This window comes from Gymnoscopelus braueri (genome assembly GCF_963280865.1).
Source record: "Gymnoscopelus braueri genome assembly, chromosome: 4".
Taxonomy (NCBI): Eukaryota; Metazoa; Chordata; class Actinopteri; order Myctophiformes; family Myctophidae; genus Gymnoscopelus; species Gymnoscopelus braueri.
In genome coordinates this window covers 6,518,912-6,591,000 of record NC_137605.1, presented here as the reverse complement: position 1 = coordinate 6,591,000, position 72,089 = coordinate 6,518,912, and the positions used below count along the sequence as shown (strand labels likewise).

General features: G+C 43.0%; 1 protein-coding gene across 3 annotated transcripts; it reads left to right on the top strand.

Moving 5' to 3' along the window:
- Positions 1-18,622: 18,622 nt before the first annotated feature.
- On the top strand, positions 18,623-71,879 carry LOC308083933 (guanylate-binding protein 1-like). Of its 3 annotated transcripts, XM_080426357.1 has the most exons (18): positions 18,623-18,662; positions 22,122-22,284; positions 25,466-25,567; positions 31,410-31,499; positions 34,263-34,352; positions 41,438-41,545; positions 42,923-43,000; positions 45,149-45,340; positions 47,078-47,205; positions 55,000-55,109; positions 57,619-57,806; positions 57,937-58,173; positions 59,187-59,464; positions 60,480-60,692; positions 60,899-61,004; positions 65,341-65,522; positions 66,157-66,280; positions 68,889-71,879. In XM_080426357.1, exons 2-18 carry the CDS (start codon positions 22,263-22,265, stop codon positions 69,038-69,040), a joined length of 2,400 nt encoding a protein of 799 aa, XP_080282483.1. In that variant the 5' UTR covers positions 18,623-18,662; positions 22,122-22,262; the 3' UTR covers positions 69,041-71,879. The 3 variants fall into 3 exon arrangements, with proteins under 3 accessions (XP_080282483.1, XP_080282485.1, XP_080282484.1); XM_080426359.1 differs by lacking the exon at positions 42,923-43,000 and having other exon boundaries at positions 45,152-45,340; XM_080426358.1 differs by lacking the exon at positions 42,923-43,000.
- Positions 71,880-72,089: the final 210 nt, after the last annotated feature.

Genomic DNA, 72,089 nt, shown 5'->3' with positions numbered 1-72,089 from the left:
GGAGGAGGAGGAGGAGGGGGGGGGTGGGGGAGGGGGAAGCTGTTGTCCCGCGTCGACGTCAAGCGGTGGTGCCAGGAGATGGTAGAAACAGGGGGAAAAACACTGTTTTCTTGAGCTTCTCTCTGGGAGATATCCTGCTGTTGTCTTGGGCCCGTGTGGCGCATGAGGAAATCCTAATTATGACGCTGCTGTTGGGGAAGCCCTTGACTCGTCATCGGCCACATTCTTTCAGACGGTGGTCTGCTTGAGAATGTAGGTCCTGGAGCCAGCACGCACGTTAACCGGGACAAATAATCCATCCTTGTTTCTCCAGCTGTTTGCTGGGGTTCGTTCTTATCAGGTGAGGTGGGCCGTTGCCAAACAAAGTTATTTGTCTGCATGTTGTGGACCGGACCTTTTCGGGCACTTCCGTCGCGTTGGAAATCAGCTGTGAAGTTGCTTAAGCCAGTTTTGATCATAGTGAGTCTCCGTGCTCTTCACGGTCGGTGGGCCGGGATTAGGATGTACGGACCTGTTGTCCAGGGGCAGGCTTCGGTACGGGGAGTGGTCCCACAACCCACAGGTAGCGGACCTGATTTGGGCCAGGTTCGGCCGGCCTCAGGTCGATTTTTTTGCATCCAGAGAGAACGCGAAGTGCTCTCGCTTTTTCTCGATGAAGGACGGGGACCTCTCCTTGGCCGTCTCCACAAGGTTGGCGTATGACATCAGGTGGAACATGTTTGTGTCTTGGTGTTTGGAACAGTCACCGTCAGTGGTGGCTTTCCAGGCCCCAGTATGCAGCATCCTCGTTTTCCTGCAGGACAGGTTAAGTCAGGATCTGGCTTTTTCAACTGTTAAGGTGTACCTGGCGGCCATTTCCGCTTGTCACGAGGGGTTCGATGGCAAGACGGTTGGTCATCATCTGCAAAGCCAGGCTCAAGCATGAAGCGTTGAGCCTGGCTTTATATACTTCCTGATTGGTCGTCTCCGCCTCCTGTCTTGCACCCCTGTCTCCATTCCTATAATCAGATGAGAGAACTAGAAAGAGGGGGAGAAAGGTAGAGTGGGTGTGGCAGTCGTGACAATAAGAGACTACGCCACCCTGGGAGTTTCACCCAGAGAACACATATAATGCACAATGCATAATATAACCACAGGTTGATAATAAGGAGGAGCAGAGTCGTGCGTTTCCAGTTTAAAAATAATATTTATTTATAATTAAAGGCAGAGTAAAAGCAGCTATCAATAAGACTTCAAACTGGAAGGTCAAGGTCATGAGGTTAGAAATATATTAAACAATAATAATATAAATAAATAAATGATAAATAATAATAATAATACATTTTATTATCAAATACAAAGACTATATAAAATGTAGTAGAAAATGTATCAAAAGTATCAAAAGGGGTTAAAATGACAACTATACCACTATACCAGTAGCCAGGGGTACCACAGGTGTCCTTGCAGACAGGAGGGAGGCAGGGAGTGAGGGAGTGAGGAGAAAGAGGTTTCACCGCCACCGCGGACACAAGGCACACATCAATCATTCACTGCAAGACACAAGAATAATGTTAAATACACACAACACTAGGTTTCTTCACAATAATGAGCATGCAAGCAGGATATCATGCACTAAAGCTAAAACATCTATGGCCACCCCTACTACTGGCACGGCCGAAGCCAAATATACCTCAGATATACCTTCGCATTACTCAGGCCACGTCCACAAGGAGACGTTTTTAGGTGTATCCGCAAAAGTTTTTAATCATTTAGACGTTTCGTCCACACGGAGCCGGCGTTTTGGGTCTGCGAATATGCACATTTTTTAAACCGGGTCCCAGAGTGAATAACTCTGAAGACGCCACCCTTGCGTCTCCGTGTGTACACCTAAGACGCATCTTTCCTGAACCGATGATGCCATAGCTCCACCTCTCACCCAACAACAACAACAAACATGGCGGCCCCTGTCAGCGTTGCGTTCATGCTGCAGAAGCTACTTAACACGATAGGGCTTTTACAGCAAAATGTGCTGCTCCTACACTACCACCGTCAGCAACAAGTGGACATGGAGAACAGCCTATAGACGGGTTTCCTGTTTGTAAACATGAGAGGATATGCGCGCGCAGTGGAGGGGTGAGCCTATAGAGGGCGCTATTACCCGCAACAGCTCTGGTCAAATCTACATTCATAAAAGAAATGGTCTTCACCGGGTTTAATTAAAGTAGATTACATTATGCAGTTTGTAATATCTTGTTTACTCAATAAAAAATGATTTGTCGGAAGTTGGATCTGTTCGTCTTTTATTTGTATACAATAGCAGCATTATGCCTATTATGCCTATAATAGCAGCATTATGCCTATCTAACTCCCGAACACAACAACAGAGTGAAGGGCACTTCCGGGTTCGTTCTACCCCGGGCATGCGCAGATTGCGCATTCTGCTCTGTGATGACGTTGCGCGGAAACCTATGTATACAACCTGCTGTTTGTGTTTACATCGCACTCTTCTTCTATCTTTTTGGAGCTTTGTGGCAGCTTTACAGCGCCCACAGGCCGGGCATATATACTACAGCATTTTCAGTGGATTCCACATGCAGACTGGCATACGAGGCTGTACGACAGGTGGGGGGGAAAAACAACCTATCCCACCGTCAGATGCCTGTAAGATCAAGGAACTCTCTCCATGATATACTCACTATGGGATAACATCGCCCCTGGCGATGCACAGAGCAACACACATGGACTCCTGCGACAATTCTTTTGATTGGCTAGGGTCATGTTACGCGTTCCGGCAACCCGGAAGGGGTATAAAACCCTTCGTGTAGCTAGAACACGCCCTCTTACTTCACTCTGCTACGCAGTGCGCACGAGCAAAGACACTACCGGAGAAAATCTACACGAAATTTCAACTCAAAACCCAAAGCGGGGTCACTTGTGTCCCCTACGGGAGTTTCGTTAAATCTTCTGTTTAAGCACTCTCACTTAAGGCTTATTTTATATGTATTTATTTATTTCCTATCTTCTCAGTTTTCCATCCGTGGCTCAGGGCTAGCTTGGAAGCTACGCTAGCAACGAGCTAGGGCCAAGCTAGGCTAAGTGGCTAGTTAGTCCTTTGTTCTCGCCACGTGTCAAGATGGAACCTCCAAGACAGTGCGGCTTGGAGGGCTGCGCATTTCTCGTCGCCGCGGACGACCCACACCGTGTCTACATTGCTTGCCAGGGGGTGAACCATGCATTCGTCGCCAGATGGTACCCAGGTGACGAGGACGCCTGCAAAGCCTGCGCCACTTACAGAGTGTTCCACCTCGACGGCCGACTCTCGAGGGCTAGGGCCCTCGCAGCTACATCCAGTGGTGGACACAGCAGACCTCCCCTCGCCGCGGGGTCTGGAGCCCTGCTAGAGGAAGAAAGCCGAAGGGCCATGGGCCCACCTTTAGGCGTCGCCCCGAGGAGCAGTGGTGCTAGCCAGGGACGGCGCGGCGTCACCTCCAGGGCCGTCTCCTCGACGCCAACCCCCGCCGCTGCGGTGGTGTCCAGTGGAGTTCAGCTCCACTACAGCAGCGGCGCCTCTCAATCCCCCTCCCCCTCCATCCCACAGTGGGACGACACGCCGGAGGGAAGCGTCTACTCCGACGGTGGCGACGACGACGGAGCCGATGACAACATGGAGGAGGGGGACGGAGAGGAAGAAGAAGGTGAGATCACCTCCTACCAGGACGCCCAGGAGGTCACTATGACCAGTCCCGGAAGGGTCGATCCTCCTGGGTCCACAGCGTAGCGTTCTGCGGGGGACGTAGAGCCCCTCGAGCCTGTGTCGGCGGTGTTCAGACGGGCCCAAGCGCCACTGTGGGACGGGGGGAACTCAAAATGGCCGCTCGGTTCTCCCACGGTCCTTCCAAGATGGCGGGTTGGGAGGCCCGGCGTGTTCACAGCCGTTTGAGTACTGTGCCTCTTTCGCCTCTGGAGGGTGGCAAAACGCCTCCCTCCGGGAGGGTCGCTCTGTCGTCACTCTCAGTGCGACGACAAGATGGCGGCAACCAAGGCAGGGTGGATGCTGACATGTCGGAGGGTCCCTGTGTTGAGTCACGTGACTTCCTCATGTCTAACGAACGGTCCGTTGCGGATGTTGACATCACAGAAGGATCCCGTATTGGGTCACGTGACTTCCCCATGTCTGACGAACGGACCAGCGCTACCTCTGCTGTCCTTAGTGGACGTCTCACGTACGGTCCCATTAATCAGAGCGAAAGCGTCACCGATTCCTATGGGAACGGGCGCGCGCTCCAAGCAGCTGGTGACGTCAGCAGCCCCCACCACCCCCACGAACCCACTCGCTCAGTGCTTAGATCAATGGAAAGTTTGCAAACCGAACCCCTGGGTGTTACGCACCGTACAAAAGGACTACAGGTTGCAATTCTCCAGCAAACCTCCTATGACAGACAAAGTGTTATTTTCTCACGCGTTGGGCCAAGCGGCCGTGACGCTGAGGGAGGAGGTTGTATCTCTCCTGAGCAAGGGGGCGATCGGAGAATTATCCCCGGATCAGAACCTTTTGGGTTTCTATTCGAAATATTTCCTGGTGAAAAAGAAAGGGAGGGGGGGGTGAGACCTATTCTGAATCTGAAGGGCTTCAACAGATATTTGAGGGTTTTCAATTTCCGAATGTTAACAACCCAACCGTGACGTTATTACGCACGATACGACAGGGAGATTGGTGGACGAGCATAGACCTCAAGGATGCCTATTTCCACATTCCAATCTACCCCCCGCACCGAAAGTTCCTGCGCTTTGGCTACGGACCTGTTGTCCAGGGGCAGGCTTCGGTACGGGGAGTGTTCCCACAACCCACAGGTAGCGGACCTGATTTGGGCCAGGTTCGGCCGGCCTCAGGTCGATTTTTTTGCATCCAGAGAGAACGCGAAGTGCTCTCGCTTTTTCTCGATGAAGGACGGCGACCTCTCCTTGGGCTGGACGCCTTGGCACACAGTTGGCCGGACGTACTACTGTATGCTTTCCCACCAATGGAACTGATCCCTCCAACGCTGGAGAGGGTCAGGCTCCAGGGTTTGTCAGTGTTACTGGTGGCCCCGGCTTGGGGAGTATGGAGGTCGGAAATTACTCCCCTCCTCTCCGGCGAACCGTGGCCCCTCCCCCTGTTCAGAGACCTGCTGAGACAGGGGGGGGACGAGGTGTTCCACGAGCGCCCTCAGGACCTGGACCTGTGGGTCTGGCCCGTGAAAGGGCGAATTTGAGTTCGCATGGTCTTCCTCCTGATGTGGTGGCTACCATACAGGGGGCAAGGGCCGTCTCCACAAGGTTGGCGTATGACATCAGATGGAACATGTTTGTGTCTTGGTGTTTGGAACAGTCACCGTCAGTGTTGGCTTTCCAGGCCCCAGTATGCAGCATCCTCGTTTTCCTGCAGGACAGGTTAAGTCAGGATCTGGCTTTTTCAACTGTTAAGGTGTACCTGGCGGCCATTTCCGCTTGTCACGAGGGGTTCGATGGCAAGACGGTTGGTCATCATCCGCTGATGCACCATTTCATGAACAGCCAGGCCGGTTAACAGGCCTCTGTTCCCAAAGTGGGACCTGGCGGTGGTGCTGGATGCACTCTGCCGTCCTTCTTTCGAGCCGTTTGAGTCTGCGGATCTGAGTCTCAAGACTCACCAAGAGCCACCTCTTGGTGGCTCTGTGTACCACTAAGCGGGTCAGTGACGTGCAGGCACTCTCAGTGAGTTCGGAATGCATGTGGTTCTCAGACGACGGCAAGAGGGTTCTGCTTAAACCCAACTTGGCGTTTGTGTCTAAGACCGGGAGGGTGGCCAGAGCCCCTGTTGAGCTGGTGGCCTTCCATCCGCCGCCTTTCGCCTCGGCGGAGGATAGGCGGTTGCACTGTCTTTGTCCAGTAAGGGCTCTAAAGCTTTACTGCCAGAAGACGGCGGCCGGCTGTGGGTCGACACAGCTTTTTGTCTCTTTTGGCCGGACTGGTCAGAGGAAGGCAGTGGCTAAGCCGACATTATCCAGATGGATCGTGGAGGCGATCAGACTGGCCTATGTGAGTAGCGGCTCTACAGTTCCGGTGGGACTGAGGGCTCATTCTACTCGGGGCGTGGCTGCATCTTGGGCCCTTTACAAGGGGGTTTCGATGCAGGAAATATGCTCAGCGGCAAACTGGTCATCTCCGTCTACTTTTGCAGCTTTCTACAGCTTGGACGTGGCGGCATCTTTGATGGCGCACACTGTCCTGGGGGTAGCAGCTGTTTCGAGCCAGGGGAGAGATGAGCAGGCCTAGGGGCCGTGCTTTATCTTCTGGTTTTTATACTTCCTTTTAGGTACCCCTGGACCAGCTAGGCTTGGGTCCTGGGGGAGGAGGCCCTGTTCCTCATTTTAGTATGGGATAGACTCGTGTCTGCCCGTTAGTTGAATGAGGCAGACCGTGTGGTCTCTCAGGGTCTTTCCTTCTGGTACTTTTCCGCACCTTGGCCCAGAGGGCCGGGGCGCCCTTGGGGGTGGGGCGGGACCTGGGGGCCGAGGGCGTGCAGATCTGTAGGGTCGTGTTACTTAGTGCCCCAGGGGGGTTTATGAGTCCCATAGTGAGTATATCATGGAGAAGGGAAAAGACAACTAGAGGTTATGTATGTAACCCCAGTTGCTTTACCTTCGAGTGATATACTCACCTAAAACCCCTTATGTGCGCATTTGGCGTGCAGAGGGAAGTTCTTAAGAGGGCGTGTTCTAGTTACACAAGGGGTTTTATACCCCTTCTGGGTTGCCGGAACGCGTAACATGACCCTAGCCAATCAAAAGAATTGTCGCGGGAGTCCATGTGTGTTGCTCTGTGCATCGCCAGGGGGCGATGTTATCGCATAGTGAGTATATCACTCCGAAGGTAAAGAAACTGGGGTTACATACGTAACATCTAGATTTTGTCAAGCTACATTTAAAAGAGAAGAAACAGGTTAAGTGCCTACCATCAATGACGTTCTCCCACACCTATGACCCAACTCACCACCAGGCAAACACAAGCCAGCCAGCCACACTACTGATGGCCAGGTGCGGCTCCCTTTTAATCAGAACAAAACACATTTGTGACGTGAGTGCTAATTCAAGAGGGTTAGAACAGAAGGGGGCCCCCTCTGTGCCCCAACAGTTTCATTGTAGGCATGAGATCTATTTAGCCACGGCATGCCTTATGCTTATTATAGACCCCTAATTCAAATAATGCAAAGATAATAGTCAATAGTTTAATATGTATAACATTATTTATGATTAACATACTAATGATTGCACTTGACTTGATATTTTGATATTTCAATGGTTGCAATTTCAGTTCCTTAGTTCATTTATTTTTCTCAGTTCTCTGTCTGCTGGAAATGTCAAATCAAAAATCAAAGTTTTATTACATTGCTCTCTCACTGTTCACATATGGGAATCAGCGCCCTCTGGCGATGATACAGAAGCTTCACATTAACTCCCTCGGGCCAATTCCTATTGGCCCGGTGGGCCGTCAGTCACTTTCCGGAAATCCCTACCCCCGAGGGTATAAAGGACCCGGAAAGCGGAAGTTACGTTCTCTTTCACTTCTTCTGCCTCGATGAACACAGAGCTACACAAAATCACATCACTACAAACAGTACGAGCCTGCGGGGAATTTGACGAACTCGACAACGACGAGTCGGTTCTCAGTCCACCGAGAGTCCCCGGAGCTCGTTACTCTCCCTCATCTACACTGTCCTCTTCCCGGCGTGGAAGACGCAGTTTTCTTCTCTTCAAAACAAACAGACGGACGGACGCTGCAGCTAGCTTAGCTAGCCCCTCCAGGTTAGCAACCGCCAGCCTTAACCTAGTTAACCTAGCTTAACCTAGCCGGGCCTGGCCTTAGCCTCCTCCTGCTCTCGTCGTGCTCTACCCGCTGCTGCTGATCGCCACGACCGGGGTGCCAGCATGGATCTCCCCCCCGTCGCCGATGCAGCACCCGTCCCTGCGCCCAGCTACTGGATGAGTGGGACACTCACGACTACTGCATTATCTGCCTGGGCTTCGCCCATGCAGACGCCGCGGCCTACGAGCAGCCTCCGAGGTGCGCCGACTGCGCTAGCCTCCACCCTTCGGAGCTCCAGAATCGTTTCAACAAGGCCCAGAGGTTCTACCTTCACTCTCGTGCCATGTGCGAGGAACCGGAGGAGTTCGACGCGGCTTCCCGCTACTTCTCCTCCCGCAGGCAGCCCGCCGCTTACGCTACAGGAGAGGAGGCCCTCTCTCGCCGGGCTCGCCCTTCCGCAGCAGCCGGCTCCGCTCGGGCCCTGGATCCACCGGATCGGCTTCGTCCTCTCCGCGGAGGGGACGGACGCAGACCTGCACTGAAAGTGTTAGCTCCTAGCTCCTAGCTCCCGCTCTCCTGCGAGGGGCACCCACGACAGAATTGACGGCACAATGACGGCGCACCTCCTCCAACAGCGGCGCACCTCCTCCAACTGAGAGAAGCGAGGCCTCATTGCTGGAGGTTTACAAACTAGCCACCGTTAGGTGCGGCCTCAGATGGCCCGCTGACGAAGCCGAGGAGGCCCCCACCAGCGCCTCCGAGTGGCAGGGACTAGGCTCCGTGGAGGAGAAGGCCCCCAAGAAGTGTAAACTTCCCCTGGCAAAAGGCTTCGGTGCAGGCCTCGCGGCGTCTTGGAGCTCTCCCCTAGCCCCCGACGCCGATCCTAAAAAGCTGCGTTTCGACATCGACTGCGCGGCCGTAGGCGAGCTCGGCCTCTCCGCCTTCCCGCCCATGGACCACAGCTTGGCCACCTTTATGCTGCACAGCCAGCCACGAGGCCAGAAGGCCCCCTTCTCCACGGCTAAAGACACACCGTGCCTCACCAGTGAGAAGGACGTCGCCGGCTCCGCAGCCACCAGGGCGGTCTACAAAGCGACAGCTTTGAGCGCCAGAGCCCTCAACGCCGCTGCTCTGCTACAGGGGTCCCTGATGGTGCTTATGACTGAGGCGGGAGACGCCGCCACACGACAACAACTGGCTGAGATGCGGCGCCTCCAACGGGAGATAATTCTCCTCAATAAGTATACTACCGAATGGACCGGTAGAGTCCTGGGCATGTGCGTCACCCACGAGAGAGGACGTTGGCTGGATCACGTCTCTTTCAAAGGCCCTGACGACAAAAAGCACCTCCAGAACCTCAAGATAACCGCTGGCAACCTCTTCCAAGGCGTCATGGTTTATCTACCGGACAGCCACGCGATACGCAAGGCCCAGGATGAGGCGGCCCTGTCCTGTTTACAGGCTCCTTCCGGACCACCTCCCTCTAAGCCCCAGACCCGTCCCTCTTGGCAGCCAGACAGGGGCAGGCCCCCGGTCCGACAGGTCAGTTCGGCTAGCCAGAGCCAGTCTCACTCTGCCCCACCAGCCGCTGGCAGAGGCGAACAGCGCGACCGTCTGGACGACGATTGTGAACGCCCCCCGCACAACAGGCCCCAGAGAGGCCTCAACAGGGGTCGCTACTCCAAGCGGGGTAAATGACATTGTCACGCCCTGCCAGGGGAGCAGGGACTTCATCTGGAGTCCCAGACGGGGGATTTTCGGCTGGATCTTGTGACCTCGGGCCTCCGTCCACGGTCACCGAGGAAGAGGAGGAGATCTTCAACGGCGCTAGTGGAGACGGCGTTAGATCGAAGACCTTGGCCATAACTTGGCCATTGTTAGGAGTAAAAATGGTAAAAATGGTAAATGGTGCATTTATATAGCGCTTTTATCCAAAGCGCTTTACATTGATTGTGCCATTAACCCATTCACACACACATTCATACACCGATGGCGGAGGAAACCATGCAAGGCACCAACCTGCTCATCGGGAGCAATTAGGGGTTCAGCGTCTTGCTCAAGGACACTTCGACACTAACTCTAGGGGAGCGCCCCAGCTCGGGATCGAACTGGGAACCTTGCGGTTTTCCAGTTCTCTACCCCTGAGCCACTGCCGCCCCAAAAAAAACAGGTGCAATGAGTCTTATCCAACTAATTCTGACATTTAGAATTAATTTCTGATATTGTTTGGACCATTAAGGATCATCTTGTCATTGAAATATCAATGTCAATGTCATTTTTCAATAATTAAATTACGATTTTGTACTTTACGGTCCCTTTTATTGTATTTTTTTTCATAATAATTTGTTTTATTTACAGCAAAAGACATACATGAGAAAAGTAATTCTAAACATCACCCTTTAACTTTTATAATTGGGTGTTGAATTTAGCAAATAAGACTATGTAGGAATTAATGTCATGATCTGTGTCTGTTCTGTATTCCTGTTGTGTTTCTAGTGTTCTTTCTTAGTAGTTTTAGATAATGTTTTACTTTTTTCCTTCCTTTGATTTTGAATTATTGTGTATTCCTTGTTTCTTAGTTGGAGTTTTACTTTACACCTGTGTGCCTTTTATTTTGTAGTATGATTGGACAATTGGAGAAGTTGAATCAGGACTTTCTGGAGTTTGAGAAGGAGTGCGAGGCCAAGTCAATTCTTTGGAGTTTGGCTAGAGTTGGTGGCCGTCATCAAGAATGCTGTAGTCTCTGAAAGAGAAGGAAACTGGGATCTACATGCGGCTACTGTCGAGGACTCCATGCCAATCTTTGCAGAATGACTGCATAAACTACCTGCGTCATGGCTCATGGTATCTTGAACAAATCAAGGTGCTAGAGTTCACACATACTGAGCTCTACCGGCGCTTCTCTATAGGCCAGTGGGTTGTTCAGGATCGACCAGGCTGGCTCTGCGCTGTAGGAGGTGACATGAAGGTCGAGCAGACCATTCAGCGAGTGTCGAAGGGTCCAGGAGGTCACTATGTAGTAGGAGCCACACACACAATGCAAATTCTGTGGCAGAGTTTGAGCTCTTGTTCCACGAGATTGGGTCAATCACCAATGTCCTCAACCTTCTCACCAACAACCACACCATGAAACACACAGAATGCCATCTCCAGCATGCACTGAGTACCACTCGCCGCCTTACATTCAACCGGAATGTGTCGAAGCTGCTGGACTTTGTGTTAGAGCGTCAGAATCCATACTCAATAACGGTCAATGTGCCTGTGCCACTGCACAATCTGCTCACAAAGCAAGCTGTTGACCGAGGGGTCGCTCCACGCTTGCTCAACTGTCTCACAAATGGGGAGCGTGTCTACTGCTCATACAGACAGGAAAGGTTAGTTGAGAAGACCAAGAAAATGAGCACAACCATACCAAAGCGGAAGCTACCGCAGTTCAATGAGCAACCGAAGAAGACACCAACAACCATTCTGAAGGAGCAGAAGTTAGTCTCATCCAAAGACATGGCCGAGACACATAGGAGTATGGACATTGCTAAGGAGCGGGGCATGAACATCCGGCAGGTACTAACTCATGATGTGCTCTCAGCATCTCGCCTGTTTGAAGGTGACCTTCCAGCTCATGTCAACAAGTCAAAACTTGTCAGTGAAATTGAGCCTGAACTTGACCTCACCCAATGGAGTCCAAAGTCTACTCTTGCCACTCATGTTGTGGTAGACTTCATGTCGAAAATACGGCAGATGCCACTAGCACGATTCCCTACTTTAGGTGCTGTCATCAACGCCATCATCAGCTCAACATTATCCCTCTGTGAAGAGCCAGAGTTCATCCATCTCATACTTGATTCCTACATTGAGATGTCTCTAAAGGAAGGGGAGCGCATGCGGCGCACAGACTCAAGAACAGGAATCGACATCACTGGCATGAACAGAGACACACCTATCCCTCAGCAACTTGACAAGTTCTGGGCATCTGAGGAGAACAAGCGGAATCTCCAGCTGCTAGTTCGGGATATGGTGTGCAGTCGAGCCTGTCGCAATACTACCATCATTGTCAGCTCTGTTGTCTCTGAAGATGAGGTGCTCCCAGCAAAGGCAGCTGGTGGTGAAGAGATCCCAGACCTCTTGAACTGGATTGAGGAGGCTGATACCAGACTGGTGGTGCATGTGGAGTGGGCTGTTCGTGTGAAACAGAGCAAGAGAGTTATCATAGTCTCCAATGATACATACACCTTCGCATTACTGCTGTACTACACCCCATACTTCCAAGCACTGGGGATGAAGGAGATCTGGCAGCAGTATGGCACTGGTGAGAAGCGGCGCATGCTTCCACTGCATCAAACAGTCTCTCATCTTGGAGCACCACTAGCCAAGACAGTGATCAAGGCACATATCCTGACTGGAGAAGACTGCATGAGCAAGGTGGGGACCAAACATGCAGCTATGACTTCTGACCCAGTACAATATACAAACTTTGGAGAGGCAGACACCTTGACAGAACAAGACACAGCATTGGCAGAGAAGTACTTGGTACGTGTCTGGGCAGGGGCTAGGTCAAGTACAACTGCTGAGACGTTTGATGACCTCAGGGTAGAAAGCTATACCAGTGCCAGTGCTGGAATTGATGCTCTCCCTCCCACAAGTAGTGTGATCAGAGGTCACATCAAACGAGGTGCTTTTCTGGTGCATAGGGCTTGCCACCTGCTTGTGACGGCCAAGGAACCTGAGGCAAGACTAGAGGCAATGGAACATGGATGGGAGGAGCACTTTGGTACACTCCTGCCATCCAAATGTCTGAAGCCCTTACCACCGAGTCTGCTCACAGTATTCAAGTGTGCAGGCAAGTGTGACACTCGGCGATGTGGCTGCCGTGCTGCTGGAGTTCCGTGCATTATATTCTGCCATGGAAAACAGGAAAAACCTTCATGTAAAAACCCATCACACTAAACTGCATGCACACATATATGCTGCACTGTATGAGAAAAAAATTAATTTGATTTTGTCTTATGATTTTATTTGTATATCACTTTTATTTTCATGTCTTATTTTCTAATTAAAGCACCCAATTCAAATAAAAGTCAAAGGGGGATATTTAGAATTGGAAAATGTTTCATGTTCTTGTCTTTTGTTAAAAAAAAAAAGGAAAAAGTACAATAAAAGTTAAAAAAAAGAATCGAGTTATTGAATAATGATATTGATATTTCAACGACAAGATGATCCTTAATGATCAAACAATACCAGAAAGGAATTCTAAATGTCATGAATTAGTTGGATAAGACTTATTGCACCTGTTTTTACTCCTAACAATGGCCAGGTTATGGCCAAGGTCTTCAGAATAACACAATGACCTTGACCATGACCTTTCAAGGTCAAAATCACCCAAAATGGTCATAACAATATCAGAAATGAATTCCACACACCACAATTAGTCTAAATGGAGGTATTACATGTGTTTAAACACTCAAAAACAAAAAAGTTGGATTTTCATCATAGTCGATGGCGGCCATTTTTGATTTGGCCATTGCGCCATTCGTGCCTCTCTGGCGGACAAGCACCTCCGTGATTTTTCATGTCTAGGGACCCACTGACTCAGTTCAGGTGAGAAATTCCCCCAACACCAAATTGCAAACAGGTCTACAGGCCAGGTACTGGACTATCCAAATCCCCTGTCGCTCCACATCGAGCGATGGAAAGAATGCAACGCCAACCCTTGGGTGCTTCGTACAATAGCACGTGGGTACAGGCTACAGTTTTCCAGGAAACCACCCATGTCCAACAAAGTATTGTTGTCACACGCGAGTGGCCAAGCGGCGGTGACGTTGTGAGAGGAGATTGCATCACTCTTGCGCAAGAACGCCGTGCGGGAAGTACTACTGGGAGGAAGCCGTCTTAGTAGGTAGTAGGTTTCTACTCAAGATACTTCCTCGTCAAGAAGAAAGGGGGGGACTACGTCCCATCATGGATCTAAGAGCTCTCAACAGGTATTTGAAAATCTTTCAGTTCAAAATGTTGACGGCAACAGCGTTACTATGCACAATCCGCCAGGGCGACTGGTGGAGCTCAATAGATCTCAAGGACGCCTCTTTTCACATCCCTATCTACCCTCCGCACAGGAAATTCCTGCGCTTAGAGTTCGAGTGTCGTGTGTACGAGTACCTGGTCCTCCCTTTCGGAATGTCCCTGAGTCCCAGGGTGTTTGTGAAATGCACTTAGGCAGCGATAGCTCCTCTGAGGCGGAGGGGAGTCCGCATCGCGACCTACATAGACGACTGGTTGTTGAGTGCGGACTCGCACCAGGAAGCGTGTCACCACACCAGCATGGTGGTGTCGCACCTGACCTCCCTGGGGTTCATGCTGAACTTAGAAAAGTGCGTGCTCACCCCGTCCCATCAGGCTACCTTCATAGGTATCGAGCTGGACGCGGTCTCTCTCAGGGCTCGCCTGTCTCAGGAGAGAATAGCTTCCTTCCTGAGATGTCTAGCCAGTTTTCAACTGGGACACAAGGTCCAGTACATGGTCTGCATGAGGGCGGCGGGACTTATGGCGTCGGCCATTTCCCTAGTACGCCTGGGCAGGCTACACATGAGACCTTTTCAGAGATGGATGGGCTCCCTCAGGATCCCAGCACTCAGGGTTCTCGCCGCGTGGCGTTGTCCGCGGAATGCATGCGATCCCTCCAACAATGGAAAGTATCTTCTTTTCTGTCGGAGGGCGTCCCGGTGGGGAGGGTAATCTCGAGGAAGATGATCACCACCGATGCCAGCCTGACAGGCTGGGATGCAACTTGCGAGGGCCGGGCGGCCAGGGGTCTGTGGGACCGCAATACGAGGACAGCCCTAGTTGATGGCGGTTTTTCTGGCAGTAAAACACTTCCCGTTCCAGGCCTCAGTCGCTGACATCCTGATTTTCCTACAGGATAGATTGGATCTGGGGAATGCCTTCTCTACGATCAAAGTGTACCTGACGGCCATCTCAGCCAACCATGTCGGCTTTGATGGGAAAACCGTGGGAAAACAGCCCCTCGTGTGCCAGTTCATGAAGGGCGCGTTGCGTGAACATCCTGTCTCACGGTCCTTGTTTCCCACGAGGGACTTGGTCCTGGTACTCGACTCACTCTCTCGTCCTCCTTTTGAACCGTTGGAGACGGTGGAACCAAAGTTCCTCACGTTCAAGACGGTATAGTACTCCTGGTTGCGCTGACAACAGCGAAAAGGGTGAGCATGCCCTCTCGGTGGTTCCGGAGTGCATGAGGTTCGCTGGTGATGGCAGTAGGGTTGTTCTCAAACCTAATCCGACTTTCGTCCCCAAAAACCACCTAGCGGTGGTTATGCCAACTGAGCTGGTGGCTTTTCATCCGCCTCCGTTTGCCTCAGAGGAGGATCGGGTCAGGGGGAATGGCGGTGACTAAGTCCACGCTTTCCCGTTGGATTGTGGAGGCTATTTGCCTGGCCTACACTAGTAAGGGAGCCCCAGTGCCTGAGGGCGCACTCTACTAGAACAAGTGTATCGACGTCCTGGGCCCTCCTCAAAGGGGTGTTTATTCAGGACATCTGCACAGCAGCGAGTTGGTCGTCTCCATCGACTTTCGCTGTTTTCTACAGCCTGGACGTGGCGTCGTCTTCCATGGCGGACGCAGTCCTGGGCGTGGCTTCCACCTGAGGGTGGGTAGGTGCTTAGAACGGACGTAGGATCTGTTCATGCCCCTCTACCTTAGTGTTTGATAGGCCGACGTTTGGGCCTTAGATTAATAAGGCGCAATTCGGTCTGTCAGGGCCCTCCACTAACTTTTAGTTTATAAGGCAGACTACGGTCTGTCAGGGCCCCACTAATGTCATGATCTCTGCCTCAGACCCTGGGGGTCTGTTGGCGCCTGGGTGCCAAGGGGCGGGGCCCTGGTACAGGTTGTGGGTATCGCGATTTTGCGGTTACATTCAGGGGGTTTATGTCTCCCATGTGTGAACAGTGAGAGAGCAATGTAATAAAACTATAGGTTACCTCCGTAACCCCGGTTTTATAAATTGCGAACGAACTGTTCACAATAACGCCCTTCTTTTTGCTCGGCAGAAGGAAGCTGGTGTGAAAGAGAACGTAACTTCCGCTTTCCGGGTCCTTTATACCCTCGGGGGGGTAGGGATTTCCGGAAAGCGACTGACGGCCCACCGGGCCAATAGGAATTGGCCCGAGGGAGTTAATGTGAAGCTTCTGTATCAGCGCCAGAGGGCGCTGAATCCCATATGTGAACAGTTTGTTCGCAATATATAAAACCGGGGTTACGGAAGTAACCTGTAGTTTGTCCGCAAGTGTCTTTCCAAGTTCTCTTTCTTCACCATCACGTGCAGTTTTTGCTGATGAGACAAATACTTACTGTAGAATAATGATGAGAGAGCTCTATCCAGTTCCATGTTTGGTACACAAATACATTATGGCCGAGATTTCAGTTCCTTTTTCTCAGTTCTATGTCTGCTGGAAAGGTCTAGTCAAATGATTAATGGTTTGTCAGAAAGTGTCTTTCCAAGTTCCCTTTCTTCACTTACTGCATAGTTGTTGCAATTCATTTTCCCATCAAAAATAATGTGTTGTATACTATGTCTTTTGTCTCATGAGGTCTGTTCCCAAACTCATTCAACTCTCATTAGATGTGGTTGAAAAATTGTAGTAGCTTAAAAAACAGGTAACACACGCTATTAGTGTCGTGCATCCTCACCTGATGCAATCATGTACGGATCAACACAACAAATCTCCTGAAAGATATTAATGAGCAAGTCATGCCGACACTTTACGAGTTACCAATGCCCCCTGATTGTAGCCTATATGTGGGACAGTCAGATATAGAAATTATTTTACCAAATAATTTCCCAGGTTAGATGGTGTAGTAATAATGTAGATCATATTAATCCCAAGGGGGTAAATCAGTTCCAGCTTCACCCAGGTGATGGCTGCTCAGGTGGTCAGATCACTCGGGGGGAGCAGGGCTAATTGTCTTGATATGGGACACTTTGACACATAGCGCTAGCCAGGGCCGGGAATCAAACTTGGGACCTTCTTTCCAGGCAGCCTCTCTACCCATTCAGCTATGGCCAACTATATACTATACCAAAAATCTTAACGAAAATAAAGCTGAAATTATACTATTTGGCCATATCCCACCCTGCAATATCCCGGACACCGTCACCCCTCTTATCCGCCCATCTGCCAAAAACCTCGGTGTAACCCTTGACAGTTCATTCAAATTCACTCAACACATCAGCTCTGTGGTTAAAACCAGCTTTTTTCAGTTAAGGCTTCTGGCCAAGATCAAGCCTTACCTCCCTCGCCACCAACTGGAGATGGCTATCCATGCCTTCATTTCATCTAGATTAGATTACTGCAACTCTCTATACACCGGTTTAGATCATACATCACTCAGACGCCTTCAACTCGTACAAAATGCTGCTGCCCGCCTCCTTACAGGCACAAAAAGGCGTGAGCACATTACCCCTGTCCTTGCCTCTCTACAGTGGCTCCCCGTAAATTTTTTAATTGATTTTAAAGTGTTTTTATTTATCTACAAATCATTAAATGGGCTGGCTCCATCCTACCTCTCCGCACTTGTAGAACCATATGTCCCAACCAGGGAATTGAGGTCTGCTGATACATTTTTGCTTGAGGTTCCAACCCGTAAATTCAAAAAGACCAGGGGTGACCGCTCTTTCATGGCCACGGCCCTGCGACTCTGGAACAGCCTGCCCCTCCACATCCGATCCCCCCAGTCGATCGGGGCTTTTAAGGCCAAACTCAAAACTCATCTTTTTTCCCTCGCTTTTAACAGCATCTAATTCACATGATTTGCTTTTATCGTACTCCATTCATAATCATGTCTGTGTACGTACTATGTACCTAGCCTATATGTAATTTCCACTTACACATACATATTTCTTCTTTTATATTTTATTCTGTTGCTGCTCCAGATGCAGTGTTGTACTATTACTGTATATATTTGAGTAAAAGTACTTACAAGTACTCAAAGGGAGTTACAAGACTTGGCGAGCGGCAGGCACACTTAAAATGTCTTAAACATTTTCTTTCTAGTTTGAGGTATTTTGTTCAAAAAATTTGTTTTGTTAAATTATACCTGCCGGTGGTGCTATAACAGGCCAATGTGAAAAGGGTGGCATTTCTTTCTCAGCCTAGTGGGAATGTGCGTGCAAAATTTCACAGAAATCACACGCTGCGTTCATGATTTGAGGCATTTTGTTCAAAAGGGACCCATTCTGCAAACTTTGGAAGCCAATGTTAGCCAATTAGGATGGACACATCTGTCTTGATCACATGACCCGATTTTTGTTATCAAAAATGTGTTTTGCACAAATCGGCCTCCTGGTGGCACTATAACAGGCCAATATGAAACATTCAGGGCAGAGGTTTTGCTTTGGCATCCAGGGAGTGTGTGTGCACAGTTTCGCATCGACCGGGCCAACAGTGCCGGAGATTAGCTGCTTACAGACAGACGGACGGACACGCGGACACACGGACGGACGGACAGACAGGGTGCAAAACATAGTCCCGGCCATGCCTTTCGGCCTGGCGGAGACAATAAGGTCTTGTATGATTTGACAAATTCAAATATTTATATGTGGGGTATATAGAAGAGATTGCAAAACCTTGCAGGACAAGGATTATGGTTGTATAAAATAAAATATTTTCTGAGATAAGGATCACAGCACAATAGTACAATGAGAACAGACAAGACATGTAGCATGAACAAATACGTGACAGTGACAGATCTATTAGACCACTCCCTGTCTACATACAGGGCTGGTCTCTCAAATCATTTTACGTTCCACTTTTCTTGTATCCTTCAGTGGCGCAGGAAGAATCTGTTGGTAAGTAAAGACAACTGAATTTTAACTAATTGTGTAACGTTATTTCACTTCTTCCTATAATTAAGAAAGCTATTTTTACCTCCATTTTAGTTTTTTTAATGTTATAACTTCACATAAAATGTCAAGTTATAATGTATTTTAAGGTTTTATGACGCAATGTATAAACTGTGTGTGCATGCGTGTGATTTAAGGTTTTATGATGCAATGTGTAAACTGTGTGTGCATGCGTGTGATTTAAGGTTTTATGATGCAATGTGTAAACTGTGTGTGCATGCGTTCGAGCAAGCGTGAGAGCGTGCGTTTGTTGTGTGTGAGGTAGAGAGAGTGAAAGAGAGAGAGACGGAGAGAGAGAGAGAGAGAGAGAGAGAGAGAGAGAGAGAGAGAGAGAGAGAGAGAGAGAGAGACACACAGAGGGACACAGAGAGAGAGACACACACACACACACAGAGAGAGAGAGAGAGAGAGAGAGAGAGAGAGAGAGAGAGAGAGAGAGAGAGAGAGAGAGAGAGAGAGAGAGAGAGAGAGAGAGACACACACACACACACACACACAGACAGAGAGAGAGAGAGAGAGAGAGAGAGAGAGTTGGAGATAGAGACAGAGACAGAGAGAGGTGGGGGGAGCAGAGGCGTCTTTTCAGAATAAACTAGTCAGTGGGTGGCAAAATACATTTATGTAAATATGGAATAAATTTATGCTTGCAGACGAGACATCATAATGTCTCTAACTTTAAAGCTGGTACGAGAGATAACATCCTGATGCTTCACTAGATTCTGAATATTCCAAACACGCAGCACTAACAACATGTACTATATAGGTCAAGGGTTCCTAAACTGGGTGTCTGGATCCCCAGTGGGGTCGCCACATGATTTTGGGGGGACCCCAAAATCTTTGTTTGTTTACTCAACAGTAAACAAAACAACATGCAGTATAAGTGTATACAGGGTATCAGCACATTTATAGTGACAATTTAAGGTCTTTTACGACCTTTTTAACCTCTAAAATGAAAAAACAAACAATTAATAAGACCATTAGGCTACTACGGTACATCAAAAGTAACCAACAAAGTACACACAAAAGAACATTACCTAAGATTTTTTTAAAAAAAGCCGATCTACAAGCTCACAACAACTTGCAATGCGAGGCGCTGTGAGCTTGTAGTTCGGCATTTTTTTCTTCACAATATGTATCTGTGGAACTGAGTCAAACTAAATGTTTAATGCCTCAACTCCTACAATTCCAAGTGCTTGTCAGTGTGGGGCGTCCCCAGTTCAAATATAAGTATTTTGGGGGGTCCCCAGTTCACATATGATTATTTTGGGGAGTCACGGCTTGAAAAGTTTGGGAACCCTTGCTATAGGTTACCATAGACAATATGTGGCTGGCAATCACATACTCACAACACACATCCACCAGGGCCGGATTCTAAGTCCATGCATGGACCCCTGGGCCTCAGAATGCATCAGGGCCCTATTTTATACGTTTTTCCACCACAAAATGATAAAGAAGTTTACACAACTTTTATATTTCTATTAATGACAGTATTTTAAGTTGAATCAGCGGAAGGCATAACATTGTGATAGACATTGTTAAAACAGCCAAATGGACAGGGTCTTCAACAACCAGGTAGTATACATGTAGAATCTCTAACAGTTAGATAATGACATGAGCTAGGGTTTAAATCAGGTCTTTAAAGCACCCTACCAGAGGTGAGCAACCATGTATGGAAGATGGACCAGCAGATTCTGGGGTAGGCTACCTTTTGTTTGATCACAGAGCAATTTGAAAACCCAGACAAAAACATCTATTCATATCGCCCACCGTCCTGTCATGTTCAGGTTTGGTTAGACTGGGAACAGAGGTGGACAAAGGACTCAACCCCAGTACTTGAGTACAGACTACTGGTCAAATTTTCTCCACTACAAGTAAAAGTAGCTCAGTCAAAATGTTACTCAAGTAAGAGTAAAAAAGTAATTGCTTTTAAATATACTTAAGTATTCAAAAGTACATGCTTTTAAAAATACTTAAAGTACTACTAAAAGTAAAAGTCCTTTGAAGTCCTTGACTACCTCGAGCACTGTCCCGTCGGCAGTGGCAATGATGTCCTCTGTGTTAAATACCAATACTTTAGTTTTCTTGGCATTGAGCTTATGAGGCCGATCTTCCTGAACTCCATTTCTACTGCCAGTAGTAGTTCCCTTACATTCTCTGCTGTGTCCGAGACTCGGGAAATATCATCTGCATAGTCAATGATAGTAATCATGATGGGAGTTACTAGCTTAGTCTTCCTCGGGACCAGCGTGAACCTGCCTCAGAAGATTATTATTTTCTCATGAGGAAATAACAGGAGTCACACATGAGCTGCACTCAGATCACATTAATTATATTCCAGTTCTTCATGTACTTTGGTGATAAAGAAAATCTATTCGGTACAAATTATCAGATCCAAGGCCATCAACCGTGACCTTTTTGTCAAGATACAATAACATTCAGCTTCAAAGATTAGGACATGGAGCTAACTTTAAACTGAGGCCATCTGTTCTAAAAAATTATAATACATACATTGATATATTTCTTTCAAAAGATCATAAGTAACATCTGGTGATATGACAAGTATTTTATTGCCAACTGACATTCATCAGGTATTTCTGATTAAGGGGTTAAAACTTGGTTGATGTGTGTCTGACTTGTTGTTGAGTACCCTACCCACCCAACATAGATAGGCATCCATGCCTGCAGAGATGGTGGTTGCAGAGAGGCAGGTGTTGTTTGCAAGGCATGTGGTTAGGTTGACGGTTTCAACATCTGTCATTTCTCAGTGCTAGACGGGACATACAGCCTTCTTTGTGACCACATCCTCTGCTCTCGTGAGAGCAGACGATGTTTCATATGTACCCACACGCACAACCGTTAACTTCCCCTTGTCAAAACAAGATGACGCCGACATGCACATCGGCGAGTGTCACCCTGTCAAAACAAGATGGCAGAGAGACACCAGTTCAGCCTGTAATACAAAAAACATCAGTGAATGACTAAAACATCACCAAGCGTCATTAAAAGTTTGATCAAATAAAGCTGCCGAGCCCAACACCTTACCTCCTAGGCCTGAGGTACCGTACATACAGTATATCCTCAAAGTAAGAGCTAGGCCTGACCAGGTTCTGCTTGACTGGCACCTCTATTATACAATACAGAATCAGCGTTAAATCAGAATCCCGGGAGCAGACAGGTAATATAAACCACAGTAACGGTTGTGCATAAACCTCTGATTGTTATAAAACCAGAAACACACTTTGAAACTCCTACCTCCTCTGGAGACACAATTCTCACCACAGCACAAGAGATTCTAAATTGCAATAATATGATATAGGGCCCACTCCTTGGGGTGTTTTTTTGTCACTGTATATTTGCACATTCGTGAAATTTGTCCTCTGCATTTACCCATCCTATAACTACTAGGAGCAGTGAGCAGCCATTGTGCAGCACTCGGGAGCAATTTGTGGTTAAGAGTCTTGCTCAGGGACACATCGCTGGCCTGGAATTGAACCTGCGACAACCAGGGCCACTGGCTGCCCAGGCGTGCTCACTGACCACTCAGCTATGGACACCGCTGATAAAAGCAGTAAGTAGTTTGATCCCACAGGATCGCCCCTTCCCATATAGGGCATAGCATTTTGTAGTGCCACAATTAGAAAACCCATTAATTTCCCCCATAGAGCTTTCCGAGAAAGGAAAGAAAGAATTAAAAAATCACACCCTGTGTGAAGTGGGCGGTGTCTTGCTAGCTAATCACAATACTGAATGGAGTCGATCAATCATGTACAAAGGATAAATACATTTATTGAAACACTCTTTATGATGGACAAAACCATAACTTGAAAAAAACAAAACTTTGGTTTTTTTCAAGTTATGGTTGCTTATATAGGGCTATGCACATGTGTCATGTGACACTGGCCAATCACAGTCCTGAATAGGCTGTGATTGGCCAATCACAGCGCAGGATAATTCTACTAATTTCCTGGGCCCAGATCACAGCGCAGGAAAATGTACATTTTTCCAAATCTCACTTATAGGGGCGGTTTCACCGCCCAAAAAGAAAAAAATATATATATATATAGAGAGAGAGATTATGTTAAGCCTGGAAAACAAGCCATCCAGGTGAATCATGACCATACAACATTTGATTCTGTGAAAAAATAATTTGAATATTGAATTATATTACTATTAGGGGTGGGACCGGGACCTCATGCCGGATAAGCGTTTGAAGATGGATGGGGTACAGATAGTGGATAGTGCACGATACCTGTGGCAATATTTGGCCCTCGATAATGATAATATCACGATACACAATATCTGCGATACTCGATATATATTGCAAGAACTGAAAAAGAAAAAAATACCCATAAAAGGCAAACATCTTGAATTATGTATTTATTCCGAAATCTTATTACATTTTTGTGCATAACGAATTGGCCTGGTACAATGTACAAACATATGCATGCATAATGCTTCCTCCAAACAGTAAAACTCTGACTGCAAACTGTCCACAAGAAAGGATACAAATAACCCCTCTTCAGTTCTTATTGCTTTGATAAGAATACAATAAAATGAAATCCTGGTGTCAGTGGTTAGGATGTATGAATACAATAACATGAAATGAAATCCTGCACTAATATCAGTGGTTAGGATGTATGCAAGTATGTAAACCAGAGAAACCTTTATTATTATTATTATTATTATTATTATTATGTGCACCCTAATTTATCTCAATAGCGCCACCACAGACAGGACAGGCGGCATTAAGTACTACACTCTGTGTTAACCGGGGGAATCCATAGAGCACATGCATTGTCACTCCCTTCACAAACAAAGTCAGATGTTTTCTCACTGATGGTTTATTAAGCACACTTACGGCTCACAGACCAACATGTAGGCCTAACACATACAAAACATAATGAAAGAAAATGAAATTTACCCCACTGGCTGCATATTGCAGTGAAGGGAATGCGTCCAGGAAACCCAAAATAACAACTAACAAACAAACTGAAACAAAAACAAATCGATCAATTAAACTCATAATGAAACCTAACATAAAACACAAATGTTGACGTACAGTAGAACCTAAATGTTGACATTCAAAACAATAAAACAAACCTTGCCAGCGACACGCTGCTTACAAACAAATACTAACACATCCGTCCTCACAGAAGCGTAACTCGCTCTGAGATAGTGAGTTCTCAACCGGCCCACCACCATAAGGCGACCGCCGGAAGTCGTCAGAACGCAACTTCCCAGACCTCTTAGCAAAATAAAATAAATAGTAGTGAAAATAATAGGTTATGGCAGCCAAATGCATTGTGTAATAAAATATTGATATTTGTCGGCTGTGTATCGATATAGTTATCGCGAGAGGAAGTATTGCGACACATCGCAATATTGATATTTTGTCCCACCCCTATATACTAAATTTAATAAATACCCTTTTCAAATATTGTTTTGACACAGCATCAAATGTTTTATGGTCATGATTCACCAGGAGCCTGGATGGCTTGGTTCCAGGCTTATTGCAGACGCTCTTTATCCAGAGCGACTTACATCAATAATACATTAAATGCATAGAAATAGTAATCTGGACAATTGCCAATTCAAAAATGCAAAACATACATACACAATGATTATGGTATGAGTAGGACTTGTTGTGTTTGTATTATTGTATGTTATAGTTATAACTATTTCGAAATGCATAGATTATTTTTTATAGATTTCACAGATTTCCATTTTTTAAATAGATTTCTATGCATTTCAGGGGTTTGGGGGGCTGGCTCCCCAAAAACAATGTTGTCCGCGCGGCGGTGAAATAAGTGTCCCTTATTTCATTTTCTGAAAGGTGTTAACCCTAGTTGCTGCTTGGAGCATACACAAACTCAACAAAGTTGTTGGACCCATGATCAGGTGCCAGGCACACACCTGTGACTGTCACACACCTGCCAGCACCGCCAAGATCAAAACGAGAGTGCATGCCAAAAGAACAATATTGCAGGGGATTTTGGCAAAAAATAATAATTGGGGCACTACCCACACATTTTGCTGTGTTGCCCTATCCTTACAGGCTGTACTTTGTTGTAAAAGTGACTAATCAATGATAAAAATGAACAATACCTATTAATAATCGACCAAAGTTAAGTTTCTGAACTTTTTGTGGGCAGTTTAGATCACAAGTAGGACTTAAACACAATGGAAAAACAAACATGAGAATGAAGGCAACTAGTGTTGAATGAATCATACTAGAAGACAGCATGCTCAATACAAAGAAGTAGAGTCATTTAGGGTCATTTTGACAAACAGAGAGGTACAGATGCAGATGCCAAAGCAAGAATAGGCAAGGACAGCCTTTTACAGGAATAGAACATCTTGCACTTTAGCGATAGATAACAAAAATAAGGATCTTCAACTCTAATGTAAAATCACCTATTCTCTCTTTCTTTCTCCTTTTTTGCCCCTTTTCTACCCTCAAAGTCAGATATATCTATTTCTAGTTTGTAACATAGGAACACATGTATTGTACAGGCATCACTCTGATGCAATGTAAGTGGAACACCAGTACATTTGCTTCTGTTGTTTATTCGGCTGTTTATTATATTCCACAATTGTATAATGATTTGACTGTGTTTCTGCTGAATGCTGAAATACATCAAGCTTATCATAGTTTAACGAACTTTGATGAATTGGGTTTTGTTGTGCAACACAAATAGGATTATCTTTTCAAGCGACAAAAGGCCTTTTTCTGCTCGTCTCTTTTTCAGAGTCTGCTTCTGGAAGAGGCAACTTCTACACCTGGCTCATGGTGCTGGCACTGGTTGGGGTGTGTACATCTGTAGTCCCAGTTGACAACCAGCGAGTCCTTGGTGAGTACGTAATGTTATAGATACATGAATATAGAATGGAATGTTTGTAGGCGAAGCGCAAGTAAATATTGCAATACTCCTGTGGTAGTGTGTATACACATCAGATAGTGCTGTGGTCCTAGTTGCAACCTAGTTGGGCATCATCTACAGCTGCAATGAATGACAGGGAGACATGTTGAAATGGACAGGGACAGACACATGCATTATGATGAATGAGTAATGATGTGTTTTAGGGCTGTGCAAGAAACCCACAGTGAGCAGTAAGGCCAACTTACAGACTATTGGGCATGAGTTTACTAATTAATGTACCAACTATCCTAGAAAACACACGCTCGCACGCACGCACGCACGCACGCACGCACGCACGCACGCACGCACGCACACACGCACGCACACACTTTTAAAAAAAGTATTTATGTCCAGACACAGGGAAAGCATACAGGGACACAAATATTTTAGGTGCAGTAAAGGTTACATTCACAAACTCATGATATAGTGCAGCAGTTAAAGGGGAAATCCACCCCTTTTCAATATTTAACTATGTCATTAATATAGCATAAAGGAGTTGTGTGGAAATAAGAAAAAAGTTCCCCCCTTTCTGTGTTGCCTTGAACTGGAGGATTGATTGTGGGTTTAACATTGCAAATTACACTGTGATGACTCATCATGGTGTAATTTGCAATGTTAAACCCACAATCAATCCTCCAGTTCAAGGCAACACAGAAAGGGGGGAACTTTTTTCTTATTTCCACACAACTCCTTTATGCTATATTAATGACATAGTTAAATATTGAAAAGGGGTGGAATTCCCCTTTAAGCAAACCAATTGTGCATTTTAGGAAAGAAGCATGAAACTTTCAGCATATCATCTACATACCCCAAGGTTTGATTTCAGACGTGGAAGCACTTTCAGATTGACCTCTGGTGACCTTGAGTGGTCATTGACCTCAGAATTGCATTTTTGGCACTTTTTGCCCCATTTTTCTCCATTATAATAATATATGCTTGTTAAAATGTCAGTTTTGTTCTAATAAACGAAAAATGAAACCTAATAGTCACTCTACAGAAATGGTGATTATTACTATTATGATAGTTCTGTTATGACATTGTTATAACATTAAAAACATCTAGGAGAGAGAGAGCAGCAGTAGAATAAAGAAAAACAAGAAAGAAAGTGCTAATGCATTCAAAGTGCAAGCCGCTTTTCCATCACAGCTTAAGCACGACACTGTCCAGTACAGTCCAGAACCGCACCGCACCGCTTCAAAATGTCTTGCGTTTCCATTGCACAAAAGTCCCCACTCGCAAAATCCCCACCCTCCCCTCCCCTCCCGAAGGAAATCAACGCCCCTTTCTTTAACACACCAACTTAGCCTCAGGCTACAGTGTTAGCCTAAATGCTAGCGTGCTTCCTCAGAGTTAGTTTGGCTCTTAAGTTATTATTTGGCCATGTTCACCCTGACTTTAATCTTCGCTATTGTTGGGAAGACCTGTGTGGTGTCTAAACACGTTGCCATCACTTATATAAAAAACATTATTAGCGTGTATCGTCGCACATTCATTGTTGCCAGGTTTAGCAGAAAAAAATAAGCAATCAGGTCTATGAAAACAATCCCAAAAGAAGCAACTATCTACGGCTATTTGAAAATAGCAGATCTACAAACTCACAACGCGTAGCGATGCGACGCATTGTGAGTGTGTGCATCTGCTATTTAAAAAATATATATACATATAATGTTGACAAATACATATTAATTTGGGGGTCCTTGACATGAAAATGTTTAAGAACCACTGGTTTCAACAACATATGGAAACAAGCCCCAAATAATCAATTACATTTTAAAAACAAGCAGTGGTGGAAAAAGTACTCAAATGTTTTACTTAAGTAAAAGTATCAATACTGCAATGTAGAAGCACTCTACAAGTGAAAGTCTGGAATTACTTGAGTAAAAGTACAAAAACTTTTGGTATCAAAAATGTACTTAAGGTAGGCTACCAAAAGTAAGTACTAAATGTTTGAAAATAGCAGATCTACAATGATGCGATGCGTTGTGAGCTTGTAGGTCGGATATTTTCAAATAGCCTAGGTATAAAATAGGGCTTAAGTGGTTAATGTATGTTTTATAATGTAATCATTTATATCTGAAAAGTAACTAGTAACTAGTAACTAATACGTTTTCAGATAATTGTAGTGGAGTAAAAGTACTACCAATATTTACAAGCAACTTTACAGAAAAATAAGCCCAATGTCGCTTATAATAAGTGGACATGGCAACACTGCTACCGTAGTGTTTACATTTTACAGAGACCTGAGTGGACAGACACAGCTGTGAGCCGACCAATCAGTAGCAGTAGCAGCTTTAGCCCCGCTTAGCCCAGCTCAGACCTACCCAAGACTGGGTACTTTTTAGGCACCAGTTTAGTACCACTTACACACCACTCTACCCACTTCATTGTAGTGGAAACCGTCGCTGTGGTGGGCGGTGTGGGGTGGGGCTAGGTAAGTCCATGTATATGGAAAGCCGCCTTATGTACAATGCTATTCAAAGGTGCTATTCATCTCATGTTGGTTTTGGTTTTGGGGGCAGTATATGGTGAGCGTTCAGGGTTCTAGTGAGAAGATAAGCTCATAAATGGAAGGTATCGTGCTTTTTATGAAAGAAGCATGAAACTTCCTACAGTGTTTCTATATGTCATGAAGTCTGTTTTCAGACGTGGAAGCATTTCTCAATTGACCTCTGAGACTTGTCAGAGGCTGTACACATTTTGGGCTGTCAAACCCATGTTAAAACCAGAAATGTTGTTTCCTGTAAACCTTTATGATTAAAATGTCATATATAGGCTTAGCAGATGAGTTTAAGCTTGATTCCTAAAAGTTGCATATTGGGCAATTTGAGTAATAAGCATAATCAGCAAATGTATCGCTTAATGAGCAAATTACCTGGAAATAGCTAACATTTTGCGGCTAACATTTTGCGTCCAGTTAACTTAGAAAGGTGACTTAAGAGTCAAAGCCCATGTTTGTGATGTGCAGAAATTCATCTATTATCATGGTGAAGTCATGCAACCTTTCCTCATTTGCACAATTTGCATAAAGTATGTAATAATTAGGCCCAAGACCAGGAAAAAGTCTTGTTTTAGCTGGTAGTCAATTTAGAAAGGTGCTCTTAGAGACTAAGTCTATTTTTGAATGTCCAGAAATTAATCTTGCCAAAAAAAAAGCAATTTATCTGGATCCATGTCCATGTATCGATTCTCCACCTTCTCACCTGGATCCTGTGCTCACAACCCTTGTACACCTTGAGAAATCACTGAAAAGCTTTGCCATTAAGTATGAACCCCACACTGGACCTCAAGCGTCATGACATGTATAATCCATTTGAGTGACTGGAAGTGCGATATAAGTCTGTCATCATGCGGGGTGGCAGTGGCTCATGAGGTAGAGCGGCCGTCTTGGAATCCAAAGATTCCAGGTTCCATCCCTGGCTCCTCCTGTCTTTGAGCAAGACACTGAACCCCTACCTGCTCCCAATGAGCAGGTAGGGGTATTGTATTTGTGTTTCCTCTACCATTGGTGTGTGAATGTATGGGTGAATGTGAAGTACATTGTAAAGTGCTTTGAAGAGTCAGGAAGACTAGTAAGGTTCTATTTAAATGCAGTCCATTTACCATCATCGATCCCCGCATGATGCCCACTGGCACTCTGATGTCATTCCCTGGTTGCAGTGGAACATTGATGAACATTTCTGGGATAAAAGCATTGCTTGCGGTGGCATCGCCTTCATTCTCAATGGTAAATCCTAGACAAAATACACTGTGCTTATCGGATGCTTGTGGTTGTCCTCCTCCAAGAACCTGTTAGGATGTGATACTGTCTCCTACCCTGTGAGAAGGGCAAGGTATGTGCTTAAAGTACTCCTAGAAAGTACGCCTTCAAGACGTGAGCACATCAGCCCTGTCCTGGCCTCACTTCACTGGCTCCCTGTCAATTTTAGAATACATTTTAAGGTCATTTTATTTGCTTTTAAATCTCAAAACGGGCTTGCTCCACTATACCTCGCTGAGCTCATAGATCCATACACTCCAGCCAGGGCCCTAAGGTCTGCTGATCAGTCCCTATTGATCGTCCCAAAGACCAATTAAAGGACCAGAGGTGGCCGCGCTTTTGCTGCTGCCTCCCCCACGCTTTGGAACGACCTCCCTCTCCGCATCCGTTCTGCCCAGTCCATTGGGGTTTTCAGATCCCTCCTAAAAACCCACCTATTCTCTTTGGCTTTTAACTGTCCTTGATCTGCTGCTATTGTGTCTTAATAATGCACTGTATTTGTCTGTGCGCCAATGGGCGCTTATTGATGCGTTGATGCTTTGTTTGTCTCAACCTTGTACAGCACTTTGGTCAGCTTCTGTTGTTTTAAATGTGCTTTATAAATAAAGTTTGATTTGATTTGTCTGCTCTTCAAATGAGGCCACGCTCTACTTATAGCACGGAGGCTCCGCCCAGCTCCGCACTCACTGGTCACTTTCGGGCTTGGTCATTAGCAAGGCTGCACTTGTTCAATCATCAGGAGCAGTGGAAGGTGACTCAGGGACAAACAAGAAATCGTTCTACATGAAAAATAACATAATAGGATCACATACATGCTTTATGAAATGAATGTACAAACAATTAACAATAACTCTTTCGACCCTATCACACATCCACTGCAACTACTACATTGACGATGGTAGTTACAACGGGGCAGTTTAACGTCATGCCCAGGACACACGCACGCACGCACGCACGCACACGCACACACACACACACACACACACACACACACACACACACATACACACACACACACACACACACACACACACACACACACACACACACACACACACTTTGCACATGCAGGGCTTTAGCGCTCCACATGTGTGCAAATAGGATCTATGCACAGCTCTGTTCCATTCTGGTCAAACAGATTCAGGGTGCTGATATTGTGCATGTTGGAAAGGCTCTGCTACACCAGTGGGTCTCAAAGTGTGGTCCAAGGACCCTCATACTTCCTTGAGTGTATTCCAAATGGCCCATTGTGGGTGTGTAGCTCTGAGAGTGTAGAAATGGAACCAAATGGACCCGTAAGGGTCCATTTGGTTCCATTTGTACTCCATTTGTACACTCAGAGTTTTGCAATTATAAAGTTTGAGAACCACTGTGCTAAACTAAATGGAACAGAGCGTTCATTAGTATCATTGGTAATGCTTATGAAGGAAGTGAGGAAGAAGCCCATTTCTTTCCAATATGGCTGAGCACTGTGCAAAGAGCCTTTTATTTTATTTGGTGTGACTATTCTCATAGCAGACCCCGTAAAAGTGTTTTTTTGCCACGTTTGGTTACGAATTGGAGCAACGGACCGGGGGGCCACCGGATACCTGATTGCTAAAAACTATAAGAAAAGGAGGATAAAAAAGCAAGAAAGGAAAGGAAGGATGTGGAACAGCAAGGGAGGAATAAAGGAACACAGATCTACAAGCTCACAATCCATTGTGGTGTGGTGAGTTGTGAGCTTGTAGATCTGCTATCTTCGAAAGATTTTGGCAATTTTTTTTGGAGCCGTCTCTTATTTCATAGGTTGCAATAATAATCATTTCTGTTTGTAGCATTGGGGAAGGTTCAGGAAAAAAATATATATATGTAAGATGGAGGGTCCTGACTTATACAGTAAATATCGAATATGGTCCCATAGAGGGGGATTTCTTTTCCTTTTTGCAAACGTGTAGATTTGATGGGTCTGTGGTTAAACGTGTTATTCGGTAACAGTTTTCTGTTTTGTTTTTTTTGCCTTTCATGTCTGTTTAGGTCCTTCTACTCAAGCTGAGCCTGTCCCAGCTACAGTGACAACCCAACCAGAACCATCATTGCATTCCCAAGATGCTCCTGCTACTGAAGGTGAAGGAAAATTCATAGTTTATAGTTTATTTTCTCCGCGAGGCCAAAAGGCATGGCCTCGTATGATGTTTTCCCTTCTGTCTGTCTGAAGACAATCAGTGGTGAACCAATCATGCTAGAAGCATTCTCAAATATGTAGTCCTTTATTTTTTTGGAGTGTATTACAGACAAACAGGAAGGTACAGATACAGAATAGGCGAGGACAATGTATTTACAGGTCTAGAACATCTGGCACTTTAGAGAAGGATCTTCAACTCCAATGTAAAATCACCTATTCTGTCTTTATTAACTCTTTCACTGCCAGAGTATATTCATTAATAAACTCACCCACTGCCAGCGATTTTCGTGTTTTATAACCTTTTCAACCGGTCACAGACATTTTGTATCCATTATAATCCATCATCTCATCGTGTGTGTACACAAACAGGATACATGCCCCGACCCTCAAAGGAAAACGTTTTCACCCACAAGGTAACTTTCACGGGCGCAGCCAGGCTGAAGGCAGCATATACCGGCAACAATGCACGTCTTTCCCACCTCCCCAGCTGGCCACAGAACATTTATATATATTATGATCGCGTGTCAGACCGTTGGTAAACACAAAGGGGATAACTGTCCAGAGAAAAGAAAATATAACCGGAGCTTTCCCTTAGTTTTTTAGACCATGTTAACACATTGAATGCCAAAAACGGTCCGGACCGTTTTTGAGGGTCCAAACGAGAAGTGCCGAAAACGGTCCGGACCGTTTTTGACCCAATTCTATTTTTATACATGTGGGCCACGTGGGGCGCTAAAACGAAACTTTGACATCACCCAAGGAGTTTCTGAGAAGAAGAGGCTGGATCTGGCTCCATGTCAAAAATCCTTCCGGTCGGCGTTTTCAATGTTATCTCCTTGATTAAAAGCTTAATATCTCCATTTCTTTTTAATGTGGTGGAAAGGAGCCGTTTTCGATCGGCGATCACGCTGCAATGGAGGGTCGCGTTGGAAATATTATTGTTCCAGGCGTTAGTCGGGACCCTCCGCCGTCTCGCACGCACGCTTTGTTTACATGCACTTCTGCGTCGGGGCTTCTCACAGCACGAAATGTATAACGCAAGTGGATGGAAGAAATGCTGGCACTCAACGTATAATATTTTAATAAACCTCTGGCACCCAATGTGTTAAAACTACGATGTCTAGCCAAAACCATGGCAAAACCAGTTAACTCAAGATTCCAGGAAACAGATATACAGGAGGTGGGCGGGAGCGAACATCTTCGGATGACGCTATTTCCGGATCCGAGTGAGTGGAAAGTGAACCTGACAGAGAACAGCGTGATCGTTTATAAAACTGTACAATTTGGGCTGTATTCTTTACAAATACCTGACAGGTGAAAACATGGCTACAAAGGTGATCAAAAGAGTTAACCAGAGAACCAGATTCATGGGCAGAGTTTCCTCTTTTGTCAACAAGGATGCCCTCAGGACCCTTTCAGGGGCCCTGATCCAGACCCTTTTTGACTATGCTTACACCTCCTGCTCCTGGTACTCCAACATCTCAATGCCACTGAAGACTAAGCTTCAAACCTCCCAGAACAAACTGATTCGACTACTTCTGGAAGTAGTAACACACGCACGCACACGCACACGCACACACACACACACACACACACACACACACACACACACACACACACACACACACACACACACACACACACACACACACACACACACTTTTCACATGCAGGGCTTTAGCGCTCCACATGTGTGCAAATAGGATCTATGCACAGCTCTGTTCCATTCTGGTCAAACAGATTCAGGGTGCTGATATTGTGCATGTTGGAAAGGCTCTGCTACACCAGTGGGTCTCAAAGTGTGGTCCAAGGACCCTCATACTTCCTTGAGGGTATTCCAAATGGCCCATTGTGGGTGTGTAGCTCTGAGAGTGTAGAAATGGGTAACCAAATGGACCCGTACGGGTCCATTTGGTTCCATTTGTACTCCATTTGTACACTCAGAGTTTTTCAATTATAAAGTTTGAGAACCACTGTGCTAAACTAAATGGAACAGAGCGTTCATTAGTATCATTGGTAATGCTTATGAAGGAAGTGAGGAAGAAGCCCATTTCTTTCCAATATGGCTGAGCACTGTGCAAAGAGCCTTTTATTTTATTTGGTGTGACTATTCTCATAGCAGACCCCGTAAAAGTGTTTTTGCCACGTTTGGTTACGAATTGGAGCAACGGACCGGGGTACACCGGATACCTGATTGCTAAAAACTATAAGAAAAGGAGGATAAAAAAGCAAGAAAGGAAAGGAAGGATGTGGAACAGCAGGGGAGGAATAAAGGAACACAGATCTACAAGCTCACAATCCATTGTGGTGTGGTGAGTTGTGAGCTTGTAGATCTGCTATCTTCGAAAGATTTTGGCAATATTTTTTGGAGCCGTCTCTTATTTCATAGGTTGCAATAATAATCATTTCTATTTCTGTTTGCAGAATGCAAACAATTGGGCATATGTATCTGTTTTAAATAGTATGTTGGGGGATGCATCAATCAATCTATTATTATGTTTGTAGCATTGGGGAAGGTTCAGGAAAAAATATATATATATGTAAGATGGAGGGTCCTGACTTATACAGTAAATATCGAATATGGTCCCATAGAAGGGGATTTATTTTCCTTTTTGCAAACGTGTAGATTTGATGGGTCTGTGGTTAAACGTGTTATTCGGTAACAGTTTTCTGGTTATTTTTTTTTGCCTTTCATGTCTGTTTAGGTCCTTCTACTCAAGCTGAGCCTGTCCCAGCTACAGTGACAACCCAACCAGAACCATCATTGCATTCCCAAGATGCTCCTGCTACTGAAGGTAAAGGAAAATTCATAGTTTATGGTTTATTTTCTCCGCAAGGCCAAAAGGCATGGCCTCGTATGATGTTTTCCCTTCTGTCTGTCTGAAGACAATCAGTGGTGAACCAATCATGCTAGAAGCATTCTCAAATATGTAGTCCTTTATTTTTTTGGAGTGTATTACAGACAAACAGGAAGGTACAGATACAGAATAGGCGAGGACAATGTATTTACAGGTCTAGAACATCTGGCACTTTAGAGAAGGATCTTCAACTCCAATGTAAAATCACCTATTCTGTCTTTATTAACTCTTTCACTGCCAGAGTATATTCATTAATAAACTCACCCACTGCCAGCGATTTTCGTGTTTTATAACCTTTTCAACCGGTCACAGACATTTTATATCCATTATAATCCATCATCTCATCGTGTGTGTACACAAACAGGATACATGCCCCGACCCTCAAAGGAAAACGTTTTCACCCACAAGGTAACTTTCACGGGCGCAGCCAGGCTGAAGGCAGCATATACCGGCAACAATGCACGTCTTTCCCACCTCCCCAGCTGGCCACAGAACATTTATATATATAACCGGAGCTTTCCCTTAGTTTTTTAGACCATGTTAAAACTACGATGACTAGCCAAAACCATGGCAAAACCAGTTAACTCAAGATTCCAGGAAACAGATAAACAGGAGGTGGGCGGGAGCGAACATCTTCGGATGACGCTATTTCCGGATCCGAGTGAGTGGAAAGTGAACCTGATGAAGGGACTGACAGAGAACAGCGCGATCGTTTATAAAACTGTAATATTTGGGCTGTATTCTTTACAAATACCTGACAGGTGAAAACATGGCTACAAAGGTGATCAAAAGAGTTAACCAGAGAACCAGATTCATGGGCAGAGTTTCCTCTTTTGTCAACAAGGATGCCCTCAGGACCCTTTCAGGGGCCCTGATCCAGACCCTTTTTGACTATGCTTGCACCTCCTGGTACTCCAACATCTCAATGCCACTGAAGACTAAGCTTCAAACATCCCAGAACAAACTGATTCGACTACTCCTCGGACTGGGGCCCATGACCCACCTTTCTCCCACTCATTTTGCCAGCCTAGGATGGCTCAGGGTAGAAGACAGGGTTAAACAACTAAAAATGGGATTGGTCTTCAAAATTGTAAATGCAAATTTGCCTGAAATACCCCTATACCCTCATATCTGAATAAATACCTCCAAAAAGTTAGCGACACCCACAGTCACAAAACTAGAGGGAGTGTTAACAGCGATCTGGTACCACCCACCCATAAAACAAACATGGGCAAATTCTCCTTCTATAGCACTGCCACCCAGGTTTGGAATAGCCTAACCCCATCACTCAAAAAGTGCAGTTCATTTAAAACAGCCCTGAAAATTCACCTTTCAGGAGGCCAAAAAAGGAGGTAGTACTATTTTCCCGTCAGACGTCCCCCCCACCCCCCCCCCCCCCCCATTGTTGTACATATTTCATATTTTCATATTTTTTTCCTGCATTTTTTGTTTTTGTTTGTACATAGTGTTATTTGTTTCTGTATTTTTGTGATGATAGTTTAACTGTTGGTGCCACTATGACTATGAATTGAATACCAATAGTAGGGGCTGTTAGTGACACGATAGTTCACTTTGTGATACAAGCGCCAAATTTCCCACAAAGTTTCTTCTGGATCTACTTTTTCACAAAAGCCCGTTAGTCACCCAAAAAAAAAAACAATATGGCTGCCATTTTCCAAAATGGCTGCCGGCGAAAGACATGCTATGTGGTTTTTGACCTGGATTGTGATTGGATAATCCAATGTTGATTATTTTGGCATCAGAATATAGTTTTGACTCCCCCCCACCCCTCCCCCCGTTAGCCACGCAAAAAAAAACAATATGGCTGCCATTTTCCAAAATATTTTTTTTCACCTGTATTGAAATTATTTTGGCATCAGAATATAGTTTTGACTCCCCCTGCCCCCTCCCCCCGTTAGCCACGCAAAAATATATATATGACTGCCATTTTCCAAAATGGCTGCCGGCGAAAGACATTTTATGTGGTTTTTGACCTGGATTGTGATTGGATAATCCAAATGTTTTCTGAGGGTGTACTGTAAAAAGGTTGCGCAGAATGTGCACCACTGAGCTAAGGGACTAACGGGACACAGGTGGAGAAATAAAACTAATCACAAGGTAATGAGACAAGACAGGAAACGTTACGACAAAATAAAACGAACACAACAGTAAAGTCAAAACTAAGTAACCACTTAAAACAGGACAAACTAACACATTACAAAACAGTACTGTACTGTTATTGTATAGCACTGTACTTTACTCTACTGTACTGTTCTGTTATTGTACAGCACAGTACTGTACTGTTTTGCTATTGTACAGCACAGTACTCTACTGTGCTGTACTGTATTGTTATTGAACAGCACTGTACTGTACTGTACTGTATTGTTGTTGATTACCAGTTCACAATTTGGTGAAGAATCTAGGCCCTGAAAAATCCATTGGCATCCTTTTCTTTCACACTTTCACTGGATGTGTCAGCCTTTCGTGAAAAGGCAAAAAGACAGCCAAACCCGGCAAGTGTGACCTGAAGTGTCTCATGTCTTCCAGAAGCTCAGTCAATACCCACCAGTAACAGTGCATGACAAGAACAGCACTGGTGATGGGGTTGATGATGCAAGATTTTACCTGTTTGCATGGAAGCAGAGGTCCTATGATGCCATTCCACCTACAAGGGCATCTCTTGCACATCATGTGAAGCATGCCACTTATCAAGTTGCCCCTGTCTGAAGCCAGGTAACTGTATGTCAAATGTCATACAGAGAGCCCTGCCAGTTGGGGATGGCGAGCAGAAGATGACATTTGGCAAGTAGCGTGGATGACACTCTACCAATTGCCCAGATTTGTGAACAACTGACAAAAGCCGGTGCAAGACTGAACGTCGTGGTAGATGCAAGTGCTACCGCTTTGGCCTTCAGTGCACACAGCTGAGTGCCTGCAAATGTGACGATTAGAACAATTTGTGATCCAGACATGGGGGGGGGGTAAAAACTCAACCCAAAATAATCAAAATCCAATCACAATCCAGGTCAAAATACACATAAAATGTCTTTCCCCAGCAGCCATTTTGGAAAGTGGCAGCCATATTGTTTTTTGCGTGGCTAACGGGGGGAGGGGGCGGGGGGAGTCAAAACTATATTCCGATGCCAAAATAATCAAAATTGGTTAATCCAATCACAATCCAGGTCAAAATACACATAAAATGGCTTTTGCCTGAAATCATTTTGGAAAATGGCAGCCATATTGGTTTTTTTTCGCGTAGCTAACGGGGGGAGGGGGTGGAGGGAGTCTAAACTATACGTTGATACCAAAATAATCAAAATCCAATCACAATCCAGGTCAAAATACACATAAAATGTCTTTCGCCAGCAGCCATTTTGGAAAATGGCAGCCATATTGGGGTTTTTAGCGTGGCTAACGGGCTTTTCTCCAAAAGTGGGTCCTAGGCATTGTTCATGCCAAATTTGGCGCTTGTATCACAAAGTGAACTATTGTAACATAAAAATGGACTTAAGGGCCCGGACTACAAGGACCTCAATGGAAACAAGACCACAAGGACTTTTTTGAACAGACCTTTTAGACAAAGTATATTGAAAGTAACTGTGATGTTTTACATGTTTTGCCTAATAAAATATTAAATCAATCAATCAAACAAACAATAAAAAAATTATCGGACAGGAATTCTTGGACTATGCCAAACGGCCAAGGCACGAAACTCACAACCATTGGCTAAAGGGTGGCGCTATAGCAATCAATTGAAAAATGCCAAGTTCGAACAGGTACAACTCATGCCCTGTTTGACCTACAGCCATGAAACTTCAATACACACATGCGTCTCCTCATGCCTAACAACTTGCGTGGTCTGACTTTTGACCTCTGACCTTTAGATCTCCCACCATTTTGAATAATATGAAAAGCAGTTAAAATATATCTCCTCCTGGGATTTTTGAGCAATCTGCACAAACCTTTTACACATGAACTTTGGACCTATGCCAACAAAACGTTAGTGGCGGATTTTCCATAAGTGAAAAAAATAAGCTTTTTTGAGCCAATGAATTTTGCAGTTTTATGATTAATTATTTGTCTGCCCCTAACACATACATGCAGACTCACATTTGTTTGAAACTTTGATGTAATGTAGAGGGTCATTCCAAATATCACTTACTCCAATTGGCCAAAGGGGGGCGCAATAGCAATTTTTTTAAAATGCAAAGTTTAAACAGCTATAAGTCATGCCTCGTTTGGCCGACAGCCATGAAACTTGCTTACACATGTGCCTTGACTCATGAGGAACACATCTATCACTTTGACCAGTAAGCTCCGCCCTTTTATTTTCCGCAATTTTGAGCAGATTGAATAACACTTAACCCCAGGATTTTTGAGCAATTAAAGTGTGAAACGGTTTCATCTGTTTGGGCTCCTTTTTCACAAGTGCAGGTCTGTTGGTCCAATGGCTTCTCTCTACAGCATATGCCTCTTAATCACATGGTTGCCGGTTCAAGCTTCACCTCATGCAGACTTAATTTAAATTGCATTGCACACAACATGATTGTATCTATTAATGATGTGCAATTGTTAAAGATAACCTGAAATGCTTATTTGAGAGTAAGTTTTTTCAATATATAACATAGGCTACTTCATTGTGAAAATAGCCGATCTACAATCTCGCAACTTTTTGGATAGCAACGCTTTGTGAGCTTGTAGATCGGCTACTTTCACTAGTTTTGGTACAGAGGAGACATCACATTTCTCTTTTGGTAAATGCTTTGTGAACCACTGATCTTAGTGTTAGTGAAACAGGGGCTCGGTTCATGGCAGAAGGCAAGAATCTATGATCTTCAACAGACACCACCGGAATCACTAGTGTGACAGCCTGAGAGTGCGAAGGTTGAGGGTTCAATTCCTGTCTATGGCCATGGGTTGAGGTGTCCATGAGTACGGTTCTTAACCCTGAATTGCTAGCCACAATCACTCAGCATTCTGATCAGCTGTTGAGAATGCTCATGTGTTAGTTGCATGTGTAGCCCCCACAGTCATAGTAGCCAGAACCGGCGTGCAAAAGACCTGCCAATCGGGCTCAGCCCTATTGGCATGACTGGTAACACGTCGGACTGGCGAGTGGGTAACCTCACTCCGTCAAATGGAAGAAGCTTGCGACACACATTTTGTTTCACAGCGTACTTGCATCTGAGACTCCGGTCGCAGAATCGATGACAGACGGAGTTTCATTTTTTCAAGCTACTAGGCAGGTGATTGGATGATCCCGCCCCTAGCAGCCGCTGATTGGTTCGAATGCTTAGCAGTTCGGGCAGCTTTACTCTGTGAGCAATCCCAGACCCTCCTTCCTGAAACCAAATGCAAATGAGATTTCCGGAGGGAGGGGGGTTTACCAGGCTAGCGAGTGGGAGCCTCGGGTTCAATCCCAGCTCACTGCACTTCACTACAATCTGGCGTAGTCGGCAGGACAAGGAGCGTAATATCCTTGCGTGAGGAACATGAGGGACGTCGTGTACGGTGGTCCGCGGCGTGAAGTGCGAAGCGCGAGGACGCGCTCCAAAGATCAGGGGGGTGATTGTAGCCCCCACAGTCATAGTAGCCAGCACCGGTGTGCAAAAGACTTGCCAATCGGGCTCAGCCCTATTGGCATGACTGGTAACACGTCGGACTGGCGAGTGGGAGCCTCGGGTTCAATCCCAGCTCACTGCACTTCGCTACAATCGGGCTGCTTTGTCTCAAGTTCAATCTATTGTGTTTCTACATCTTATTGTGCTATTGTTGCATATTGCTTTTTGCCTTTCATGCCTTGGCCCTGTTTATTGCTGCTTGCAGCTTTAATTTTATTTGTAACTGTTGGATTTCTTTCACTTATTTGACTTATATTTTTTATAGCACTCTAGTCAACACTTTTTAATTATGTACTTTATAAATAAAACTGACTTGATATGCTTATTACTGCAGGTAGCAACATTGTGACCAGTGTGAAATAATAAGGACACATCTTTCACAGTGCTAATATAATTGTGTGTGTGTGTGTGTGTGTGTGTGTGTGTGTGTGTGTGTGTGTGTGTGTGTGTGTGTGTGTGTGTGTGTGTGTGCGTGCGTGCGTGCGTGCGTGCGTGCGTGCGTGCGTGCGTGCGTGCGTGCGTGTGTGTGTGCGTGAATACAAATTTAATTTCTGTTTGCCTTTTAGGCTTCATAATAAAATCATTGCACAGGGCAGATATGACAAATAACTTAAACATACAAAGAAATGATTGACATATTTAATAATTGTATACATGTAAAATTAGCAGAAATAGCTGACTTACAAGCTTACACCGCGTTACGAAGTTACACGTTGTAAGCTTGTAGATATGCTATTTCTGCTTTTTTTTATATATTTGAAAATGTGTGAACATTTTTCAACATGGAAACGATTATGACGATTATGGCAAACACTCCACACACAATGCAAAAATAATTGCGAAAAATTATTGCGATTAGACGATTATGTAATAATTGTGACAGGCCTATTTCTGGGTCCATTCCCCAGAACAGAGAAGTTCTTTGTTTTGTCTGTTTGGGACACCCACTGAGGCATTATATATGAGCCATGCAGGTGGCCTTATCAGATCCTTAATTTTAACACTCTATCTCTGTGTTAAGTTCCTGTCTACACTGCTCTACTATGCAATCTGCGGTGATGGATGGGCTGACATGACACTATTTTGTCTGGCCAATCTTCATTGTTTATATGATCAGAGTTCCCGATAGGCTGCCGCTTCTTGACTCGATCATATATTTTTGCCTAATAAAATATTCAATCAATCAATCAATATGTGTGCGTGTGTGCGCACATGATCTGCAGTCTCTCCCAAATGTGTCTGAGCACGACTCCAGTGAGCAGAGTGTCACTCATTTGTGTGCTGGAGAGTGAGGAGTGCACAAAACGGGCTTTGACATGTGGTAAACCCGCCACCCCCACCTCTCTCTCTGTGTTTGCTGTGGTGTTAATTATAATGTGTTTTCACTTATGTGTGTTACAGAGAAGCTAAAGTTCACTCCGACACAGTGCCAGGAGCTGGATAAAGAGATCAACATCGAATGCTCAGCTACAGGCAGAGAGAGACTTACCAACCGCTGGACCAAAGCAGGTGTGTGCTCTACTGCACTTCTCAAGCTCTAATAGAGCCACAGTGTAGCCCAACCAAGCATGTACCCCTGTTAGCGAAAGCCTAATTTAATCTAGCCGAAAATAGCAGATTTTTCCAAGTGAAAATCGTGATGCATCGCACAAAGTATCACTTACGCTTAACCACTTAAGCCCTATGTTCTACTAAGTTATATGACTGTGTCGCATGGCAATAGCCAATCCGCAAGAACAACAATCTTTTACCCCCCCAAAACATTTTAACTGCCCCTAGTGGTCTAACGGTAAGGCCGACGGAAATGGCAGTGGATGGGTTGGATGCAGCTCAAAGTGAACTTTACTCAGGTATCTAGTTTGTTGCCGTCCGACCTTCCTAGCCCATGTTATTAAAGTAATACTAGATAACTTTTTCAAGAAAACTAAAGTTAAATGTTATATCTTTTGTGAGTGTCAAATGTTTCACAACACCCATTCCATGAATTTCACTCCCTAAAGCCTTTTATAAACATATTTTCTATTGAAAGTGGACAGGGGCGTCTTTCCTGCGAAAATGACGTCATACGGCCGGAAAACGGAAACAGAAATGCACCGGTTTCCTGTTTGGCCCGGAACTACAGCACTTATAACAAAAAGGAATTACACTCTGTTTTTATGGCATTATAGGATTTGAAGATGGAAAAACTACAGCAAAAGAAAACACAGCTCACGGTAACTTAAGCTCCACTGGCTAAGAGAAACGATCCGCAGATAGTATAAAACAACAAAAAGAACGCTTTTTGAAACGCTTCCGCCTTCCGGTGAAAACAAATGGAATTCTGGGTAATGCAGGACTCCGCTAAAGACCTGCAATGACGGTAGTGACCAGCAGAGGTTGCGATAAATCGTTATTTTTGGACTGGACCAAGTATGGCTTTAAAGAAAGACGGGCGACAATGGCCAAAACTCAATCGAAAGTGGCCGTTTTGACCATTATCTCTGGAACGGAAGGTCCATTCTGCTCAGTTCAAAGCTTTTTCAAAACTCTAGTGAGTTTGTAGATCGGCTATTTGTGCCATGTTTTAGCTTTCCGTTCCTTATGTCTATATTCTTCTGACTGAAGTAGCTATTTCAAAATGCTGTTTCCTCCGTCTCCAAAGCACTACTCAGTGCTCACAATGGTAAATCCTATGTGTACAAGGACCTACGAAGAGACATGCTCAGAATGTAGTAGGCTGTGAGCTGGATTTATCATCCTGGATCATGATTGCCTTCATTTGCATGGGCTATGAGGGGCTACTGCTTAATCCTTCCATGCAGTGTTTGGCTCACACTCCGCAACCCTCTCCTGTTGGCCCCTCTCTGTTGTAACACTGTGTTTATGTCTCTCTGGTGCCCCCTGCAGACGTAGGGGAGCTGCCTCCCGGGGTGGACCAGAAGAACGGCCAGCTCCACTTCACCAAAGTCACCATAAGTGATGCTGGTAACTACAAAACAAAATATTGTGGTATTCTGGTATTTACCTACAAAACAAAATACCAGTATATTCAACTCCCATATCATTTCAAACAGTACTTCCAGCCAAATTCCAGCATTCATTCCTACCCAACCAGGCAAGCAAATCAATGACATGTCCCACTAAGTACCACCAACAGGGGGCAGTTCGCCACTAAATATAGAGGTGTTGTGCTGTGGAATGCCCACTTCCACCTAGTGGAAGTGGGCCACTTCCTCCCTTCCTACCTACAAGAGAAGCCTGTTACGTAAATTGAATACACTAGTTGGTAGGCAACCATAATTATTGTCAAGTATGGACCTTCGAAATTTACTATTTTCGCATGGCTATATTAGTAGTATTTTTCTATTTGTTTGTTTATTTGGATCCCCATTACCTTAGCAGCAGCTACTCTTCCTGGGGTCCACGCAGAAAATAATTACTTTACATTACATAACATGACATTTTTTTACATGACAAGAACAAATGTTAAACACTTAAAATACAACCAGAATGGAAAATATTAATCAATCTTGATTATATGGTGTAGTAATATATATGTCGCAGGTAGATTGGCATTCGTTGGGAAATTGGAAAGGTTTGCTCGTTTTTAGGCGCGGCGCGAGGCAGGCGTTCCTCGCGAGGAGGAGAAGGAGGAGGAGGAGGAGGAGGAGGAGGAGGAGGCGGAGGAGGAGGCGGAGGTGGAGTGGGGCTTCGATGCGAGGCGGCGCGAGGAGGAGGCGCGAGGCGGGGCTTTGATGATAGGCGGACCTGGCTTTTGTTTTGTTTTGTTGTTTCCCCCCACACCTGACGACGACGACGACGACAACAACATAGCAACCAGGAAGCTACGCTAGGGGAACGCTGAACACGCGTTCACACGCACACGTGATAATAGTTATTGTCCATGACGGAGGCGCACCGACTCAGCAGACCTTGAGGCCGAAGAGGCACACCCGAGATTTGCATTTACAATTTTGTAGACCAGTCCCATTTTTAGTTGTTTAAGCCTGTCTTCCACCCTGAGCCAGCCTAGGCTGGCAAAATGGGTGGGAGAAAGGTGGGTCATGGGCCCCAGTCCGAGGAGTAGCCTAATCAGTTTGTTTTGGGAGGTTTGAAGCTTAGTTTTCAGTGACACTGAGGTGTTGGAGTACCAAGAGGTGCAAGCATAGTCAAAACGTGGCTGAATCAGGGCCCCTGAGAGGGTCCTGAGGGTCTGAGGGTTGACAAAAGAGGAAACTCTGCCCATAAATGTGGTTCTCTGGTTTACTCTTTTGACCACTTTTGTCGCCATGCTTTCACCTGTCAGGTATTTGTCAAGAATACAACCCAAATAGGTAATCTCTTCTTTGCTAGAGATAATTGTGTCATCGACTTTGACCTTGAAATAATTTACATCCATCTGTCTGAGGGAATGTTTGGTCCCAAAGAGAATGGATTCAGTTTTCCCAAGGTGTAGTGACAGTTTGTTATAGTAAAACATTTTTTAGATGCTCCTTTTTGGCCTCAATTATTATTATTTTTATTTTTTAGGGTTCGGTAAATTTTGTATGATTTTGTTCGGGTTCTTTTCTTCACCCCGACAAAATTGACCACCCAAAAACCAGCACGTTTCAGGCCATTTGGAGTCGATTGGTGGTACTTTGTTGTGACACTATTTTGGGTCCATAACATTTAACTGAGCTAGGAATGAGCTAGGTTTCGACTTTGTACGATCTTGGCTAAGTGATTTATTTCACCCTACCTCTCGAACACAGGTTGCAAAGACTTGGCGAGCTGCAGGCACACTTAAAATGTCTAAGAAATGTTAGTCTAGTTTATTTTTTGTTGTTCATTAGTAGGATGCATGCCATGGACGCATCTGGTCAGGGTATTAACGTATAATTTGTTTTTCTGTCCAAATTAAAAATGTGAAAACAAGAAAAGGCTGTCTGCTTTTGCTAATATGTTCTCTATTTTTTGTGTTTTATAGCAATTCATAGCAACTTTTGTATTTTGTAATTCCTTGGGTCCTGAAGGCCACTACCCATGACTTGTGTTGTGGCAACCACTCTTGCAATAATACAGTTGAGGTTCCTTTAAAATAAAACAGTGTACATATTATCCTCATGTGCCTTTTTGTATTTTCTCCACTAGCAGTGCCCATCATGGCAATGAAGGAGCCAGTATGTCTGATAGAGACTGACGGTGAGGGGAAACTGCGTATGGTTCCCAGTGCCCAGATGATTTTACAGCAGATTGAGCAGAAAGTGGTTGTGGTGTCAGTAGTGGGCATGTACCGAACCGGAAAGTCCTACCTCATGAACAGGCTGGCCGGGTCAAACAAAGGTGAGCATTTTCATTATAAGATACATGTATCTCATGATACAGTATGTGTTCCACTGTCCACAAAATGGAACCTCCTAGTTCATTTAATTACTAATGCATTATATTTTAAACAAATACTAAATATAAACATTGGTCAGGACTCAGCACATTGTAATTTTGACAACTTAACCGTTTCGCTATAGTGGTAAAATCCAGTTGCCTAATTAGAACACTACAATCTCAGCTTTAACTCCCATAGTGTGAAGCCATCTGCAGGTTTTCACTTACAAGTAGCAGCAAGTAGCTGAAGGAGTTCATGTCTTGCCCTTGGTGTCTATGGTTGTGAGTTGAGTGAGTAAACACAAAAATAATGCCTTCTCAGGAATTGTGTGGATTATGATTTCATACAAAAGAAAAAGAAAATAATGCCTTGTGTAGCAGTAAGGAGAGATCAGCATTTGTTTTTCTTGACTTACAAAGCTATTTTAGAAAAACCCGCTCCTGAACATGGCTCACCCTGATGGTTACAAAAATCTGCACTGAATTAGGTATCTGCTTTTAGCTACTACCCCATGTTTGCAACACGCTTCAAAAATATTACGTACTGTATATGTTGTCCTGTTAATCCCACTGAGTCAATTGTAAGATTTAATTGCAGACTTTATAGATTTGAAATCGTTTTTCGTTTGTTTGTTTTTTTATGTTTTAATTAATTTTATTTCAATTGTTTTTAGTTGCATTGATGTTTTAATATTATGTATGTTGTTATATTTTAATTATGTTTCAATTTGATAATAGTAATTTATTCTTAATTCTGTCTGCATAATCCGGACCATTCAAAATGAAGTTTTAATACATTTATTCATTGTTGAATTCATGATTCAATGATGAGATGAGATCATTGAATAGTAAGTTGATTATTGAATTTATTCACATTTAATGCATCATTTAAATAATGATGATGGTGATGAATGAATTAGAGACATTGCTGGTCATAGAGGTGCTTTTTCATCTAATAATGCATGACTTTGTATCTACTATGACTGTATGAAAGCAAGAATGACTTTAACGCACGTGTGTCTAAGTGGTCAGCCCGACCGATTTTTGAAGTCGATTATATTTGCTCGGGAAGCTCTCAGAAGGTTCCCCATCCATGACTTTTCCTAAATATTCAATCCGAATGATCTTTTCTAAATATGAAACTATAGGCACCTTGATACGATGTTCATTTTTGGTTATTTTGACCGCTCTCACCCATTCTCCCCCAGGCAAGGCAGGACTTCACAACCCAGACCACCTGGAGATGCGTCATTGTTATTGTTAATGGGTCATTTTCTTGTCACTGTCAGCTCGAAACCTGGCAGTTCATTGCCTTGATCGAATAGCTTAATAAAAATAAAAATGAAAACTGTGTTTAAAATAGTTCCAACCCGAACCCATAAACCTAACCTCTAAATGCCTAATCACAATAACCCTCGCTTCGCATCAGCTGTATTTTGTCTGAGCCGCGATGTGTCTGTGTGCTGCTGCAGCCCAGCCTGCGTGCGTGGCTCAAAACTAAGCAAAGGCAAACTAAGTAAAGGCATACTTTCAACACTTACAGATATTGTCATAATTTGAGTTTTTAAGTCCGCTTGTGTGGTAGGTCGACTTTATGCCATCAGACTAGTATTAAGACCCAGCATCAATATGGACAGTCTTTTTGAAATATGTTTTAATGGAATTTGGTTTGTTATTGTCCTATATTTCATCCTCAAGGGTTTCCTCTGGGATCCACCATCCAATCCAAGACAAAGGGCATCTGGATGTGGTGTGTACCTCACCCCAGAAAAAATGACCACACTCTGGTGCTGCTGGATACAGAGGGTCTGGGAGATATAGAGAAGGTGAGACACCATTTTGTTTCATCTTCAAATCATGTTGCATTTAATAAGTATAAATAATCAAGTTATTACAGGAAAGCATTGGGGATGTGATGGCAGAAACTGGGGGTTTCTGTAAATGATTCTAATACTCATTCATCTCATAAAAATTACTGTTATCAGTCGTGGCGAAAACCTGAATCCATGAGAACGTGGTGGGTGGACTTTCCTGAGTATGGGTTGGAAAATATATCAGAGGTTGCGTTAGACCGGCAATTGCCGGTTTTGACAGATATTTTATGACAAAGACCGGAAAATATAAATTTCTCCGGACACCTGACCGGTTGACAATGACACGGCAGTTCATTATAATATCACCGTAAATCTCTCTCTCTCTCTCTCTCTCTCTCTCTCTCTCTCTCTCTCTCTCACACACGCTGTTAAGTTCTAACTTTATGGTTAAGTTACATCTATTTCCTTTTCATAATAACCTGTGTAAAATGTGCTGCATTGGGAGGTAAACGGGAGACACTTTATTGTGAGGGTGAGACCGGAACAGGAGAGTTGTTGTTAATGGGATGTTGTCGCGTACACGTAGACTAGAGTTATGTTGTCGGCAATCTAAATGTGAGATCGCTGGCCGGTCCGGACGGTTATTAAGTTGTGTATTGAACAGTCAAAACAAGTTGTATCATAAGTTAGAATACGTCACAGTCACTTTCAAATGAGAGGGCAGTAAGTTTGGCATGTTGTCCAACCATGAATTAACAACAATGCACACACATTTGGAGATGAAACATCCAACAAACACGGGATACCTAAAGACTTAACAAAAGCTATCCACACTGGACTGTCACATCCAGATGAAACACAACGTCAATCATAGAGGTGGACACGTTAAAACGTTACCTCTTTTATGGAATATATGAGGAGACTACAAGATTCCAACATGCAACTTTCCCCAAAAGCTGTCCTAACCAGACGCAGGGATGGCATCCACTGCCTATCTATTACAGTATATCCTGTGAGTAGCCTATAATTTATTGCCTTAACAGCTCAGCTGAGCCACGTTATGAATGATTAATCTAAGTACCCATTTCTGTACAGTAGGCTACCCTTTGATCCTCCTATAATTTGACAAACCTCTGTAGTGGTGTGTGTAGTGGTGCATGGTGTCATGGTGAGGCTGCCCGGTTCTCCTCAGTGGCTGGAGCAATTGCTCTGAATTTGCACAGAGCCATTGACCATTACCATCTGAACGCAACTGCGAAGCCCGTTTTTCAATTTCACCAAATCTCTCTATTATTAGCGTTTATGTGTCAAACAATGGGAGATCACACTGCGCAGGGTTGCCAGGTTTCGCGCGAGAAACAAACAGCAATGTGTATGAAAACAAGGCCAAACGAAGCGAGCCCTACAAGGAACAAGGTCTATGAAAAGAAGGCCAAACGAAGCGCCTTCACACATATACATTGCCTCTGGGAAAACAGACGATCTACAAGCTCACAACCCGTCCCCACACCCACCTGCACTTTCACAACCAACGCCAAAAACACACCACCAATATTGCCCCTAAACCGCTTACAATAGGCGAACATGGCAACACCAACTGCTGCACTCTGCCAGGGAGCCACATTCCGTTCACTACGTTCCGTTCACCCCAGCACACCAACAGCACAACACAACAACTTCGGAGACACGACGACATCATTTACGTGTACACAGAAAACATTCTTACGGATCTCTTTGTGTGTGTGTGTGTGTGTGTGTGTGTGTGTGTGTGTGTGTGTGTGTGTGTGTGTGTGTGTGTGTGTTTGGTATAGTCTGCGACGGGACTAGGGTGTTCCGCGGGGGGGTGACCGTGGGGGTGCCGCGACGGGACCCACGGGTGGGTGGGGTGGGGGCGGCAGGACGCGGAATAACCCCACGTTTGCAACTACTTTCGCCTGCGCACTTCAACGGGTATGGTCTAGTTGTTTGTTATTCTGAAGAAAATGTGTTCAAACGCAACAGATTATTTAGAAACCATTACGCACGCTGCATGTGCTCATTACGCAAATGGTAATGTAGGTAATTAATGCATTTGTGCTATAAAATGTGTATTACTAATTATTTTCAAACAGTTCAATCCAAAATATCATGCTGTAAGTGTTAGGCTGCATTTACGCACCTGTTTGTCATTAATGATTAAAAATACCTATGACCGTTATTTTTTATCATATTTATTTTTTTTACCAGATGTCCGATACATTTTAATCATGCCGGACATTGGGACCGGCATGATTCTTTTTTACTCTGCATAAGATACATCTTACCATGTTTTTTGTTTATATAAAAATGTCAACTTCCGTTGATTTGACTATTTGAAGATCCGGATCCAGTTCCACGGATCCAGTCTGGGTTTTCTTCCTAATACAAATAGCAAAATCAATAGGAAATTGACATTGTTATAATTTTAAAGAAAAATTGTACTGGGTTTGGTGATGTTCTATATTGTCAGAATTAGCTTTGTTTGAGATTGTTTACGGACTGTACAATGTAAGTCAAAGAGGAGCATATTTAAAATTATCAATTTCTAGTCAATGGAGAAATGAATTTTGATTTCTTGCCCACCTTTGTTGTTACATCATGGCAAGGTAACTACACAACCCAAACCTCTGCCAAAGTGGTCTTGCCCTTTAACATGTGAGATTGACCTGATATAAAAACAAACTAACATCAGCAATGGATTCTACACATATGAAAACTCTTTAAAGGAGGTAGGGGGAGACTTTTAAGCTTTCACTAATAAGGACAAGACTAAAATATTAATTTGAATGCAATGAGTCACAGTGTTACAATTGCCCCCGTGACGGGGGCAGTTGTAACAGTGGTTGGGGGCAATTGTAACACTGTAAAAAATAAGTCATTTATATAAATGAATACACTTTATCTCAAATAAAAGCACATCACTAAGTAATATGTATTTTTTTTTATAATTTAACAGTTTTACTTACGAATGTTTTATATACATAATTACAATTATTTTGTATTTTTATTCGAATTATTGTATTTTTCATTTTCATTTTTTCAAATGTATGTCTATTATTTAAATGTGTTTTTACTTTGAAATGTAGTGACATTTAGTGAAATATGTTCATTTACTAACATAAAAGTATGAAATCCCAGACAAAAAATCTGCTTGCATTGAAAACACATTGGGCCTCATGCAGCAATAAGTTCCTAATGTTTCCTCTTACATTTCTTCCTAAGTGAATTCCTAAGAGAAGTTGAGTCAGATTCATGAAACGTTCTTAAAAGGGCAGAATTGTTCGTAACTATGGGCCTCATTCAGCAACGGTACTTAAGAGGAAATTTCTTCTTAAACCCACTTAAGAAGTTTTTAAGAAGATTTTGGTATTCTCCAATGTTTTCTTAGTTGTGATCTGTTCTTATGTAAGAACAGAATCTACGCACACTTTCTTAAGAGGATTTTTTTTCTTAGACCCATTTAAGAGGTTTTTAAGAAGATTTTGGTATACTCCAATGTTTTCTTAGCTGTGATCTGTTCTCAGGTAAGAAGAGAATCTACACACACTGATGAGCACTCTTAGGCTGGCTTTTGAGTTCTTAAGTCAAACTTCGAGAATTAATTATTTTTGCACAAACATGTCACACTTAACTTAAGTGTGACATGTTTGTGCAAAAATAATTAATTCTCGAAGTTTCTTCAATTCTACAGTTGTATAATATGGGATTTGAATTACAATAATATTTTTATCATATCTTTAGAGCAGTGGTTCTCAAAGTGTGGTCTGGGGACCCCCAGGGGTCCTTCAGGGAGTTTCAGAGGGTCCACAGCAAACGAAGAACAGTTTAATCACTTTAACCCAATTTATACTTTGTTTGAAAATAGCCGATCTACAAGCTCACAACACGTCCCATTACTGGACATTTTGAGCTTGTAGATCGGCTATTTTCGAGACATTTTGATAAATCTTGAAACATTTTCCCTGGCAGAAAATATTTTCAGGTGGGGGTCTGCAGCCAAATGCATGTCAATTTGGGGGTCCTTGACATGAAAATGTTTGAGACGGGTCTGAAATTACAATCTAACCCAAACGGACCCGGTTGAGTTGAAGCCCAAGCCCCATACCTACCCCTTAACCCCCCACCCAACCCACCCTCATCACCCCCCATACCCCCACCCCCATATCCCCGACATTCGCCACACCCCCATTTCCCAGTCCCCTTCCTACCTGAAAGCCCCCCTATACCCACCGTCATACCCATCCCCATACCCCCCACATAGCCCCCTACACCCCTCCTTGCACCACCATATCACCCACCACACCCCTATTTCCACCCCATTACATACCAAGCAGCTGCTACCTTAAAGACCCTCCATATCCACCCACCAGCTTTCAGTAATAAAATGTTTTATATCCACTACTAACGCTACTCCTGAACATGAAATATGGATAACATTTTTAACAGCTAATTTCAGCAAATGTACATTGATGTCTAGTGGTGATATGTTGATTAATGTGAGAGAAATAATAAAATACATTCATTAATTAAATAAAATAATTTGCTGTTCACTTCAGAAGTACCTCCAAATAACTATTAATTAATTTATTTTTATGTTTGGAGTCTGGTGTTCCACCATCTGTAGACTTATAGTTTAGGTATTCTTTACTTCATTCTCTCAATTTTATTTCTGTGTGTGATTTCCTGTGATTTCTGTGTGCAGCAATCACACACAGGTGTGACTGCAGGCAGAGCCATGCAGTCATGCCTCATGTGGGGATTGGTGGGGCGGCTCCCTAATTAGGATGAACTGGCACACCCCTTCAAGTTACGAGGATTGGGATTCATCATCATCAAGAACATAGTTACGAACAATTCTGCCTTTTAAGAACGTTTCATGAATCTGACTCAACTTCTCTTAGGAATTCACTCAGGAAGAAATGTAAGAGGAAACATTAGGAACTTATTGCTGCATGAGGCCCATTGTCCTCTTAAGAAAGTGTGCGTAGATTCTGTTCTTACCTAAGAACAGATCACAGCTAAGAAAACATTGGAGTATATCAAAATCTTCTTAAAAACTTCTTAAGTGAGTTTAAGAAGAAATGTCCTCTTAAGAACGGTTGCTGCATGAGGCCCATTGTTACAATTGACCCCGGTCACTTTGTTACAATTGCCCCCGATGGGGTAACCATGATAAAATCCCATATTCTAGCTAGAAACACCTATACTAGCATAGGCTGCTGACGTTAATTTGTGACCAATAACATAGAGATACAATTCATCCAAGTTTAAATGAGCTTACATCTTATCTTTAGACAGCAGAAGGAAAATACCGTACACTCAAAAATGTACATTTACACCTCAAAATCTGTTTTTTGTTGAACACTTCTGCTGAGATGAAATGATCATTCTATCCTTCCATAGGCAGAGAGAGGACCCTACTGAGCATGTGCACAAGAAGTCTCACCCCTCTAGCTTATTTCAAATTAGAGTTATTGAGTATGTTACTTTTGCCCCCTTTTAATTTGTCCCCGGTCTCCCTATTACACATTATTCTACTACAAGTGGGTCAAAAGTAAAAGTTTCACCATGGCGTTGTAATCTTGGATTATGTAATTACAAGAGTTTCCCAAACATCAGAAATTTATTCTACACACATAAACCCCCAAAAAAAGAGTTAGTACACATATATTATTCTAGGATAAGCAGGTCAAAAGGTACATTTTTGCCATGGCGTTCCGTCGTCATCTTGGATTATCCAAATTGCAAGAGTTTCCCAAATATGGCAACTTTGGGCAACCAAGCCAAAATTGTTCTAGGACAGCATATGAATACAAATTAACAACAACAAAAAACTTCATAGGAAACAACTTGATAGGTGTTTGAAATTTCAAGTGTACTAATAACATAACATTCACATTAAATAGCACAGACTTCTTGATTTTGTCCAAAACTTAGTACACAAAACAAATTAGTACACATTCTCTCTGTCATGTGATCAAGATTTCAGATTCCATTCCGATTTACTATAATGAGCTTCCAAAGGTAGGGGCCTATAAACAATGCAGAGTTTACAGAAATTAAGCGCCCACCCCCCAACCCCGCTTCCTCGTGTCCTAGCGGCTGCACTCCTGGGCAAGAAACCAAGCCTGGCGGAGATTTGTGCTCAGAGGAGCACCCTTTTGGCTGTCTGTTAAACACATTTAAACATACTGTAACAAATGGTGGTAAACTATGATCTACATGTGATCAGAGTAATGTAAACGGGTCATTCCTACTATCCGGTGCCATTTCAGCCTAGTAACTTAAAAAAAAGAGGGCATGTTCAGCTGTCAGAAAAACATATTTGTCCAGCTTAATTCATTATTCCCTAATAGGTATGACCAAATTCATCACATGAAGTGGGACAAAATGTTACAGGACATATGCATATCTATTAAATAGTGTTTTTAATGCATAATTATTATAACATTAACATTTTCAAAGAGATCAGATGTCCCTTCCTTTGCCATGCTAATGTATTATGTATCCAAGTAATTATAAAAAAAAACATTATCTTATAAAGCACATATTTTTATTAAGGCATAATGTAATTTCAATCCAATGTTTTAGGATATAATAGAATTTCAATTCACCCCAACTTTTAATTGCATATTACCAAAATAATATGCATAATATTTGTTGATTTCATTTAATTATTAAAAAACACCCCTGTTATTGTCCACCCTGTTATGTGTTTTATTGTAACAGGTGGACAGGACATAATAGGGTGGACATTAAACCAATAAGCAAAGAAAAACCATTTAATTAAATACAATTAAGCTTAGCCAATTATTATAAACATTAATCTGAACAAAGAATGCAAAGATCCTTTCCATTAATAATTAATTTGACCCACTTGTTGTCCACCCAATGTAACAATGTGTCCACCCTGTTATGTTTTACACTGTAACAGGGTGGACACATTTTGGACAATAACAGGTTATGCTAAAGATGGCCATAACTCCTCATGTAATGAAGAACATGGTAGCACATTGTGAACACATAAAAAAAAGATTTTTATATGTATCAACCATATTTTCAGAATTATGAAAATGTATCAATTTCCGCAATAGTTAAGCATAAAAGGGTGGACAGTTATGCTTTACCACATCAGTAATACAACCTAAAACATTGATAAAAAGGCAAATCAAAGAAGGATACTTATACTTCTTCTGGTATAGGGTTTCCTATCAAAAATATATGCTAGTTTCTGACGTCATGTGGCTAGAGGAATAGTCAGGGGACAGGGTACAGGTGGATTTGCGTCAGCGTAACAGGGGGGACAGTTAACAGGGGGGACAGTCAACTCAGGGACACACATTGATTTCAGGATTTTAAGCAGTAGACATACATTTATCACAATTCAAAACATTTGGTAAGTAACATTAGAACTAATACTATATATATATATATATATATATATATATATATATATATATATATATATATATATATATATATATATATACACATATAATAATGAGAATTTTTTATTTTGTTTGAATTGTATTACTTATTTGTAACTGAAGCTGTGTAAACATGATTGGGGCATGGCATTTTAGCTTACCTAAAAAAAGTGATTATTTTATATTTACCATGAGGTACATATCAATGTGTTCTATGGTAGAGAGGCTTTAAAAGTATAAGATAAGCTTTTTGGAATTAGTTTTTTTTTGCTTATTTTACACAATATATGCTGTATTATGTCATGGGGAAACAAATGGCACCGAACATAAAAAATTATCCAAAAATGTATTCTGGTTTCAGGGAAATACGAAGAATGACAACTGGATCTTTGCCATGACAGTTCTGCTCAGCAGCACCCTGGTCTACAATAGCATCGGCACCATTGATAATAAAGCCCTGGAGAACCTTCAGTATCCTTCAAATCATTCACTCATTGTCTCCGCCAGGCCGAAGGCATGGTCGAGACTATTTTCACCCTGTTTGTCCGTCCGTGTGTCTGTGAACGGCTAATCTCCGGCACTGTTGGACTGACCAAAGCGAAACTGAGCACACACACTCCTTGGATACCAGAGCAAAACTTCACAACATTTTTCACATCGGCCTGTTATAGCGCCACTGATTTTTGCAGCAAAAAAAATGTCATTGTCCAAACGTCACGCAAATCAATACACAGTGGCCCTCATTTATCAACGCGGTGCAGCCCAAATAATGGGCGTAGGGCGAGATCACCGCACCTTTCGGCATTTATCAATATATCCTGACGTGGGCTTCATCCTACCATACGCTGAGATCTCACGTCTGGTAGAGACCAGTTGTTGACGTTGGCTGCGCCCGTTTATTCCATTCTAGACCTGCGGAGCAGCATTGTCTGACTGTCTGACAGGCATCTGGACACATAATCCACTCCTAAATGTATATCTACACTAATAATTAATCCCTGTGAAAATATAACATTTTATAAAGTAATTTAAACAAACTGCTTTAACAGTCATTCAGTTGCATTGGCTATTTTAAAATAGCAGATCTGCAAGCTCAAAAACGGGTCGCATCGCGACACGTTGTGAGCTTGTAGATCTGCTATTTTCAAAATATACGAGCGCTTTTGCGTCGGGACTCGGGAGTCCCGCGGTCGGGACTGCCGACGATCTTTTCATGGACAGTGAGGTGTACAAACTTACAGTAGCTTGTCCTATGTTATGGAGTTATGTCATAGAGAGTTTTGAAGACTACAACCTGACTGGGTTAAGGATATAAACCCGACGCTCCAATCTCTTATTAACGGGATGGACCGAAACCACTGCCGTCTCACGGGGAATATCCTACATGACTGCTTGTGCACTGCTCGGTATGGGTTAAATAAATTAATATACAAACGTATTCCATTCATGGCGATGTGATTGGTATCATAATATGTCATTCATGTAGGCTACAAGCCTACGTGACAAAGATTGTACCGCTACGGTAGGGATTACAATACATGAAAAACACAGCTGGGCGGGCGTGTGTGTGTGTGTGTGTGTGTGTGAGAGAGAGAGAGACAGGGGGGCGTGTGCGTGTGCGTGTGTGGCGAGGCAGGCGGGGGAAACTCTTTCTCATTGGCTTTTGATGTCTTTGGTCGTATTCTGGTCCTTCTTCATGTCGTAAAATCGGGGCGTTTTGAGAATATTTAAGGGCGTGTTATTTAAATGACGCTAGGTTCCAGCTGTGACATTTATCAAGCCTGGGACCAAATGTAGGCTCGGATCAGCTGTGTAGGATTCGTTGATAAATGTGACTTCGACGTTGGTGTACGGCCGAATATATGGAAAAATATAAGCCGGTTTATAAGCTGCGTTGATAAATGAGGGCCAGTATCTCTATAGTCATGTGATCAAGACAGATCTGTTTTATTTTTCATATTCTATCCTGATTGTCTAACATTGGCTTCCAAGGTTTGCAGGATTGGTCCGTTTTGAACAAAATGCCTCAAATCATGATCGCAGCGTGCGATTGCTGTGAAATTTTGCCCGCATATTCCCACTAGGACGAGGAAGACATGCCACCCTTTACACATTGTCCTGTTAGAGCGCCACTAGGAGGCCGATTTCTGCAAAACAATTTTTTTTATATTACTCCTACAGATTCTGTCCAAACATCACGCAAATCGGTACACATTATCTCCATAGTAATGTCGTCAAGACGGAGCCGTCCTATTTCTCATATTCCATCCTGATTGGCAAATTCCGAACATTGCTGGCCAACAATAACCTACAGTACCTAACCTGGTGGAGACCTGTGCTCCGTGGAGCACTTTTTCTAGTTATTCCTTCATTTACTCATATTAAATCTGTGATTATTGAGTCCTATATTTGGCAGGTTTTCACCTGTTAATTTATTATCTTTAGAATAGTCTTTTTGATTGATTGATTGAAATTTTTATTAGGCAAAAGAATGTAAAACAACACAGTTACATTTATAATGCTTTTGTCTAAAAGGTCCGGCCAAAAAAGTCCTTGCGGACTTGTTTCCGTTGGGGTCCTTTTCCAGTCCAAGTACTTGGACAAGCACAAGTATGTTGTTTTGGGAAAGCCCTTTGCAAATGCTTAAAACTTCTCTCCAATCTCCATAAAAATGCAGATACACTTTTTGAAACAAAATGAAACACCCTTATAATTAGAGCATTTATCTTGGTATTGTGAATGTAATGAGGTGGTAGGAGTGCCACAGCAAGAAGATGCTTTCTAGCGCCAAACAATGTTTCAGGGACAATTTTCCTCTTAACAAACATTTGTATAGTATTTAATACTGAATAAGTAATCTCAAATAGGTAATTCTGTCTTTACAGATGTTACAATTTCAATTTTGCAGATTTTAAGTTTAAAGACCCAGTGTTGTGTTTGTGTGAGGTTATTTTCTCATCCTCAATACCACACCTTACAGTTATGTGACAGAACTGACAAAGCATATCAAAATGACGTCGAATAAGGATGAGGATGATGATCGTACGTACGTACATTTCCTTCCCTCCTTTGTGTGGGCTGTGCGCGATTTTTCACTCGATCTGGAGCTGGACGGGAAAAACATAACAGCAGACGAGTACCTGGAACACGGTCTCCAGGACAAACAAGGTTTCATGGTTTCAACTGCTGACACATTATTTGAATATAGTTGAGATTTCAATAATTTAAACTAGGTATTAGATGCTCTTGCACATTTACCCTAAATGTATTGTGTTCTGTATGTTTAATTTTGTCACAGGTAAAGCGAATCAGCAGTACAACGAACAGCGTACCTGCCTTCGTAAATTCTTCTTGCCTCGCGCGTGTTTTGTGTTTGTGGTACCAGCGACCGCTAAGAAAATGAAACGAATTGAGGAACTGCCTGATGCTGACCTGGATCCAGACTTTGTTGAACAGGTTGAAAAGTTCACTGAATACATCTACACTAAGTCTGAGACCAGGACAATCAGAGCTGGAATAAAGCTCACTGGCAGATGTAAGTGAGATTTAAATAAGGTGTTTCAGTCTATTTTATGCCATTTTCACGGGTCGTATTTTAACAAACTCCTCCTAGGAGGATGGTCAGATCCGCCTCAAACTCGCTCAGTGCAGACAAAAACGATAAAAAGATCAGAAGCGTGAGTTTCGTAAAACGGCGTGACAGTGGCGAAGCGTCAAACTTCCATGTTTCACTGCCAAAGGTCAAGTTTTTCCTTTTTTTCGATGTAACTTTTGAGCTGATTGCCTTACAGACTTGTGGGTGATGTCATTGGACTCAGATCAGAGTTATTGTCCTTCATTAGTGTTACTTAGCTCCACCCCCTCTTGTGATTGGTCGATATTTTATAGTTCATATTTTTTGCAATAACTTTTGAACGGTTTGTTGTGCAGACTTGTGAGTCGTGCCACTTGATTCGGTTGAGAGTCCTTTTCCTTTATTGGAGTAACATAGCCACGCCCATATTCCTTCATTATAGAGTTACTTAGCTCTGCTCCCTGTTATGATTGAGGGCCGGATCACTGCTGCTTGCATCTTTAATGTTTTTGTTGTTTTTGTACATTCTAAAATGGATAGTCCCTATCCTTGATTCTGATTGGCTGGCTTCGGTTTGGTAGACGTGATAAAACACACTATAATCTTCTCCTTAGATGAGCTTATATCAATTACAGGTGTGTGATTTGTTTCTACAGTGATCCAGCATATGTAGCTTTACACCCCTCAGCCATTATAAAATAAATTGTAAACTGCAACCTCTAGTGCCTTACTGCTTTATTTGATCACAGAACCTTTACATTACGTTTGCAAGGAGCATTGTTCAATTTGAAAAAATAAATTAATGCATAATTTAATTATTTGTATCACTGACGATGGCATAGTAGCCTCCCCTTTTTTGTTGTTGTAGGTGACATTGGAATTAACAACATCTGACTTTTGTCTGCTCCAGCATAAACATCAGTCTCTGAACTATCATGACTAGAACACTTGCTGAATCAATCTTCCTTCCACAGTACTTGTTGTACTGGCAGAGACATACGTGGAAGCCATCCGTAGTGGAGAGGTTCCCTGTCTGGAAAATGCTGTGAAGGTACTGGCTGAGATTGAGAATTCCAAAGCTGTTGAGCAGGCCCAGGTCCTCTATGTACAGAGGATGAAGTCAGTACGCTTCCCCACCAACACCCTGGAGGAGCTGTCTGCAATCCATGCATCCAGTCAGAGAGAGGCCCTGGCACTTTTCATGAAACGTTCCTTCGAAGATGATGATGGCCAATATCAGATTAAGCTTGTGGTATGTGTTGGAAATTAACATCCATTGTTTTCATATTGTGTTTCCATCACCTTATGCAACACTTTTAAAACACCTCAAAAGCTTAGTCAAATTATTGTCCTTTTGAGTCCCTTGCTTAAAGGACAACTTCACCGATTTTCAACCTGTCTTCATATAATTGGTCCTCACTAATACTCATGATAAAATGGTAAAAAGAAAATCTACTCGGTCTGTGTCTCAGAGGAGGGCTGTGGACAGTTCAGAGTCCCGTCTACCAGTGACATCATCAATGGGGAATCCAAGCTAATAGAAACTGCAGGCTTTCTATTCCTGGAAAGTTGCAATGCAATAATAGAAGCCATTGCTCTCGTGTTAATACAAATCTAAATAAAAAATGTGAAATCTTGTTGGAAAAAAAAATCATGCCTAACGATGATGTCACTGGTAGACGGGTTTCTGGACTGTCCACAGCCCTCCTATGAGACACAGACCAAGTAGAAAACATATGTAATATTTTATCATGAGTATTAGTGAGGACCAATTATATGAAGATAGGTTGAAAATCGGTGAAGTCGTCCTTTAATACTTTTTCTCTTCAGTTGTTGTTTAACGGCTGCTTTCTGTCTCTTGTCTTTCACTGTGGGAGGCCCTCCCACATGTATTTGTTACACTGCTGGCCAAATCATAATCATTAATGGGCTAACTGCATTATTTATTTATTTATTATTATTATTATTATTATTATTACCCTTATTATTATTACCCTTATTATTATTATTATTATTATTATTATTATTATTATTATTATTATTACTATTATTATTATTATTATTATTATTACCCTTATTATTATTATAATTATTATTACCCTTATTATTATTATTATTTCTTTTTTACAATTCAGTAATAGCCCCTCAATAATCATCTACTGGATGAAGGACTTAGATAGACTGAGCAATACACTTTTTGGAGCACACTACAGATTAACCCATTTGGGAATATAATTACACATTCATTTTGACCACTATGTTTTTAGAGTGTACTTCAGGGGGAATATGATCAGATCTGTGAGAAAAACTTCAACGAGTCCAGGAAGGCATGTGAACAAATCATCAAACAAGTCTTTGAACCTCTGGAGGACAACCTGGTAGCTGGTCTCTACACAGTCCCTGGAGGATACAAGACATTCTCCGAGGACCTCCAGGCGATGACTGATGAATACAGGCGTGCAGAAGGCAGAGGAGTCAAGGTCAGTTAGATTTTTGTCAATTTCATATCTGAGTCAGAGAATGTACAATTAAACCATCAGTATTGATGAGGGGTGACAGCTTTCCATCTAGGCTTAATGGTGTGTGTGTGTGTGTGTGTGTGTGTGTGTGTGTGTGTGTGTGTGTGTGTGTGTGTGTGTGTGTGTGTGTGTGGGTGCGTGGGTGCGTGCGTGCGTGCGTGTACCAGGCTGAGGAGGCGCTGAAGACATACCTGGATGAGAAGGCGGAAATGGGCAAGGTCTTACTAGCAGCAGCAGATCAACACCTCACCAAGGCACAGCGTAGAGCAGAAGGTAAAATATATTAAAGAGTCAATCAGTAAATTAATCAAACTTTATTTATATAGAACATCTCCTAGTCAATTGTTCTTTACAAATAATGTATTTAAAAGCTGGGGCGTGCAGATAGTACTTCAAAACATTTTTGAAGTGTGTGTGGGAAGGGGGTGCTCTGTCCTCTAGATGCTCTGAGCTTAGCCATGGAACTTATCAAGGTCCATCACTGATACCCAACTCTACAAAGTCTCCAATCCATGTCCTCTCTTTTAACTCAGTTGATATGTTTACATCAAGGGGCCAGCTTGAGAGTTGTGCATTGAGTCTAATAAGGAAGTGAGTTCAATTGACAGTTCATATGAATGGCCTGTAGTTTCGCTGTTTTACCCCTGCTGGTGTCAGAAAGATTTTTTTTCAATGCAAGCGGATGGGTTTTTGACAAACTTTAGACTTGATTTTCTTACCTTAATAAACATTGTCATAAATACTATATGCTTCCAGTCGCTAGTTTAAAGTCTTCTTTCAATCATTATGATATGCGTTTGTGTAAATTATGGTCCCATTTACTACTACTACGATAAAGTAGCTTATGCTCTAGGAGGGGCGGGATGATTTGATTGACAAGCTACACAACCAATAGCATTCATTCCCCGCCCCCGCTCTTGCATGACAAGCTACCCAACCAATAGCATTCATTTAGGGATTGATTTCCTATTGCCGGTTGCTTTTTTGTATATATTAAAGATGGCGGATTTCAAATAGCTGAAAAATTGGCTTCATATACTGTCTGTAGAAACCAGGGGTGTGGCTTAGTCCATTCTTTTTTTACAGTCTATGGTTTACACACTGTGACTGTGGGCCCTATTTTCCGTGATCAGCACTATGTACAACAACAAGTGTTTGTGTCTTGTGCCCGGCCCGGCGGTGATATCTTCCCAGCGCGCAAACTGTTTTGCAACGCAACAACATTGGGCGATAATATATAATAGCCAACTGAGAAGGGACATGATGAGGCTGAGGCTACAGTGATTCTGACGGCCATGCACTGTGTTTCGAAATCTCTCCTTTCAATGTGATGTTTTGGTGAGAAGAGAGCTTTTGTTTAACCCGCGTCTCCTGACATCATGATGTCACATTATTAGAAGATTTAAAACTTGCATTGTGGGGGCACGGTGGGGGCAGTCGGTAGCGCTGTTGCCTCACAGCTAGAAGGTCCTGGGTTCGATTTCCGCCGGGGACTCTGTGGGCCCTGGGGGCGTGTCTTCTCCTCCGCGTCATCAGCCCCCATACCCTAGGTGCGGCTGGCGAAAGGCCCTACTCTGTGTGGAGTTTGCATGTTCTCCCCGTGTCCCCTTGGGTAGTTAAAACCCTCACAAAAACATGTAATCCTGGTCACTATACTGCCTCCCCCATGACAGCCAGGGCGCCTGATGGAGGGGAAAGGAACTGGTTGGAATAACGTGTTCCTTCCACGCGCTACGTCCTACCGGAAAAACTCCCCCTGTCAGGTGACAAGAAGGCCAGTTGGCTCTCATACATTGAAGGAGGCATGAGCTCGGCCCTGGACTCCCTAAGCTGTGGGGGGAGTGTAGCGCCCAGGATCACTTAGAAATTAGCACCGGGTGAAAGAAAGGTTACAAAAATTGTGGGATAACAAAAAAAAACGTGCATTGTTCAATTCATGCAGGACATTTCCCGCTAAGAAAGGATTCTGTGCTCTTTTGATCTTGTCACTTAAACGCATGAAAGATGTCACTGCCTTGCACAGGGTGCAACCTTGTTCTGGCACCCTGCACTTTGATTGGTTTGATTTGTTTAGCATATAGCGCCGGTGTTGCACTTGGTGTAAGATAGCAAAATATCGCTGGGAGACACCCCCACCGCTCAAGTTAAAGAGGTGGTGCCATGGTTTTGCACTTTTTCTGTCTTTCATGTGTCTATGAGGTTGATAGAACTTCATTAAGTCCCCTGGTGGTGTTTTTATGGTGTTTTATGTCTTCTCTGTCTATTTTGAGTTTCTTCCTGGAGGCTGAAACCTTGAGGGTCAAACGTGCCAATAGAAAAACAGCACAGTAGAAATATACCCTCCCCCTCATTATCATAACACAAAAGGTGTTTTGTTTTAGTCTAGGACCTGGCTAAGATATGTATGCACTTAATTTAGGAGAGATTATCTCAACTGTTCTTGGCTAATATGACCCCAAGGAACAATTTAGGAACTATGAGAAATTCTCTATCCGGGGCGAAATACTTGGAAATGACCACTACTTCAAATATGGCTCTATCTTCTAAACTGTTGGAGCTACAGATTTTCTGAGGTGCTCAAAATGTTCACAATACTCATGTTTAGTAAAAAATAGAAAAGTGTAAAATGTCAAATTTTATATTTTATTACAGAACAGCTAAAACAAACGGCTAAAAACGGTCAACTTATTACAGTCCAGGGCCATAAGAATATTTTTGCGTGAATCAATCTAAAAGCACCAAATGTGTCCCAGATATAACTCAGGGCATGCTCTGATGATGTAGCAAGGGTGCCCGGGCCAGCAACCTTCGGGATCATCATAGTGGCCAAATCCAATATGGCCGCCACCTGAAAAAGGTTTTGGCTAGATGAGCCAAAACCAGAACCAGATGAGCTACAAATGCAAACTTGGTGTCTAAATCATGTTTTTTGACCACTAGAAACATGTTGGAATGCTTATCTTAATGATTTAATCTATCTAGAGGACTCTAATGTGCATATCATATATATGGCCACTATGTTATGAAACAACCCATGTATCTTACAGATGTAATTTTATTGAAACAATAGAATGATTTAGAGTAGAACTCATTCCTAATTATACAGCTACAGCTAGTGCAGTATGTGCAACAATGCATAGCATAAATGTAATCCTATCATAGGATGTATATAATTTGAACAATCTGTATTATTGTACATAATTGTCTTGGTGTTACAACAGCAACAGAACTGATACATACATTCAGCATGTCAAAAGGCCATTACATCCCAGATTTCAGTATGTTGGGCTGGTATTGGGACTCCATGACTAAGACTTGGGAACCTTACTGGACCCATCTTGCAGATGCCAGTAAAGCTTGCACCATCCTCCTCTACCGTGGCTTCAAAAGTCATGTGGTGGACATAAAGCAAATTATGCGAAGCTGGAGTCCGTTGCACCTCGATATAGAAGTTGTATGATTAGAACAAAAACAAATCTGTGATTCTAATTTAAACATATAGTTAAAATTCTATACACCTTTGACTAGTATGATATTATTCAATTTATACTGAGCATTGCTCTGCATTTACTGTACTGGCTGTTGCTGTATAATTTGGGTTCAACTCATATTCTATTGTTTCAACATCTGTACACAGGTTGTTCCTTTTCTTCAGTTTTATCTTAACTCATTCCAACAACTCTACACTCAAATCTGGATGAAACTTTATGTTACATAACATTTTTGATATAGGCCATATTTGTAATAAGCAAATCAGAGTGCTCTAGATGGCTTCAATCAATAATATGAGCATTCTAATGTGTTTTTAATGCTCAAAAAGTATAAAATAGACACCAAGTTTGCAAAAATGTAAAAAAGTAAAACTAATTGTCAGATAGTCGGCATCTTTGAAATATGCAAAATAGAGGTCTAGTCACACCCAGCCATAAAGATAAGCGTTCCAACATGTTTCTAATTGTCAAAAAACATGATTTTAGACACCAAGTTTGCATTCATAGCTCATCTGGTTCAAAAGTTATATACAAAACCTTTTTCAGGTGGCGGCCATATTGGATTTGGCCACTATGATGACCTGTAGGGTTGCTGGCTCGGGCACGGGTTTCCTAAACATGAGTATTCTGAACATTTTGAGCACTTCAGAAAATCTGTAGCTCCAACGGTTTAGAAGATAGTGCCATGTTGGAAGTGTGGTCATTTTAAAAAGGGCGTGGTCATTTTCGGGTATTTCGCCCCGGATAGAGAATTTCTCATAGTTCCTAAGTTGTTCCCTGGGGTCATATTAGCCAAAAACAATTGAGATATTCTCTCCTAAATTAAGTGCATACATATCTTAGCCAGGTCCTCTACTATTTAGGATTATTGTTATTGTATTTCACAGATCATGAAGTGCCATGATCGAAACCAAAATCTGAATGTAATTAATCGCCCAGCTCAGCTCTAGGTGTTAGGGTTAGGTTTGTGGTTAGGGTTAGAGGTGTGGTTAGGGTTATGGTTGAGGGAACATACCGTAGGTCTGATGGGACATAGGTACACTCCCGTTAGCTTTCAATAATTAAGACTTTGTGGGATGGTAACAGTGTTTTTCTTTTGTTTTATTGGTTTCTTACAGAGGAGAAAGCGAAACGGGAGGAGTCAGAGAGAGAGATGCGGGTCATGGCGGAGCAACAGAAGGTCAAGGAGAGGAAGGCGGCTGATCGGCAGAAAACCCAAGAGGAGAGTATCAACCAGCTCCATGAGAAGGGGGAGAGAGAGCAGAAAGAAGCCAAAGATCAGCATGAGAAGACGAAGGCGGTGAGTGATTATATGAATGGTGTATGACTGTTGTTTATTAAAGTTTCAATTCATTTAATTTTCTGAATTGATTGATTGATGTACTTTATTTAGTAAGACATGAGAACAGTACATGACAGTACATAACAGTACATGGAAGTACAAATTCACAATACAAGGTCTACTAAACTGGAAATCTCATTAAGCACTGAGCTTGTTTAAGATGAGAACCCCATGCACACAAATCATGATGAGAAGACAATCCATAAGGATCGAAAAGTAATTAAAACAATCTTTGTACAGAGCAATCACCTATACATTCTATGTACGTATTATTAAGGCAGGGGGTCCTTGAGGGGGTTCCAGGGTAATTAACTGGAAAACCAAAAGTGGCTCCAAACGCCAGATCTGGATCTTAATTTTATGTATATATATATATATATATATATATATATATATATATATATATATATATATATATATAGCACCTGAGGAAGCGGAAGCGAAACGTCTTGTGCGACATACAATAAAAAAAGTAAAATCAGTCCTGGAGCTGTGCGGTCCCTTCTTTTGAAGGTTTCTTCTTTTAGTCTTATATATATATATATATATATATATATATATATATATAATATCTGATAATGTGTTATTTCAGGACCTAAATAAACAAAAGGAAAGAGCTGATAAGGAGGAGACACTTCGGTTGGAAGAACAGGAGCGGGCTCTCGATAGATTGAGAGAGTTGCAGAAACAGAAGAGAAAAGCCTGGTATAATCATGGTGCGGATACTATCAGTGCTTTTTTCTTTAAGCCGTGGTGGTAACCAGTTGGTTCAAGTGATGTCAATACTGATTGATTTGATGTGAGATAACAATTGTCTGTAGGTGTATCTCTATAATGTGTGAGATCTATATTCCAATTAAAACCTAATTTGGGTGTAAGATTAAAAACTCCTAGTTCATCACCAAATGGAGGGTTCTAACTTACATTTTGAGCTTTAGGAGATAGCACTGCTTGGTCACAATTATTGACTGAATTGTGCAAGGCCACAGGAACAACATTATTTCGTTGCAGTCGGGCAGAAACCAGCCTACTAAATTGTTGAGCGTTTTCATTTTTTTCATAAATCAGTGCTATTGAACACCCTTACATCTATGTGTTGAAAAAAAAATGAACCATTGAAAAGTATTAAAAAGCGCTTCTGACAAAACCAGCTAACTCCATTGGATCCTCAAACGTTCTGCTAAACCAGCTAACTCCACCAAAGAGGGGTGGAGTTAGCTGGTTTTGCTGACTCCAGGCTCCACCCCCTTTTGACCTCCAACCTCATTGTGAGCTTGGAGGCCCATTCAGCTGTTCTTATCAATGATGAACAAAACCTCCTAACTCCACTTTTTGTTTTGTTTTTTTTCATTTCCTGAAAAATGAACATTTTGGAGTTAGCTGGTTTCTAAGGATTAGGATACGAGGTTTGACAAGGTGATATCAGAGTGTAGTGGCGGAAGAAGTTCTCAGATGTTTTTACTTAAAAAACATTAAAACCGGGAAAGCATCTGTGTCATTTTTTACTTAGGCTATTCAAAAATAGCAGATATACAAGCTCATAGCACGTCACTTTGTGCTGCACTGTTAGCTTGTAGATCTGTTTCTTTTTTTATTGTGCACATTTTTGCAAATCTTTGAATATATATATATATTTTTAAAGCGAACATTTTAAACTCAAATCTTTCCTTCTGAGGGTCCCTTGAACAACATATTTTGAGATGGGGGTCAGCAGCCAAATGCATATCATTTTGGGGGTCCTTGAAAATGTTTGAGAACCACTGATATTGCAACAAAAGTTTTTCAGAAAACTGTTAGGATTTAGAAGACATTTGTAGAATCGGCCTCAGGTCTTAATGGGTTAAAAGTATCAATAGGATAATGTAGAAATACTCTGTTTACAAGAAAAAGTTTGGTATTCAAGATTTTGTGAAATTCAAAAAAGGGAAAGTACATTTGGCATCAAAATATACTTAAAGGGATTGTAGGCGATTCAGAGATAAACAAAGAAAAAAACTCCAGCAGTTCGTTTCCCCGACCACCAGGGGGTGACGCACGGAGGACTTCCATAGAGTTAAGGAGACTTCTAAACGGGCCATGCCGAATATAGGTTACTTTATTCGGATACAATTCGCGGAACTGCCCGCCCCTGCCGGTTCTCTGAATTTGTATTTTTAAATAGGCTCTTTCATGATAAATTGACCACATATATGAAGTTAAACAACTAAATTCTATCCAAACGCTATCTGAAAAGTAAATTATGTGCCTCAAAAACGAAGTTTGAGAGCATTTTAAAAACGAAAGTAAAAACGGACACGGACGCGCACGGATGCGCACATGCGTGCGTTAATTTACGGCCCGCCACAAACATAAACAGTATTGGAAATACGGATTTCAGAAAGAGGACTGTGTTTCAATGCAGGAAAACACCCCAGCATCATTATATAGTGGCTGATAGAGGGGAAAAAATGCAAAAAATATATATAGAGATATTTTTCAAATTTAGGCTTAATGTTGCCAAAAATCCCTTTAAAGTTCCAAAAGTAAAGTAGACTCAATCAGAATGTCCATTTCAGAAGATTTCAAAATATATACAAATCTTTTGAAAATAGCAGATCTACAAGCTCACAATAGCGGCTCATTGTGAGCTTGTACAAATCGCTATACATTGGGCTGAGGTGGTCAATGTATGTTTTGTAATAGCAATCTACATAGTAACTAGTAACTAAAGTTTTCAAATAATTGTACAATAGTACTACAAGTACAATATTTGACTATGTGGAGTCGTAGAAAAAGTATTGAAAATTGGAAAGTAAAAGTAAAGTAAAAGATACCTCAAAATTGTACTTAAGTGAATGAGTAAATGTACTTACTTTCCACCACTGCTTAAAGATCTAACAAGGCAATATCAGGGTGTGATAGTCATTGAACTTTTTTATGCTTTGACTATTTTTTTGTGTGTGCTTAATTATTTCAAAATTACATTGAATTGAACATATTTAGTTCTTACCCTGATATTGTGGAATATCTGATCAGATTACGCTGATTTACGTTGTGGTCTATATTTTTCTGGAAGTGGCTTGTCAGAGAATAATAATGATTTGTTTCCCTCCATGTACACACCTACAGTACACCTGTTCCAAGTGACCATGGTCCAGTCTCATGAATATCAGTTGGCACAGTACTTTTTAGGTGTTTCATTATCGATCACTTCAAAAGGTATTGATCCTGTTCAGTCGATGTAATCCACGTTAATACTATATTGTAAATATTTTTTCCCCCTGTCTTTCTTTCTTTCTTTCTTTCTTTCTTTCTTTCTTTCTTTCTTTCTTTCTTTCTTTTAAGATTCAAACAATGGTGCATCATGTTTTGAGTCAAGTCTTGAGCAGACATTGGCCGCGTTTCCCAAAGAGATTCGTAGAGATGCTGCGTTGAGCATCTGCGCAGGTTCTACGACGGGTCTTACGTGTGTCCACACAGTCTGCGCAGTACCCTAGCAGGCACGTAGATTTCAGGTCATGCGTTGCCTCCGCAGCTTGCGTAAGAGCCTCCTACACAGCTGGGACTCTGCGAAATCTACGCTCTACCCTCATTAGTAGCAGCTGGTTGTGCCCTACGTGCCATCTAACTGGCTTCACGTGTCTGCTAAAACTACATTCGGGAGACAGAATGGCGTATCCTACTCTCCTCCTACTCCTGGGAGAGGCGTAGCCCTGAGTGCTGTCATACGCAGCAGTTTGTTACAAGCGCCCTGGGGCGCTCGTAACACCCATCGTAGTGAATTAGATCTATGAAAAGACCGACCACACACACACACACACACACACACACACGCACACACACACACACACACACACACACACACACACACACACACACACACACACACACACACACACACACACACACATATAATTTACACACACACACACACACACACACACACACACACACACACACACACATATATATATATATATATATATATATATATATATATATATATATATATATATATACACACACACACAAGCTGTCAACGCACTGCAACATGCCGTGTCTATAGCTTGCAGATCTGTTCTTTTGGGTAGGGCGGGCGGCTGCGCTGCTTCTAGCTCCGGTTCAGAGCGTTAGTGCGTGCTCAAGAGTAGTAGTACGGAAATTATTTTTATTTACTCCACAGTGCCCTCTACAGATTTTGGTTAATGCTAGTAGAGGGCACTGAGGAGTAAATACAAATAATTTCCGTATTTTACAGAGTAGTTGGGGTGCTGAGAGGCTTCCCACCTCCAAGAATAGACTTTCAACAACACAAAACAGCCTTTGCTTTGATGAGTAGCGAAATGGTTTTGTTTATTTTCACTACTGTTGAGCACTCGCAGGGCAGCGGAATTCCTTGTACAAGCGCAGAGCGAGGGGTCTTCCAGGGCGTTAGAGGGAACTCACTAACGCTCTGAACCAGGGCTACGCTGCTTCGTCCTCTATGCATGAACCCGAAGTTTACAAATTGTACTCTCACGGATGATCCGATCGTCTGATAAAAATATTAAGCATATGCCAAGTTAACTAAAGATATATAAATGATGCTGAGCTAAACATGTTTCCTTAATTTCGAAGTTTTATAGTTAAACGTTATGATGAAAGTCCCCAGTTCCTCTCACAAAGTGACAGCTGTTGCGCTCGCCATGTTTATGAATGGTTAAAAAATCTTTTGAAACTAGCAGATCTACAAGCTCACAACGCTTCACAAGCTTGTAGATTTATTAGATACTATTTGTAGATACTATTTTCAAAATATTTTAATACATATTAAATTTGGGAAATGGGACATTCTGCATTCCTTTACTTTTGGTATTTTAAGTATATTTAATTTACTTGCATAATGGGGACACTTTAGTGTTTTATTTACCTTGCAGATATCACCTCACCGCTGTAATTTAATTCATAAATATATTATTCAAAAGTTGTATTTGGAGTGGACTGCTTCAGGACATCTGACAGTTGGCTCTGGTATTTTTATGATCCATTTCACTTTCGCAAAGGGTGTTTAAACTGCTGTGTAGCGTAGGACAGCACTACGTAGTTTACGTAGGCTTTACGTAGGCGTCGTCCAGGAGGTCTTCACGTCCATGCTGTCTCGCGAATGTAGTTTTAGCACACACGTAACGCTGTGCGATTGAGAACCTACGACGATGGTATCTCCTTAAGCCAGTTTAGATGGCACGTAGGGCACACACAGCTGCTGCTAACGAAGATAGTGCGTGGCGGGGTTGCTACTGCGCAGGTGCGTGGAGGCTCTTACGCAGCTTCTAGGCTGCGCACGAGCTCAAATTCGTTTGGGAAACCCGGCCATTGATAATACATTTAAGACCAAATAATACTTGCCACCATGCAGTGCCGGCTCTGAGCTATTTGGTGCCCTAGGCAGGGGGAAATGTTCTGGTGGGATTGGGAATGGAATGTGAAGAACCACAGAACTTAGGGAAGGCTAATGACACCACTAGGATGGTTAAAGCTAGGCGGGAAGGGCTGGTGGCAGAGAGGGAAGGAGTCTGGCTGTGTTCATTGATCAGGATGATGTAATGAGGACGCATGACGCAGATTATGAATACAATTGGAGATAAAGTAGCCAATGATAAATCAATAAGTGAACAGTCTGAATTGTATGCAATATGGAAGAGCTTTAAGTTGTGGTCAATTTATCATTATGTTAAACAGTTTATTATTAATTAAGTAGGTCATAGAATAAACAATGTGTATAAGGGGCGCTCGAGTGGCTTTTTACATTCTTTTTTTTTTTACAGCTATTCAAAACAGGGATTAAGTAGCTATTATAAAGAATGTTATTATTACTGTATATGGAAATGTACCTGAACCTGTCATGAGTTCAATGTTTGGAAGAAATCAATCATCTGGGAGTGATTTATAATGTAATCTTTTAAAAATGTAATATGTAGATTGTATTTGTGGAAGCATATTAAGATGTATAGAAATGTACTCTATATGTTATTGGTGGAGCCAGAGTTGAGGTACATTGAAATCATTGGAGCAACCTAGAATGTTGGGGCAGACAAATCCTGGGAAATAGAGAAGTACAGGGATTCCTCATCAGGATGCCATGATCCATCAAAGATATTGGCTGCAATCTCTCAAAACTGCTGTTATAGCACTTCTACAGAGACAGCTGATTGGTAATTATAATAAAATGTTCTATGTCTGCTCTGGTTCCCTCCAAATTATCGCAATGTGTATTTTTACTATGTCAATTTGCTATATAGTCTATGGATAATCAACTGCTATGCTAAACTGCCTACAATAAAAGCATATCTGAAATTATTTGTGTTGACTTTGTCACTATTATTCACATACAAGGTATTTAATTTCTCTAGTGGATCAATGTTACTCCTGTTGAACGGTAAAATATGTGGTTCTACCATGTGTTGGGGGTAAAGTGATTTGTTATAGCAGGCCCACTCTGATTAAGTTATTGTGTTACGTGTTTCATACATTTTGGTTTTGCAATTCAAGTAATCAATTACCTAGTTG

What these genes read in the sequence shown, in the direction of transcription:
- LOC308083933 (XM_080426357.1), top strand. Translation starts at nt 22,263, where the DNA reads ATGGACACCGCTGATAAAAGCA. An exon ending in CGGTCTCCAGGACAAACAAG is followed by an intron (nt 57,807 to 57,936) that starts GTTTCATGGTTT and finishes ATTTTGTCACAG; the next exon opens with GTAAAGCGAATCAGCAGTAC. An exon ending in AAAAGCCTGGTATAATCATG is followed by an intron (nt 66,281 to 68,888) that starts GTGCGGATACTA and finishes CTTTCTTTTAAG; the next exon opens with ATTCAAACAATGGTGCATCA.